We start from the raw sequence: 71,464 nt of genomic DNA, 5'->3' as shown, positions 1-71,464 counted from the left end.
TTATTTTTTTGGCTGCACTGGGTCTCTCATTGCTGTGCACGGGCTTTCTCTAGTTGGCGGCTAGCGGGGGCTACTCTTGGTTGCGGTGTGCGGGCTTCTCATCGCGGTGGCTTCTCTTGTTGCGGAGCATGGGCTGTAGGCACGTGGGCTTCGGTAGTTGAGGCTCACGGGCTCTAGAATGCAGGCTCCGTCGTTGTGGCACATGCGCTTAGTTGCTGCACGGCATGTGGGATCTTCGCAGACCAGGGCTCGAACCCGTGTCCCCCGCATTGCATTGGCAGGCGGATTCTTAACCACGGCGCCACCAGGGAAGCCCTAGGTGTTCTCATAGAGAGTCTAAAAACAGAGGGCACTGAGCGAAGGTAGTGGTTATTAAAGGCTCAGGATCTAAATTCTACCTGCCTCTACACCCCTTCCCAGCTGTCGATTTGACCCCATTTTTGAGTGCCGACCTCATTCTTCAACTTTCTCTGGCGTTTGTTATACTCACCTTGAAAACTTGTTTCTGTGATGCGTTGAGCAGACACAGGGTGGCAGACTGCAGAGGTGGAAGCTGGTGGTCGGATATTTGTGGGCTGAATCTCCTTCAGTCCCATTCCCATTTCTGGTTGCCCAGAGGCCCGACTTCCTGTGTATGACGCCGAGCCGTAGGATTGCGGGCAGGAGCCAAGTTCTCCATACAGTAAAGACTCCAGTGTGCCTTGGTGATAGTAATATACCTGGCTTCCTTCCTGGCAGGGAAGTGGCAGGCGGCTCTGCCCCTGATTTGGAATCTGAGATGGTGTTCCCTGAGCAAGGCTGGCAGAAAGCGATGGATGTAGAGGGACCATGTTCTTGGCGTCTGAAGTTTTATCATACTGGGCTGCCAGAAACATGGAGGAGGCAGCTGTGTGGCGGTCAGTGAGTGCCAGAGTAAAGTCTCCGAGTGAAGAAGAATTCTTTTCAGTGCTTGCTGTGATGTCCCACTCAAGAACACCTGGATAGGAAGCAGCTGAAGTGGAGATCTGGCTGTGGTCAGTAACTCCAGATAACATAGTCGTGCTAGAATGTTGGTAAAGGTAGGCACTACCCATGAGTGTCTGGAAAGGGGTACCGGTAGCCGATGCCGAACTGACGGCAGGGGCAGAGACTCTGGAGAAGTTGCAGACACTTCGTGTTAGGGAAGTTGCATTGCTCACCACAGGAGGAGAATGCTGCAGAGAATTTAGAGTTCCAAGTAGAGATGGATGTTGGAAATTTTCTGTAAGAACAAGAGGGTCATGAAAAACTCAGGGAGGTTGAGAAATTCTCACTACGTTTGAGGAACGGCATCATCTGAAGGTTCTTGCTATCAGGACACCTCTACTATCACTACTTCCTGAGAAACCCAAAATCAGACAGTTAATGATGGCTGTAAGGACTGAGCAGTTTTCCACTCTTCTCTATTAACTGCCTGTGCTCCCATCTTGGGCACAGACGGGCAGAAGAGCCAAGTGGTGTGGTTCAGAGATTGTTCTCTAGGCTGGAAGCAACCTTCTCCCTGCCCTGTCTTTCCCTTCAGCCTGCACTCGTATTGACTTCTATGCTATTTCCTAGACTGGAAGCATTTTAGAACTAGGAGGCCCTTAGAGAACTTCGATGTTCTCAGTCTCATTTCGTGAGTAAGGAAACTGAGGCTCAGAGAGGTCGGGTTGACTTGTTCAAGTTCTCTCATTATGTTAGTATCATTACCAGGTTTCAGAACCTAAGTATCCTGACTTCCTTGCCAGGACTCCACTCTGAGCATGATACTGCCAGAAAGCAGGAGAAATAGAACTTATAATATAGGCATTTTTTTTGTCCATTAGAAAACAGTACGGCTATTACCATGGTCGTCTTCAGTGTCTCCCTTTGCTTGTGCAGTTCCCACGCTATTACCTAGAGGTGACGTACAGCTCAGTCCAACTGGTGAATTGAAAGAGTCATTTTTGCCCTCTTCAAGCCTGGTTTCTCATCCTACCTCAAAATGATTACCCGAAAGTGGATTTCTTAAGTGCTTTTGGAAAGGGAAAAGTTATCTGATTACTTCAGATTCCTCACCTATAAAGTGGTTATAACACCACCACCAATAATAATAGCAGTAATAATTAATAGATGAATAAGCTGATCTATTGCGTATGATTTATATGGAGGAAGATACAATAAGTTCTAGAAAGACAAAGAAAAATCATGACAAGCATATTACGTTAACGAAAAAGAAATCCATAGATATTAATGAAAACTGAGGTATGTGGCAAGTATCGAAGCCTAATGAATTTACTAACAAATGGCATTCTGTACTATCCATGCAATATTATGAAAGTGAATTTTGCCCACTCTATTTTAGTGAATACTATTAACCAGAAGACACGATGGAGGTGATAGAGGTGAATGAATTCCTAGCCAATGCATACAGACAGAGAAGGTATGTCAGTAAAAAATGCATAACAAGCAACAGAATGCAATAAATGTGCATGTATAGGTAGCCACAACACATATAGACAAGTATTTCAATGAAAACCGGTACGAAGCAGACAGCAAAATAATAAGTGTAAAAGAGTTTCATTATTGTGCTCCTTCATATTTTTACCCAGCAAGTAAGAGGTATTAAGCCTAGGAGAAATATATATTTCAATGAATATAGCTTATATAATAAGCAGAAAGGAAGCTTAAAATGTATCAGGAAGGTTTTTGGATTTATCCTAGAACTTAGATTAGAATCATCTTCAGCATCCAAGAAGATGGCATCCCAAAACCTCAAAAAACCATCATGCCTAGAATCCAATTAAAAAAGATTTTCAAATGTAAGAAAATCCACAGGACTCCACAATATGGTTTTCGATAAACGTGGATGTTTGTTTGTTTTGTTTCTTTGGCCGCGCCGCGTGGCCCTGGCCGTGAAAGCACCGAGTCCTAAGCACTGGACCGCCAGGGAATTCCCTAAGTGGGGGGGGGAATTAGAGATGTGGGGCTTGACTTTTTCTTCTTCTTCTTCGGTAGCTAAGCTCTACAAGCGAACGATGGCTGTTGATCAATGTGCTCTCTGTGTTAGGAAGGAAATAACTGTAAAAATGAAAAGCAGCCTTGCCTTAGAACCTACATATCACACCAAGGAAAATAGTCCTTCTGATTCAATTTAGAAGATATCACTTAAAATGTTGAATTGGTGAAATGTCTACCTAGTTTAAAAATTAGAAAGAATAAAACACTGAAAAGCAGCCCCCTAGATAACCACTGTGGTTGCTTGTTTATAGGAGGCATCATTTCTAAAACGTATTTCTAAAATGTTTATATTCAAAACTGTCAAGTGGCCAACTGTATTCAGAGAGGCAATAAAAGAAAGAAAACGGAGTATGACTTTTCTGATAAGCTGCCTTTCCTGGTGATCCCCTGTTCTGGCCTTACTTTCCTTCTTAGTCTGTTAATGTAAGGGTTTGCTACCATCAACTTGGTTTTGCCCTGCTCTGAGCAGGTTTCCCTCTGTGCTGTTTCTGCTTTAATTGAAAATCTTTGGTTCCCATCAGCATTCCATTGCAAACTCCGTTTTTCTTGAGAGCTCCTCTATGCTTTCCCTCTTCATTCTTACATTTTCTCCCATCTCTTGGTGCCTGTTGGCCTGTGCTAATGAAAACCATCCTAAACTTCCTTACGCTCGACTCTGTGCCTCCCTGTAGAGCCCAGTACTCTCCATCCTCTCTCCCTATTCTCTCTTTTCAACTAGTCGAAATCCTAGTGGAGGGAGACCATTAGAGATGAAACATCTTGGTATATATTGCTAGTTTTCTATGTCCCCTGGCTTTTCTATGTTTCTGTTGAAACACTCTTGAGAAGTGTCTGATTTCGTTTTCTACATGGGTACCCTTTAAGGCTCAATACTGGAAAAGAAGGGGATCAGAGTGATCAACCCAACGTGGTATCCTAACGTAACAGTTAAGGAAAGCAACAGGCTTTGTGAGACAGCCAGTGATTTGTCCAAAGTCACACAGATAGTAAACGTCAAAGTCAAAACTGAAATTAGGTCTCCAGACTTGTAGTTCAATACTTTCCCTCATTATTCCATGCTATTTTGAATCTCCTACTTACTCAATTTAGGGGCAAAAGAAATCGAACGCAAAACTTTCCAAAGTTTCTTTTCTTACCTGACATGGTCAGAGAAGAGGAAGCATCCACTGCAGGTACAAGGGATGAGGAGACAACACTAGAGGATGTCCGAGTGGCTGCAGCTGAACGGCGCACGTGTCCAGTACAGAGGTCACTGGTTACTGGTCCAAACAGCTCCACGGAAACCCCAAGGCTCTACCAAGTGGTAGTAGGTTTGGTAGGAGAGTGATGTCACAAAGCAGGCAGTTGAAAGGTATGAGAGAGCCAATAGGGAGGTCCGATCCCCAACAGGAAGGCGGGCTTGGGTGAAGAGAGTGTAGGAGAGCTAAAACAACACCTGAGTTTCTGAGCTCTGGGGAGGAAATCCTAGAAGACAGATTTACCTCCCCCAGGCTCTTCCATTAGGGAAATCATTGCAACATTTCTTACAGACGTTCATTAATACACTGAACTAAGAGTTACTTATATTCTACAGAGTATTCTATTTTATGTATCATATACTTAGAGCTATATAGATCTTCTTTAATTAATAATCCTTAGGAAGGAAAGAGCCATCTAGTTTGAACTATTACAGTTGTTCTGAAATCATATGTGTCTAATGAGTGAACTGATAGCAGCTTTTAAGGAGCCAAAGTAGGGATTAAGAAGCTCTTTTTGTAACTTGGTTCAAGAGTAGGGTGAAGTTTGTTGAGTGTACCTTGTGGAGAATGTTGTGGTCCAAGGCTCTTCTCTTTTAGTTTCTTCTCCTTGACTCCTACCTTCCTTGGGCTGGGCTAGGCTGGGGGCCAGGTTGGACTTGCGACTTAACATTTCTCTTCCGCTTTCTCTTTTTTTTTTTTCTTCCATTATGGGCATTGCTTCGAGGACAAGCCTTGATCTTGCATTGGACGTTACTTCCTGTCACCTTCCAGCAGCAGGAGTCTTCTTTTCAGTGCTTGATGCTTCACGAAATAGACTCTGCCCGTTGGCAGCAAATACCAGAGAGCTAGGAGACAGAGCTGGTTGCAGACCTTTCCTCTTCCAGCCTTTGGTTGCAATTGTTTGGCCCATAATTTGCTAGCTCTAGTTCCTTGGGCCACACAGGTATCCTGCCATCTCCAGCTCTTGTTATATGTGAGAGACATTCTGAACACTGTCCCTTTTTCTTTGCACAGAAGTATATACAGTGTGGCAGTTACTGTAATCTCCTCCGCCTTGCAAACAGCCACTCTAGAATCTTGGACCTCTAGGACTCTCTGTCTTGCATGCTTGGGGGCAAGGCCAAGCAAAATGAAGAGGAGAATAATTAGAGAAAGAGGAGGACGTTGGTGGAGAATTGGGAGCAGGTAAGGTGAAAGGGCACAGGAGAAAAGAGATGCATGTAGACTTTTTGGTTTCTGTGGGAAACAGGTTGACACACTTGGGCCTCATTTGGTATTAACAGAACAGAGAGTTAAAGATCTAAGTAGCTAGATAGTGTGCAGCAACTGCCATGAAGTCTGTACACTGAAGAGAAGAGTCTCACATCTAGTTTTCATTTTGTTTTATGTCATAGTACCTTATTTATAGCATTCACTGGTGTGTTTGTAGAATACAGATGTTTTCAAATGCTCTGGTTTTGTCTACATGGTTATCTCCTTGTCCTGTTTGTAAGGAATCCAACATTGTAAGACATATTGCATGTTTTTCTCTTGACGATTGTTGACCTTGAAGCGTCATGAACTAACTTGAGCTGTTGGATTCTGTGGAGAAACGTTCAAAAGGGTCTGTGAAAAAGGCACTGTGGTGAGTCGCATTATGCACCCGAGCGTAAGGAGCAAGATATCTGCCACCAGCCCAGCTTGGCCTGGATTGCCTCTGTTTTAGTTCCCCTGGTTAGTGCTTTTCTCCCTAACCACTCTTGTGACTGTGATAATGTGAGTAAGGGCGGAGTTGCTAATGATCTATGTGTGAGGTAAGCTGGTTTGAGGGAGGAAATCTATGGACCTAGTCATTTTCCTTGGTGGTAAGCTTTCAGGGGTGCAGAGATGGATCTTCCTGGGGCCTTTTCTGGTCCCAGGAAGATATCGCATAGATGGGACCTCCCAAGACACACATTGAATCTTTAGGCCTGTTTTTCCTATTATGAGGTACGAGTTTCTTCACTGATGGGGATGATGCTTATCTGAGAAGAAATTGTGAAAGGTGGTGTAGTGTAGAGGTGTGGCTTAAGCTTTTAAGTTTTCCTCCAGGTTTTTCCCCTAAGCTTCCTACTTCGGACGGCCTACTTACATGATACTAGTAGGTGATGTCCGGCTAACAGCTTCCTAAATATACCTGCAAGCCAGATCAGTGTCTCTTTTCTCTGTATTCCCATGGAAATCAAGAGTCCCGCCGAATTTTCCATCGAAACAGTTGATTTGTGTTGTCTCTAGGAATTCTAAAGGGCGTACCGTTGCTTCCTAACCGGTGTCATTTGGGAGATCCGCCTCTGTACGTTCAAATGATTAATTTTGAGACTTTGCTCATGTGTGCAGTAAACCCTTGAATTCCCTAAGACCTTCCTTTCCTCCATCTCCTACCCCATTAAGCCCGCTTCAGTTCATCTCCTGAATTTCTTTGGAATCTGTCAGCCAGCTCTTCCTCAACTTCCTAATACTGAACTTGCCTGTCTGTTGCGATTAGGTCCTAACTAGTGTCCATATATCTTGTTTCCTTCCAATCCACTCTTCACACAAGAAACCTTCAAAGCAAGTTGGAACGTTGCTCATAAACATCGCTCACAAACATTGTTTTGAGAATAGAAAACACACTGTTGGCCTTTAAGACTCTGCGTGGTCTAGAATCCTCTCTGCTTCTCTAGCCCCATCTTGTGCCACTTTTGCCCTCACTTTCTATGCTTCAGATACACTGAATTAACCTTAGTTCTCACTCATCTGACAGAAGTCAGTTCAGATACTATTTTTCACTGTGATTCCTAGCATTAAGGAATTTGATTATCAGGTTTTGTATGAGGACTATTTCATCAGGGGTACAGAAGTTCTGGCCATCTCTGGTTTTGGATATCCCTTATTTGTTGAGACCTTTGCATTGTTTGGTTGCCTTTTGTCTGTTTTCCAGATGGGAAAACAGGAACAAGGGAAGTATAGGTTATTACTAGGTGGGGTTGAACAAGTGGAGCAGCAAACTGCAAAGCAGAAAGAAGAGGGACGTACTATAGAGGGATATGACTTCCATTCTCAAGGCGCCTGCATCCTGTGCAGGGAGACAGCCTAACATAAAATGTGCCTAACAACAAATATATTGACTTCTTACTAAAAATCTCCAGTTCATAGAACCGAGGGGTTTGTACCTTCTCCTTTAAAAGTGATAGTCCTGGGACTTCCCCGGTGGTCCCGTGGTGAAGACTCTGCGCTTCCAACGCAGCAGGCGTGGGTTCAATCCCTGGTTGGGGAGCTAAGATCCCACATGCTGCGCAGCCAAAGAAATTTTTGTCGAACGTTATACTCCTGTATTGTTGGCTTTAGTGGTTTAGATTTTGTTGTACTGTTAAGAAGATTTCAGTTTATTTACCGGGAACAAACAACACATAATGTAAAAATAGTTTCCCAGAAACGATTTCCATCATTCTCTTCCTCCCTTTCTCCCGCAGACTGGTGTTTCACCTTGACAAGTTCTCTGTCATTCCATAGGAAAGCTGTCTGGCTTGGAGGTTGCAATCCCAGGGAATTTTTCATCAGCGGGGAAGTCTCCATCACTACAGAGGAATCAAGGGAGAAGTCAGTCCCTGGTAAGTGAGATGCTCCCCCTAAACACCAACACAGCAGTCGTGTACCTTTCAAGGGGTTCAGGGGCAAGATGGGCAAGGCATTTCTACTAACTCTTCTTAAGGATCACGGACAGTGCCCTATGCTACGAGGTAAGCGGTGACTGCTGTAGTTCTTACTGGTGATCCTTTCCTGTCACTGATTCTCGGCCTTCTTTGTATTTCATAGGACTGTTGTCAGTCCAATACAAAATGAGTCTTATTTTTAAAAACCTGAAATGTTTTACAGAGCCTAGCATTCTCATATAGGGTCCTTTCCATTCTCCCCACTTTCCCGAGAGGCCAAGAACACTTCACACCATGAACTAGGAGAGGGGGTAGAGCCCTTTCTGATGAAATACATCAACAAAGACAGAGCCTTAGCCTGCTTGCTCTCTGGACAGGATCTCGGACCACAAGGTCTTCAATCCTGGTATAAATGAAGGAAGTGAGGACAGTTCAACTGGCACTCTGATAACAAGAGTTCGGAAACACCTTCCAAAGAGACTATAGCAGTAGATGAGGGAAGGGAGTGCTACAGTGTGGCAGTACAGGGGGAATGATCGGCTACAGCAGTGAAAAGTGTGGTACCGATTGGTGTGCTCTCGGGGTTCTTGTACATGTAGCATAGATGACCTCTACAGTGGCCCTCCCACCTTCCCACCTGCATTAGGTGTTGTTTTTTTTTGTAATTTATGTTTATGTATTTATTTACTGTTTGAACTTATTTATTCTACGTATTTATTTTTTTGGCTGCACTGGGTCTCTCATTGCTGTGCACGGGCTTTCTCTAGTTGGCGGCTAGCGGGGGCTACTCTCGGTTGCGGTGTGCGGGCATCTCATCGCGGTGGCTTCTCTTGTTGCGGAGCATGGGCTGTAGGCACGTGGGCTTCGGTAGTTGAGGCTCACGGGCTCAAGAATGCAGGCTCCGTCGTTGTGGCACATGCGCTTAGTTGCTGCACGGCATGTGGGATCTTCGCAGACCAGGGCTCGAACCCGTGTCCCCTGCATTGGCAGGCGCCACCAGGGAAGCCCTAGGTGTTCTCATATAGAGTCTAAAAACAGAGAGCACTGAGAGAAGGTAGTGGTTATTAAAGGCTCAGGATCTAAATTCTACCTGTCTCTACACCCCTTCCCAGCTGTCGATTTGACCCCATTTTTGAATGCTGACCTCATTGTTCAACTTTTCTCTGCCGTCTGTATACTCACCTTGAAAACTTGTTTCTGTGATGCGTTGAGCAGACACAGGGTGGCAGATTGCAGAGGTGGAAGCTGGTGGTCGGATATTTGTGGGCTGAATCTCCTTCAGTCCCATTCCCATTTCTGGTTGCCCAGAGGCCCTACTTCCTGTGTGTGACGCCGAGCCGTAGGATTGCGGGCAGGAGCCAAGTTCTCCATACAGTAAAGACCCCAGTGTGCCTTGGTTATAGTAATATACCTGGCTTCCTTCCTGGCAGGGAAGTGACAGGCGGCTATGCCCCTGCTTTGTTCGTGGGCCTCCTGATCCAGCAGTTCCCTTGGCTCTGCCCCTGTCGTCAGCTGCCCCTAGGATAACTCTGAGCCCTAGCCACTTCTCTGGTAGATTTCCCTATTCCCCCACTACAGTTACACCTGAATAAGGCAACTCAGACCTTTCAGAGATGTGTCCTGAACCTCTTGTTTTCTGAAATACCTATCTGGTGGTTGTGAGACTTAAGGCCAGCGTCCCCGAGAGACTTTTTCTATTTCTCCTAGTAAACCTAGACTCATCTTCTGTCACCTTCAACTCTACTCCAATTGTGTTCTTTCAACCCAGACCTCTGACCCTGCTTTTTACTTCTGCCATTTCATCCTCGCTCCTGCTTCCTTTCCTAAATCCATACGTCTCTTTTGGCCTTCCTAGCCCTGGGCCAAGTTCCTTCCTCTTTGCTCAGTTTTTACCCCTTTCCTTCATTCTCCCATCCAACTTTCAGTCCTTCCTTTCTCACGCCCCAGTTAGCAGCATCTGAAAATTCGAAAGGTTTGTTACTCGTCTATTAATTGTATTCCATTTACTTATTCAGTTCTATACCTGTCTTACCTGTGTATGGAAGAACAGCTGGTAGCCAAGGTGGCACCAAGAATCCTAGCAGCTCTCACTTGACGTATCCGTAGTAGTCGGCAATTTCCATTTCGTTTTCCCTCTCGGTGAAAAATTGCAGCTTGCCCGAAGAGGTGTATCTGGCAGCATTCTCCCGTTGTTGTTGAGCCCGCCTCTTCATGGCCTCTCGCTCTGGCCTCTGCTCTTGTTCGATGGGCTTTGACATGACTGGCTCAGGCACGTTGGGTTCCCTCCATGGAACTCGTTGCTTGCTGAAGTCTTGGAGTAGAAAGTGGGTTTGGAGCTTGGGTGGGGACTGGCGCTTATTCACAGCAGGGGGAACAGGCTCCCGCTGGAGAGGAGCGCCAGATGAAGTTTTGGAGGGTGCAGGCCTAGGAGCAGCAGACTGAGGGACACGAGGCTGGGTATGGTTGGTCCAAGCCGGTTGGGTTGGGTTGGTCACAGTTGGCTGAGCTGGTTTGGCGGGGCCTGGCAAAGAGGCAGGAGCTGGCTGGGATGAATTGGCTGCAGCAGGTTGAGCTGAGTCAGTAGAACCAGGCTGGGCACGGTAAGCCCCAGCAGGCCGATGTGAGGCCAGAGACTGTGGCCTCCGAGGAGCGGGTCGAGCTTGAGGCTTGTCCCAGGCAGAAAAAGGCAGAGGTATCAACTTGACCTTCCCAGGAGGAGGCCGCTCATACTGGGCTGGAGACGGACACTCTGTTTCAGCACTGCTGTCTGGTTTCTGGGCTTGGACTTGCGTTTTCTCAGGACCCTTCCCCTCACGTGGGGTATGCCGCCATGGCTGGATAGCTGGGGGTGGCTGGGGGTCTTTGGGGTTGCTTGACTTTCCCAAGAGCCGACAGGAAGAGAGCCCAGTTTTCGTCTCATTCTTCTTCCCCAGCGCATGAAGAACCTTCACAGACTCCAGCATGCGCACGCCAAGGGAGGTTCGAGGCTTTTGAAAGCTCTGTTGGAGAAGCTCAGTTTGGTGTTCCTTTCGCTTCGTGTGGGGGATTGCTGGCTTCTCTTCTGCCTTGACTTTGTTCCCTGACTGCTTGTTCTCCTCAGCCTTGTTTCTCCCTCTGGTCCTTTTGGTCTTTTCCTGCCCGTGGCTCTTAGTTTTGCTGATCTTTCTGGATGCAGCTTTCTGAGGTTTGCCTTGAGAGTGCTTGGCCGTGTTCACAGGAGCCCTGTCACTGACTGCAGCGTGGCATATAACCACTTCTCCCCCTAACAGGCACTCTGGATTCTTTGGCTGGATTTTGGCCTTGGGAGCGCCACTGATAGGCTCAGAGGCTTTCTGTTTGTTCTTCCTGGGTTGATCAGAGGGAACCTTTATGACACTTGGCTTTTCCTGCACCTGATTCACCTTAATGGCTCTGGTGTCTTTAGCTTTGATCACGTTGGGACCTTGGGATTGATCAAGATCTTTCAAAGGATTAAAGAGCTGGGGAAGGTGAATATCCTCCGCCAGTGTAGTAATGTCTGCAAGACCACTGCTAGGTTCAATCCCATTTTCAAGTGTCCCTAGGTCCTGACGACTCCGGCTGTTCTCTCCCAGATCAGCATTTTCAGAACCAGGCTGCTCCTCTTGGCTGAGGGGATCGGTGCAGGCCAGCGGCTGGTGAATATCAGGGATTCCTAAAGGGAGTAGTGGAGGATCTTGGTTCTCTGTTGGGATCTGGTAGGCATCCAGAGGCTTTGAAAGCTTGGTTTTGATATCATCCACGTGCTTACTCTCTATTTGTCCCTGGCTTGGAGCTGGAGGCAGGGCCAGGAGACGCCTGGCACTCTGGACTGGAGCTGTCACTGAAATGTCCCCAAGTTCAGATGGTGGGTTACTCTCAAGTATGTGGCTGTTTCTGCTACTGCAGGACTTGGGGAGTTCTTGACTTTGTGTCACACAAAACGTCTGGCTTGGAGGTTGCAATCCCAGGGAATTTTTCATCACCAGGGGGGAGGTCTCCATCCCTACAAAGGGATCAAGGGAGAAGTCAGTCCCTGGTAAGTGAGATGCTCCCCCTAAACACCAACACAGCAGTCGTGTACCTTTCAAGGGGTTCAGGGGCAAGATGGGCAAGGCATTTCTACTAACTCTTCTTAAGGATCATGGACAGTGCCCTATGCTACGAGGTAAGCGGTGACTGTTGTAATTCTTACTGGTGAGCCTTTCCTGTCGCTGATTCTCGGCTCGCTTTGTATTTCATAGGACTGTTATAAGTCCAATACAAAATGAGTCTTATTTTTAAAAACCTGAAATGTTTTACAAAGCCTAGCATTCTCATATAGGGTCCTTTCCATTCTCCCCACTTTCCCGAGAGGCCAAGAACACGTCACACCATGAACTAGGAGAGGGGGTAGAGCCCTTGCTGATGAAATACATCAACAAAGACAGAGTCTTAGCCTGCTTGCTCTCTGGACAGGATCTCGGACCACAAGGTCTTCAATCCTGGTATAAATGAAGGAAGTGAGGACAGTTCAACTGGCACTCTCATAACAAGAGTTCTGAAACACCTTCCGAAGAGACTATAGCAGTAGATGAGGGAAGGGAGTGCTACAGTGTGGCAGTACAGGGGGAACGATCGGCTACAGCAGTGAAAAGTGTGGTACCGATTGGTGTGCTCTCGGGGTTGTTGTACATGTAGCATAGATGACCTCTACAGTGGCCCTCCCACCTTCCCACCTGCATTAGGTGTTCTTTTTTTTGTAATTTATGTTTATGTATTTATTTACTGTTTGAACTTATTTATTCTACGTATTTATTTTTTTGGCTGCACTGGGTCTCTCATTGCTGTGCACGGGCTTTCTCTAGTTGGCGGCTAGCGGGGGCTACTCTTGGTTGCGGTGTGCGGGCTTCTCATCGCGGTGGCTTCTCTTGTTGCGGAGCATGGGCTGTAGGCACGTGGGCTTCGGTAGTTGAGGCTCACGGGCTCTAGAATGCAGGCTCCGTCGTTGTGGCACATGCGCTTAGTTGCTGCACGGCATGTGGGATCTTCGCAGACCAGGGCTCGAACCCGTGTCCCCCGCATTGCATTGGCAGGCGGATTCTTAACCACGGCGCCACCAGGGAAGCCCTAGGTGTTCTCATATAGAGTCTAAAAACAGAGGGCACTGAGCGAAGGTAGTGGTTATTAAAGGCTCAGGATCTAAATTCTACCTGCCTCTACACCCCTTCCCAGCTGTCGATTTGACCCCATTTTTGAATGCCGACCTCATTCTTCAACTTTCTCTGGCGTTTGTTATACTCACCTTGAAAACTTGTTTCTGTGATGCGTTGAGCAGACACAGGGTGGCAGACTGCAGAGGTGGAAGCTGGTGGTCGGATATTTGTGGGCTGAATCTCCTTCAGTCCCATTCCCATTTCTGGTTGCCCAGAGGCCCGACTTCCTGTGTATGACGCCGAGCCGTAGGATTGCGGGCAGGAGCCAAGTTCTCCATACAGTAAAGACCCCAGTGTGCCTTGGTTACAGTAATATACCTGGCTTCCTTCCTGGCAGGGAAGTGACAGGCGGCTCTGCCCCTGATTTGGAATCTGAGATGGTGTTCCCTGAGCAAGGCTGGCAGAAAGCGATGGATGTAGAGGGACCATGTTCTTGGCGTCTGAAGTTTTATCATCCTGGGCTGCCAGAAACATGGAGGAGGCAGCTGTGTGGCGGTCAGTGAGTGCCAGAGTAAAGTCTCCGAGTGAAGAAGAATTCTTTTCAGTGCTTGCTGTGATGTCCCACTCAAGAACACCTGGATAGGAAGCAGCTGAAGTGGAGATCTGGCTGTGGTCAGTAACTCCAGATAACATAGTCGTGCTAGAATGTTGGTAAAGGTAGGCACTACCCATGAGTGTCTGGAAAGGGGTACCGGTAGCCGATGCCGAACTGACGGCAGGGGCAGAGACTCTGGAGAAGTTGCAGACACTTCGTGTTAGGGAAGTTGCATTGCTCACCACAGGAGGAGAATGCTGCAGAGAATTTAGAGTTCCAAGTAGAGATGGATGTTGGAAATTTTCTGTAAGAACAAGAGGGTCATGAAAAACTCAGGGAGGTTGAGAAATTCTCACTACGTTTGAGGAACGGCATCATCTGAAGGTTCTTGCTATCAGGACACCTCTACTATCACTACTTCCTGAGAAACCCAAAATCAGACAGTTAATGATGGCTGTAAGGACTGAGCAGTTTTCCACTCTTCTCTATTAACTGCCTGTGCTCCCATCTTGGGCACAGACGGGCAGAAGAGCCAAGTGGTGTGGTTCAGAGATTGTTCTCTAGGCTGGAAGCAACCTTCTCCCTGCCCTGTCTTTCCCTTCAGCCTGCACTCGTATTGACTTCTATGCTATTTCCTAGACTGGAAGCATTTTAGAACTAGGAGGCCCTTAGAGAACTTCGATGTTCTCAGTCTCATTTCGTGAGTAAGGAAACTGAGGCTCAGAGAGGTCGGGTTGACTTGTTCAAGTTCTCTCATTATGTTAGTATCATTACCAGGTTTCAGAACCTAAGTATCCTGACTTCCTTGCCAGGACTCCACTCTGAGCATGATACTGCCAGAAAGCAGGAGAAATAGAACTTATAATATAGGCATTTTTTTTGTCCATTAGAAAACAGTACGGCTATTACCATGGTCGTCTTCAGTGTCTCCCTTTGCTTGTGCAGTTCCCACGCTATTACCTAGAGGTGACGTACAGCTCAGTCCAACTGGTGAATTGAAAGAGTCATTTTTGCCCTCTTCAAGCCTGGTTTCTCATCCTACCTCAAAATGATTACCCGAAAGTGGATTTCTTAAGTGCTTTTGGAAAGGGAAAAGTTATCTGATTACTTCAGATTCCTCACCTATAAAGTGGTTATAACACCACCACCAATAATAATAGCAGTAATAATTAATAGATGAATAAGCTGATCTATTGCGTATGATTTATATGGAGGAAGATACAATAAGTTCTAGAAAGACAAAGAAAAATCATGACAAGCATATTACGTTAACGAAAAAGAAATCCATAGATATTAATGAAAACTGAGGTATGTGGCAAGTATCGAAGCCTAATGAATTTACTAACAAATGGCATTCTGTACTATCCATGCAATATTATGAAAGTGAATTTTGCCCACTCTATTTTAGTGAATACTATTAACCAGAAGACACGATGGAGGTGATAGAGGTGAATGAATTCCTAGCCAATGCATACAGACAGAGAAGGTATGTCAGTAAAAAATGCATAACAAGCAACAGAATGCAATAAATGTGCATGTATAGGTAGCCACAACACATATAGACAAGTATTTCAATGAAAACCGGTACGAAGCAGACAGCAAAATAATAAGTGTAAAAGAGTTTCATTATTGTGCTCCTTCATATTTTTACCCAGCAAGTAAGAGGTATTAAGCCTAGGAGAAATATATATTTCAATGAATATAGCTTATATAATAAGCAGAAAGGAAGCTTAAAATGTATCAGGAAGGTTTTTGGATTTATCCTAGAACTTAGATTAGAATCATCTTCAGCATCCAAGAAGATGGCATCCCAAAACCTCAAAAAACCATCATGCCTAGAATCCAATTAAAAAAGATTTTCAAATGTAAGAAAATCCACAGGACTCCACAATATGGTTTTCGATAAACGTGGATGTTTGTTTGTTTTGTTTCTTTGGCCGCGCCGCGTGGCCCTGGCCGTGAAAGCACCGAGTCCTAAGCACTGGACCGCCAGGGAATTCCCTAAGTGGGGGGGGGAATTAGAGATGTGGGGCTTGACTTTTTCTTCTTCTTCTTCGGTAGCTAAGCTCTACAAGCGAACGATGGCTGTTGATCAATGTGCTCTCTGTGTTAGGAAGGAAATAACTGTAAAAATGAAAAGCAGCCTTGCCTTAGAACCTACATAGCACACCAAGGAAAATAGTCCTTCTGATTCAATTTAGAAGATATCACTTAAAATGTTGAATTGGTGAAATGTCTACCTAGTTTAAAAATTAGAAAGAATAAAACACTGAAAAGCAGCCCCCTAGATAACCACTGTGGTTGCTTGTTTATAGGAGGCATCATTTCTAAAACGTATTTCTAAAATGTTTATATTCAAAACTGTCAAGTGGCCAACTGTATTCAGAGAGGCAATAAAAGAAAGAAAACGGAGTATGACTTTTCTGATAAGCTGCCTTTCCTGGTGATCCCCTGTTCTGGCCTTACTTTCCTTCTTAGTCTGTTAATGTAAGGGTTTGCTACCATCAACTTGGTTTTGCCCTGCTCTGAGCAGGTTTCCCTCTGTGCTGTTTCTGCTTTAATTGAAAATCTTTGGTTCCCATCAGCATTCCATTGCAAACTCCGTTTTTCTTGAGAGCTCCTCTATGCTTTCCCTCTTCATTCTTACATTTTCTCCCATCTCTTGGTGCCTGTTGGCCTGTGCTAATGAAAACCATCCTAAACTTCCTTACGCTCGACTCTGTGCCTCCCTGTAGAGCCCAGTACTCTCCATCCTCTCTCCCTATTCTCTCTTTTCAACTAGTCGAAATCCTAGTGGAGGGAGACCATTAGAGATGAAACATCTTGGTATATATTGCTAGTTTTCTATGTCCCCTGGCTTTTCTATGTTTCTGTTGAAACACTCTTGAGAAGTGTCTGATTTCGTTTTCTACATGGGTACCCTTTAAGGCTCAATACTGGAAAAGAAGGGGATCAGAGTGATCAACCCAACGTGGTATCCTAACGTAACAGTTAAGGAAAGCAACAGGCTTTGTGAGACAGCCAGTGATTTGTCCAAAGTCACACAGATAGTAAACGTCAAAGTCAAAACTGAAATTAGGTCTCCAGACTTGTAGTTCAATACTTTCCCTCATTATTCCATGCTATTTTGAATCTCCTACTTACTCAATTTAGGGGCAAAAGAAATCGAACGCAAAACTTTCCAAAGTTTCTTTTCTTACCTGACATGGTCAGAGAAGAGGAAGCATCCACTGCAGGTACAAGGGATGAGGAGACAACACTAGAGGATGTCCGAGTGGCTGCAGCTGAACGGCGCACGTGTCCAGTACAGAGGTCACTGGTTACTGGTCCAAACAGCTCCACGGAAACCCCAAGGCTCTACCAAGTGGTAGTAGGTTTGGTAGGAGAGTGATGTCACAAAGCAGGCAGTTGAAAGGTATGAGAGAGCCAATAGGGAGGTCCGATCCCCAACAGGAAGGCGGGCTTGGGTGAAGAGAGTGTAGGAGAGCTAAAACAACACCTGAGTTTCTGAGCTCTGGGGAGGAAATCCTAGAAGACAGATTTACCTCCCCCAGGCTCTTCCATTAGGGAAATCATTGCAACATTTCTTACAGACGTTCATTAATACACTGAACTAAGAGTTACTTATATTCTACAGAGTATTCTATTTTATGTATCATATACTTAGAGCTATATAGATCTTCTTTAATTAATAATCCTTAGGAAGGAAAGAGCCATCTAGTTTGAACTATTACAGTTGTTCTGAAATCATATGTGTCTAATGAGTGAACTGATAGCAGCTTTTAAGGAGCCAAAGTAGGGATTAAGAAGCTCTTTTTGTAACTTGGTTCAAGAGTAGGGTGAAGTTTGTTGAGTGTACCTTGTGGAGAATGTTGTGGTCCAAGGCTCTTCTCTTTTAGTTTCTTCTCCTTGACTCCTACCTTCCTTGGGCTGGGCTAGGCTGGGGGCCAGGTTGGACTTGCGACTTAACGTTTCTCTTCCGCTTTCTCTTTTTTTTTTTTCTTCCATTATGGGCATTGCTTCGAGGACAAGCCTTGATCTTGCATTGGACGTTACTTCCTGTCACCTTCCAGCAGCAGGAGTCTTCTTTTCAGTGCTTGATGCTTCACGAAATAGACTCTGCCCGTTGGCAGCAAATACCAGAGAGCTAGGAGACAGAGCTGGTTGCAGACCTTTCCTCTTCCAGCCTTTGGTTGCAATTGTTTGGCCCATAATTTGCTAGCTCTAGTTCCTTGGGCCACACAGGTATCCTGCCATCTCCAGCTCTTGTTATATGTGAGAGACATTCTGAACACTGTCCCTTTTTCTTTGCACAGAAGTATATACAGTGTGGCAGTTACTGTAATCTCCTCCGCCTTGCAAACAGCCACTCTAGAATCTTGGACCTCTAGGACTCTCTGTCTTGCATGCTTGGGGGCAAGGCCAAGCAAAATGAAGAGGAGAATAATTAGAGAAAGAGGAGGACGTTGGTGGAGAATTGGGAGCAGGTAAGGTGAAAGGGCACAGGAGAAAAGAGATGCATGTAGACTTTTTGGTTTCTGTGGGAAACAGGTTGACACACTTGGGCCTCATTTGGTATTAACAGAACAGAGAGTTAAAGATCTAAGTAGCTAGATAGTGTGCAGCAACTGCCATGAAGTCTGTACACTGAAGAGAAGAGTCTCACATCTAGTTTTCATTTTGTTTTATGTCATAGTACCTTATTTATAGCATTCACTGGTGTGTTTGTAGAATACAGATGTTTTCAAATGCTCTGGTTTTGTCTACATGGTTATCTCCTTGTCCTGTTTGTAAGGAATCCAACATTGTAAGACATATTGCATGTTTTTCTCTTGACGATTGTTGACCTTGAAGCGTCATGAACTAACTTGAGCTGTTGGATTCTGTGGAGAAACGTTCAAAAGGGTCTGTGAAAAAGGCACTGTGGTGAGTCGCATTATGCACCCGAGCGTAAGGAGCAAGATATCTGCCACCAGCCCAGCTTGGCCTGGATTGCCTCTGTTTTAGTTCCCCTGGTTAGTGCTTTTCTCCCTAACCACTCTTGTGACTGTGATAATGTGAGTAAGGGCGGAGTTGCTAATGATCTATGTGTGAGGTAAGCTGGTTTGAGGGAGGAAATCTATGGACCTAGTCATTTTCCTTGGTGGTAAGCTTTCAGGGGTGCAGAGATGGATCTTCCTGGGGCCTTTTCTGGTCCCAGGAAGATATCGCATAGATGGGACCTCCCAAGACACACATTGAATCTTTAGGCCTGTTTTTCCTATTATGAGGTACGAACGAGTTTCTTCACTGATGGGGATGATGCTTATCTGAGAAGAAATTGTGAAAGGTGGTGTAGTGTAGAGGTGTGGCTTAAGCTTTTAAGTTTTCCTCCAGGTTTTTCCCCTAAGCTTCCTACTTCGGACGGCCTACTTACATGATACTAGTAGGTGATGTCCGGCTAACAGCTTCCTAAATATACCTGCAAGCCAGATCAGTGTCTCTTTTCTCTGTATTCCCATGGAAATCAAGAGTCCCGCCGAATTTTCCATCGAAACAGTTGATTTGTGTTGTCTCTAGGAATTCTAAAGGGCGTACCGTTGCTTCCTAACCGGTGTCATTTGGGAGATCCGCCTCTGTACGTTCAAATGATTAATTTTGAGACTTTGCTCATGTGTGCAGTAAACCCTTGAATTCCCTAAGACCTTCCTTTCCTCCATCTCCTACCCCATTAAGCCCGCTTCAGTTCATCTCCTGAATTTCTTTGGAATCTGTCAGCCAGCTCTTCCTCAACTTCCTAATACTGAACTTGCCTGTCTGTTGCGATTAGGTCCTAACTAGTGTCCATATATCTTGTTTCCTTCCAATCCACTCTTCACACAAGAAACCTTCAAAGCAAGTTGGAACGTTGCTCATAAACATCGCTCACAAACATTGTTTTGAGAATAGAAAACACACTGTTGGCCTTTAAGACTCTGCGTGGTCTAGAATCCTCTCTGCTTCTCTAGCCCCATCTTGTGCCACTTTTGCCCTCACTTTCTATGCTTCAGATACACTGAATTAACCTTAGTTCTCACTCATCTGACAGAAGTCAGTTCAGATACTATTTTTCACTGTGATTCCTAGCATTAAGGAATTTGATTATCAGGTTTTGTATGAGGACTATTTCATCAGGGGTACAGAAGTTCTGGCCATCTCTGGTTTTGGATATCCCTTATTTGTTGAGACCTTTGCATTGTTTGGTTGCCTTTTGTCTGTTTTCCAGATGGGAAAACAGGAACAAGGGAAGTATAGGTTATTACTAGGTGGGGTTGAACAAGTGGAGCAGCAAACTGCAAAGCAGAAAGAAGAGGGACGTACTATAGAGGGATATGACTTCCATTCTCAAGGCGCCTGCATCCTGTGCAGGGAGACAGCCTAACATAAAATGTGCCTAACAACAAATATATTGACTTCTTACTAAAAATCTCCAGTTCATAGAACCGAGGGGTTTGTACCTTCTCCTTTAAAAGTGATAGTCCTGGGACTTCCCCGGTGGTCCCGTGGTGAAGACTCTGCGCTTCCAACGCAGCAGGCGTGGGTTCAATCCCTGGTTGGGGAGCTAAGATCCCACATGCTGCGCAGCCAAAGAAATTTTTGTCGAACGTTATACTCCTGTATTGTTGGCTTTAGTGGTTTAGATTTTGTTGTACTGTTAAGAAGATTTCAGTTTATTTACCGGGAACAAACAACACATAATGTAAAAATAGTTTCCCAGAAACGATTTCCATCATTCTCTTCCTCCCTTTCTCCCGCAGACTGGTGTTTCACCTTGACAAGTTCTCTGTCATTCCATAGGAAAGCTGTCTGGCTTGGAGGTTGCAATCCCAGGGAATTTTTCATCAGCGGGGAAGTCTCCATCACTACAGAGGAATCAAGGGAGAAGTCAGTCCCTGGTAAGTGAGATGCTCCCCCTAAACACCAACACAGCAGTCGTGTACCTTTCAAGGGGTTCAGGGGCAAGATGGGCAAGGCATTTCTACTAACTCTTCTTAAGGATCACGGACAGTGCCCTATGCTACGAGGTAAGCGGTGACTGCTGTAGTTCTTACTGGTGATCCTTTCCTGTCACTGATTCTCGGCCTTCTTTGTATTTCATAGGACTGTTGTCAGTCCAATACAAAATGAGTCTTATTTTTAAAAACCTGAAATGTTTTACAGAGCCTAGCATTCTCATATAGGGTCCTTTCCATTCTCCCCACTTTCCCGAGAGGCCAAGAACACTTCACACCATGAACTAGGAGAGGGGGTAGAGCCCTTTCTGATGAAATACATCAACAAAGACAGAGCCTTAGCCTGCTTGCTCTCTGGACAGGATCTCGGACCACAAGGTCTTCAATCCTGGTATAAATGAAGGAAGTGAGGACAGTTCAACTGGCACTCTGATAACAAGAGTTCGGAAACACCTTCCAAAGAGACTATAGCAGTAGATGAGGGAAGGGAGTGCTACAGTGTGGCAGTACAGGGGGAATGATCGGCTACAGCAGTGAAAAGTGTGGTACCGATTGGTGTGCTCTCGGGGTTCTTGTACATGTAGCATAGATGACCTCTACAGTGGCCCTCCCACCTTCCCACCTGCATTAGGTGTTGTTTTTTTTTGTAATTTATGTTTATGTATTTATTTACTGTTTGAACTTATTTATTCTACGTATTTATTTTTTTGGCTGCACTGGGTCTCTCATTGCTGTGCACGGGCTTTCTCTAGTTGGCGGCTAGCGGGGGCTACTCTCGGTTGCGGTGTGCGGGCATCTCATCGCGGTGGCTTCTCTTGTTGCGGAGCATGGGCTGTAGGCACGTGGGCTTCGGTAGTTGAGGCTCACGGGCTCAAGAATGCAGGCTCCGTCGTTGTGGCACATGCGCTTAGTTGCTGCACGGCATGTGGGATCTTCGCAGACCAGGGCTCGAACCCGTGTCCCCTGCATTGGCAGGCGCCACCAGGGAAGCCCTAGGTGTTCTCATATAGAGTCTAAAAACAGAGAGCACTGAGAGAAGGTAGTGGTTATTAAAGGCTCAGGATCTAAATTCTACCTGTCTCTACACCCCTTCCCAGCTGTCGATTTGACCCCATTTTTGAATGCTGACCTCATTGTTCAACTTTTCTCTGCCGTCTGTATACTCACCTTGAAAACTTGTTTCTGTGATGCGTTGAGCAGACACAGGGTGGCAGATTGCAGAGGTGGAAGCTGGTGGTCGGATATTTGTGGGCTGAATCTCCTTCAGTCCCATTCCCATTTCTGGTTGCCCAGAGGCCCTACTTCCTGTGTGTGACGCCGAGCCGTAGGATTGCGGGCAGGAGCCAAGTTCTCCATACAGTAAAGACCCCAGTGTGCCTTGGTTATAGTAATATACCTGGCTTCCTTCCTGGCAGGGAAGTGACAGGCGGCTATGCCCCTGCTTTGTTCGTGGGCCTCCTGATCCAGCAGTTCCCTTGGCTCTGCCCCTGTCGTCAGCTGCCCCTAGGATAACTCTGAGCCCTAGCCACTTCTCTGGTAGATTTCCCTATTCCCCCACTACAGTTACACCTGAATAAGGCAACTCAGACCTTTCAGAGATGTGTCCTGAACCTCTTGTTTTCTGAAATACCTATCTGGTGGTTGTGAGACTTAAGGCCAGCGTCCCCGAGAGACTTTTTCTATTTCTCCTAGTAAACCTAGACTCATCTTCTGTCACCTTCAACTCTACTCCAATTGTGTTCTTTCAACCCAGACCTCTGACCCTGCTTTTTACTTCTGCCATTTCATCCTCGCTCCTGCTTCCTTTCCTAAATCCATACGTCTCTTTTGGCCTTCCTAGCCCTGGGCCAAGTTCCTTCCTCTTTGCTCAGTTTTTACCCCTTTCCTTCATTCTCCCATCCAACTTTCAGTCCTTCCTTTCTCACGCCCCAGTTAGCAGCATCTGAAAATTCGAAAGGTTTGTTACTCGTCTATTAATTGTATTCCATTTACTTATTCAGTTCTATACCTGTCTTACCTGTGTATGGAAGAACAGCTGGTAGCCAAGGTGGCACCAAGAATCCTAGCAGCTCTCACTTGACGTATCCGTAGTAGTCGGCAATTTCCATTTCGTTTTCCCTCTCGGTGAAAAATTGCAGCTTGCCCGAAGAGGTGTATCTGGCAGCATTCTCCCGTTGTTGTTGAGCCCGCCTCTTCATGGCCTCTCGCTCTGGCCTCTGCTCTTGTTCGATGGGCTTTGACATGACTGGCTCAGGCACGTTGGGTTCCCTCCATGGAACTCGTTGCTTGCTGAAGTCTTGGAGTAGAAAGTGGGTTTGGAGCTTGGGTGGGGACTGGCGCTTATTCACAGCAGGGGGAACAGGCTCCCGCTGGAGAGGAGCGCCAGATGAAGTTTTGGAGGGTGCAGGCCTAGGAGCAGCAGACTGAGGGACACGAGGCTGGGTATGGTTGGTCCAAGCCGGTTGGGTTGGGTTGGTCACAGTTGGCTGAGCTGGTTTGGCGGGGCCTGGCAAAGAGGCAGGAGCTGGCTGGGATGAATTGGCTGCAGCAGGTTGAGCTGAGTCAGTAGAACCAGGCTGGGCACGGTAAGCCCCAGCAGGCCGATGTGAGGCCAGAGACTGTGGCCTCCGAGGAGCGGGTCGAGCTTGAGGCTTGTCCCAGGCAGAAAAAGGCAGAGGTATCAACTTGACCTTCCCAGGAGGAGGCCGCTCATACTGGGCTGGAGACGGACACTCTGTTTCAGCACTGCTGTCTGGTTTCTGGGCTTGGACTTGCGTTTTCTCAGGACCCTTCCCCTCACGTGGGGTATGCCGCCATGGCTGGATAGCTGGGGGTGGCTGGGGGTCTTTGGGGTTGCTTGACTTTCCCAAGAGCCGACAGGAAGAGAGCCCAGTTTTCGTCTCATTCTTCTTCCCCAGCGCATGAAGAACCTTCACAGACTCCAGCATGCGCACGCCAAGGGAGGTTCGAGGCTTTTGAAAGCTCTGTTGGAGAAGCTCAGTTTGGTGTTCCTTTCGCTTCGTGTGGGGGATTGCTGGCTTCTCTTCTGCCTTGACTTTGTTCCCTGACTGCTTGTTCTCCTCAGCCTTGTTTCTCCCTCTGGTCCTTTTGGTCTTTTCCTGCCCGTGGCTCTTAGTTTTGCTGATCTTTCTGGATGCAGCTTTCTGAGGTTTGCCTTGAGAGTGCTTGGCCGTGTTCACAGGAGCCCTGTCACTGACTGCAGCGTGGCATATAACCACTTCTCCCCCTAACAGGCACTCTGGATTCTTTGGCTGGATTTTGGCCTTGGGAGCGCCACTGATAGGCTCAGAGGCTTTCTGTTTGTTCTTCCTGGGTTGATCAGAGGGAACCTTTATGACACTTGGCTTTTCCTGCACCTGATTCACCTTAATGGCTCTGGTGTCTTTAGCTTTGATCACGTTGGGACCTTGGGATTGATCAAGATCTTTCAAAGGATTAAAGAGCTGGGGAAGGTGAATATCCTCCGCCAGTGTAGTAATGTCTGCAAGACCACTGCTAGGTTCAATCCCATTTTCAAGTGTCCCTAGGTCCTGACGACTCCGGCTGTTCTCTCCCAGATCAGCATTTTCAGAACCAGGCTGCTCCTCTTGGCTGAGGGGATCGGTGCAGGCCAGCGGCTGGTGAATATCAGGGATTCCTAAAGGGAGTAGTGGAGGATCTTGGTTCTCTGTTGGGATCTGGTAGGCATCCAGAGGCTTTGAAAGCTTGGTTTTGATATCATCCACGTGCTTACTCTCTATTTGTCCCTGGCTTGGAGCTGGAGGCAGGGCCAGGAGACGCCTGGCACTCTGGACTGGAGCTGTCACTGAAATGTCCCCAAGTTCAGATGGTGGGTTACTCTCAAGTATGTGGCTGTTTCTGCTACTGCAGGACTTGGGGAGTTCTTGACTTTGTGTCACACAAAACGTCTGGCTTGGAGGTTGCAATCCCAGGGAATTTTTCATCACCAGGGGGGAGGTCTCCATCCCTACAAAGGGATCAAGGGAGAAGTCAGTCCCTGGTAAGTGAGATGCTCCCCCTAAACACCAACACAGCAGTCGTGTACCTTTCAAGGGGTTCAGGGGCAAGATGGGCAAGGCATTTCTACTAACTCTTCTTAAGGATCATGGACAGTGCCCTATGCTACGAGGTAAGCGGTGACTGTTGTAATTCTTACTGGTGAGCCTTTCCTGTCGCTGATTCTCGGCTCGCTTTGTATTTCATAGGACTGTTATAAGTCCAATACAAAATGAGTCTTATTTTTAAAAACCTGAAATGTTTTACAAAGCCTAGCATTCTCATATAGGGTCCTTTCCATTCTCCCCACTTTCCCGAGAGGCCAAGAACACGTCACACCATGAACTAGGAGAGGGGGTAGAGCCCTTGCTGATGAAATACATCAACAAAGACAGAGTCTTAGCCTGCTTGCTCTCTGGACAGGATCTCGGACCACAAGGTCTTCAATCCTGGTATAAATGAAGGAAGTGAGGACAGTTCAACTGGCACTCTCATAACAAGAGTTCTGAAACACCTTCCGAAGAGACTATAGCAGTAGATGAGGGAAGGGAGTGCTACAGTGTGGCAGTACAGGGGGAACGATCGGCTACAGCAGTGAAAAGTGTGGTACCGATTGGTGTGCTCTCGGGGTTGTTGTACATGTAGCATAGATGACCTCTACAGTGGCCCTCCCACCTTCCCACCTGCATTAGGTGTTCTTTTTTTTGTAATTTATGTTTATGTATTTATTTACTGTTTGAACTTATTTATTCTACGTATTTATTTTTTTGGCTGCACTGGGTCTCTCATTGCTGTGCACGGGCTTTCTCTAGTTGGCGGCTAGCGGGGGCTACTCTTGGTTGCGGTGTGCGGGCTTCTCATCGCGGTGGCTTCTCTTGTTGCGGAGCATGGGCTGTAGGCACGTGGGCTTCGGTAGTTGAGGCTCACGGGCTCTAGAATGCAGGCTCCGTCGTTGTGGCACATGCGCTTAGTTGCTGCACGGCATGTGGGATCTTCGCAGACCAGGGCTCGAACCCGTGTCCCCCGCATTGCATTGGCAGGCGGATTCTTAACCACGGCGCCACCAGGGAAGCCCTAGGTGTTCTCATATAGAGTCTAAAAACAGAGGGCACTGAGCGAAGGTAGTGGTTATTAAAGGCTCAGGATCTAAATTCTACCTGCCTCTACACCCCTTCCCAGCTGTCGATTTGACCCCATTTTTGAATGCCGACCTCATTCTTCAACTTTCTCTGGCGTTTGTTATACTCACCTTGAAAACTTGTTTCTGTGATGCGTTGAGCAGACACAGGGTGGCAGACTGCAGAGGTGGAAGCTGGTGGTCGGATATTTGTGGGCTGAATCTCCTTCAGTCCCATTCCCATTTCTGGTTGCCCAGAGGCCCGACTTCCTGTGTATGACGCCGAGCCGTAGGATTGCGGGCAGGAGCCAAGTTCTCCATACAGTAAAGACCCCAGTGTGCCTTGGTTACAGTAATATACCTGGCTTCCTTCCTGGCAGGGAAGTGACAGGCGGCTCTGCCCCTGATTTGGAATCTGAGATGGTGTTCCCTGAGCAAGGCTGGCAGAAAGCGATGGATGTAGAGGGACCATGTTCTTGGCGTCTGAAGTTTTATCATCCTGGGCTGCCAGAAACATGGAGGAGGCAGCTGTGTGGCGGTCAGTGAGTGCCAGAGTAAAGTCTCCGAGTGAAGAAGAATTCTTTTCAGTGCTTGCTGTGATGTCCCACTCAAGAACACCTGGATAGGAAGCAGCTGAAGTGGAGATCTGGCTGTGGTCAGTAACTCCAGATAACATAGTCGTGCTAGAATGTTGGTAAAGGTAGGCACTACCCATGAGTGTCTGGAAAGGGGTACCGGTAGCCGATGCCGAACTGACGGCAGGGGCAGAGACTCTGGAGAAGTTGCAGACACTTCGTGTTAGGGAAGTTGCATTGCTCACCACAGGAGGAGAATGCTGCAGAGAATTTAGAGTTCCAAGTAGAGATGGATGTTGGAAATTTTCTGTAAGAACAAGAGGGTCATGAAAAACTCAGGGAGGTTGAGAAATTCTCACTACGTTTGAGGAACGGCATCATCTGAAGGTTCTTGCTATCAGGACACCTCTACTATCACTACTTCCTGAGAAACCCAAAATCAGACAGTTAATGATGGCTGTAAGGACTGAGCAGTTTTCCACTCTTCTCTATTAACTGCCTGTGCTCCCATCTTGGGCACAGACGGGCAGAAGAGCCAAGTGGTGTGGTTCAGAGATTGTTCTCTAGGCTGGAAGCAACCTTCTCCCTGCCCTGTCTTTCCCTTCAGCCTGCACTCGTATTGACTTCTATGCTATTTCCTAGACTGGAAGCATTTTAGAACTAGGAGGCCCTTAGAGAACTTCGATGTTCTCAGTCTCATTTCGTGAGTAAGGAAACTGAGGCTCAGAGAGGTCGGGTTGACTTGTTCAAGTTCTCTCATTATGTTAGTATCATTACCAGGTTTCAGAACCTAAGTATCCTGACTTCCTTGCCAGGACTCCACTCTGAGCATGATACTGCCAGAAAGCAGGAGAAATAGAACTTATAATATAGGCATTTTTTTTGTCCATTAGAAAACAGTACGGCTATTACCATTGTCGTCTTCAGTGTCTCCCTTTGCTTGTGCAGTTCCCACGCTATTACCTAGAGGTGACGTACAGCTCAGTCCAACTGGTGAATTGAAAGAGTCATTTTTGCCCTCTTCAAGCCTGGTTTCTCATCCTACCTCAAAATGATTACCCGAAAGTGGATTTCTTAAGTGCTTTTGGAAAGGGAAAAGTTATCTGATTACTTCAGATTCCTCACCTATAAAGTGGTTATAACACCACCACCAATAATAATAGCAGTAATAATTAATAGATGAATAAGCTGATCTGTTGCGTATGATTTATATGGAGGAAGATACAATAAGTTCTAGAAAGACAAAGAAAAATCATGACAAGCATATTACGTTAACGAAAAAGAAATCCATAGATATTAATGAAAACTGGGGTATGTGGCAAGTATCGAAGCCTAATGAATTTACTAACAAATGGCATTCTGTACTATCCATGCAATATTATGAAAGTGAATTTTGCCCACTCTATTTTAGTGAATACTATTAACCAGAAGACACGATGGAGGTGATAGAGGTGAATGAATTCCTAGCCAATGCATACAGACAGAGAAGGTATGTCAGTAAAAAATGCATAACAAGCAACAGAATGCAATAAATGTGCATGTATAGGTAGCCACAACACATATAGACAAGTATTTCAATGAAAACCGGTACGAAGCAGACAGCAAAATAATAAGTGTAAAAGAGTTTCATTATTGTGCTCCTTCATATTTTTACCCAGCAAGTAAGAGGTATTAAGCCTAGGAGAAATATATATTTCAATGAATATAGCTTATATAATAAGCAGAAAGGAAGCTTAAAATGTATCAGGAAGGTTTTTGGATTTATCCTAGAACTTAGATTAGAATCATCTTCAGCATCCAAGAAGATGGCATCCCAAAACCTCAAAAAACCATCATGCCTAGAATCCAATTAAAAAAGATTTTCAAATGTAAGAAAATCCACAGGACTCCACAATATGGTTTTCGATAAACGTGGATGTTTGTTTGTTTTGTTTCTTTGGCCGCGCCGCGTGGCCCTGGCCGTGAAAGCACCGAGTCCTAAGCACTGGACCGCCAGGGAATTCCCTAAGTGGGGGGGGGAATTAGAGATGTGGGGCTTGACTTTTTCTTCTTCTTCTTCGGTAGCTAAGCTCTACAAGCGAACGATGGCTGTTGATCAATGTGCTCTCTGTGTTAGGAAGGAAATAACTGTAAAAATGAAAAGCAGCCTTGCCTTAGAACCTACATAGCACACCAAGGAAAATAGTCCTTCTGATTCAATTTAGAAGATATCACTTAAAATGTTGAATTGGTGAAATGTCTACCTAGTTTAAAAATTAGAAAGAATAAAACACTGAAAAGCAGCCCCCTAGATAACCACTGTGGTTGCTTGTTTATAGGAGGCATCATTTCTAAAACGTATTTCTAAAATGTTTATATTCAAAACTGTCAAGTGGCCAACTGTATTCAGAGAGGCAATAAAAGAAAGAAAACGGAGTATGACTTTTCTGATAAGCTGCCTTTCCTGGTGATCCCCTGTTCTGGCCTTACTTTCCTTCTTAGTCTGTTAATGTAAGGGTTTGCTACCATCAACTTGGTTTTGCCCTGCTCTGAGCAGGTTTCCCTCTGTGCTGTTTCTGCTTTAATTGAAAATCTTTGGTTCCCATCAGCATTCCATTGCAAACTCCGTTTTTCTTGAGAGCTCCTCTATGCTTTCCCTCTTCATTCTTACATTTTCTCCCATCTCTTGGTGCCTGTTGGCCTGTGCTAATGAAAACCATCCTAAACTTCCTTACGCTCGACTCTGTGCCTCCCTGTAGAGCCCAGTACTCTCCATCCTCTCTCCCTATTCTCTCTTTTCAACTAGTCGAAATCCTAGTGGAGGGAGACCATTAGAGATGAAACATCTTGGTATATATTGCTAGTTTTCTATGTCCCCTGGCTTTTCTATGTTTCTGTTGAAACACTCTTGAGAAGTGTCTGATTTCGTTTTCTACATGGGTACCCTTTAAGGCTCAATACTGGAAAAGAAGGGGATCAGAGTGATCAACCCAACGTGGTATCCTAACGTAACAGTTAAGGAAAGCAACAGGCTTTGTGAGACAGCCAGTGATTTGTCCAAAGTCACACAGATAGTAAACGTCAAAGTCAAAACTGAAATTAGGTCTCCAGACTTGTAGTTCAATACTTTCCCTCATTATTCCATGCTATTTTGAATCTCCTACTTACTCAATTTAGGGGCAAAAGAAATCGAACGCAAAACTTTCCAAAGTTTCTTTTCTTACCTGACATGGTCAGAGAAGAGGAAGCATCCACTGCAGGTACAAGGGATGAGGAGACAACACTAGAGGATGTCCGAGTGGCTGCAGCTGAACGGCGCACGTGTCCAGTACAGAGGTCACTGGTTACTGGTCCAAACAGCTCCACGGAAACCCCAAGGCTCTACCAAGTGGTAGTAGGTTTGGTAGGAGAGTGATGTCACAAAGCAGGCAGTTGAAAGGTATGAGAGAGCCAATAGGGAGGTCCGATCCCCAACAGGAAGGCGGGCTTGGGTGAAGAGAGTGTAGGAGAGCTAAAACAACACCTGAGTTTCTGAGCTCTGGGGAGGAAATCCTAGAAGACAGATTTACCTCCCCCAGGCTCTTCCATTAGGGAAATCATTGCAACATTTCTTACAGACGTTCATTAATACACTGAACTAAGAGTTACTTATATTCTACAGAGTATTCTATTTTATGTATCATATACTTAGAGCTATATAGATCTTCTTTAATTAATAATCCTTAGGAAGGAAAGAGCCATCTAGTTTGAACTATTACAGTTGTTCTGAAATCATATGTGTCTAATGAGTGAACTGATAGCAGCTTTTAAGGAGCCAAAGTAGGGATTAAGAAGCTCTTTTTGTAACTTGGTTCAAGAGTAGGGTGAAGTTTGTTGAGTGTACCTTGTGGAGAATGTTGTGGTCCAAGGCTCTTCTCTTTTAGTTTCTTCTCCTTGACTCCTACCTTCCTTGGGCTGGGCTAGGCTGGGGGCCAGGTTGGACTTGCGACTTAACGTTTCTCTTCCGCTTTCTCTTTTTTTTTTTTCTTCCATTATGGGCATTGCTTCGAGGACAAGCCTTGATCTTGCATTGGACGTTACTTCCTGTCAACTTCCAGCAGCAGGAGTCTTCTTTTCAGTGCTTGATGCTTCACGAAATAGACTCTGCCCGTTGGCAGCAAATACCAGAGAGCTAGGAGACAGAGCTGGTTGCAGACCTTTCCTCTTCCAGCCTTTGGTTGCAATTGTTTGGCCCATAATTTGCTAGCTCTAGTTCCTTGGGCCACACAGGTATCCTGCCATCTCCAGCTCTTGTTATATGTGAGAGACATTCTGAACACTGTCCCTTTTTCTTTGCACAGAAGTATATACAGTGTGGCAGTTACTGTAATCTCCTCCGCCTTGCAAACAGCCACTCTAGAATCTTGGACCTCTAGGACTCTCTGTCTTGCATGCTTGGGGGCAAGGCCAAGCAAAATGAAGAGGAGAATAATTAGAGAAAGAGGAGGACGTTGGTGGAGAATTGGGAGCAGGTAAGGTGAAAGGGCACAGGAGAAAAGAGATGCATGTAGACTTTTTGGTTTCTGTGGGAAACAGGTTGACACACTTGGGCCTCATTTGGTATTAACAGAACAGAGAGTTAAAGATCTAAGTAGCTAGATAGTGTGCAGCAACTGCCATGAAGTCTGTACACTGAAGAGAACAGTCTCACATCTAGTTTTCATTTTGTTTTATGTCATAGTACCTTATTTATAGCATTCACTGGTGTGTTTGTAGAATACAGATGTTTTCAAATGCTCTGGTTTTGTCTACATGGTTATCTCCTTGTCCTGTTTGTAAGGAATCCAACATTGTAAGACATATTGCATGTTTTTCTCTTGACGATTGTTGACCTTGAAGCGTCATGAACTAACTTGAGCTGTTGGATTCTGTGGAGAAACGTTCAAAAGGGTCTGTGAAAAAGGCACTGTGGTGAGTCGCATTATGCACCCGAGCGTAAGGAGCAAGATATCTGCCACCAGCCCAGCTTGGCCTGGATTGCCTCTGTTTTAGTTCCCCTGGTTAGTGCTTTTCTCCCTAACCACTCTTGTGACTGTGATAATGTGAGTAAGGGCGGAGTTGCTAATGATCTATGTGTGAGGTAAGCTGGTTTGAGGGAGGAAATCTATGGACCTAGTCATTTTCCTTGGTGGTAAGCTTTCAGGGGTGCAGAGATGGATCTTCCTGGGGCCTTTTCTGGTCCCAGGAAGATATCGCATAGATGGGACCTCCCAAGACACACATTGAATCTTTAGGCCTGTTTTTCCTATTATGAGGTACGAACGAGTTTCTTCACTGATGGGGATGATGCTTATCTGAGAAGAAATTGTGAAAGGTGGTGTAGTGTAGAGGTGTGGCTTAAGCTTTTAAGTTTTCCTCCAGGTTTTTCCCCTAAGCTTCCTACTTCGGACGGCCTACTTACATGATACTAGTAGGTGATGTCCGGCTAACAGCTTCCTAAATATACCTGCAAGCCAGATCAGTGTCTCTTTTCTCTGTATTCCCATGGAAATCAAGAGTCCCGCCGAATTTTCCATCGAAACAGTTGATTTGTGTTGTCTCTAGGAATTCTAAAGGGCGTACCGTTGCTTCCTAACCGGTGTCATTTGGGAGATCCGCCTCTGTACGTTCAAATGATTAATTTTGAGACTTTGCTCATGTGTGCAGTAAACCCTTGAATTCCCTAAGACCTTCCTTTCCTCCATCTCCTACCCCATTAAGCCCGCTTCAGTTCATCTCCTGAATTTCTTTGGAATCTGTCAGCCAGCTCTTCCTCAACTTCCTAATACTGAACTTGCCTGTCTGTTGCGATTAGGTCCTAACTGGTGTCCATATATCTTGTTTCCTTCCAATCCACTCTTCACACAAGAAACCTTCAAAGCAAGTTGGAACGTTGCTCATAAACATCGCTCACAAGCATTGTTTTGAGAATAGAAAACACACTGTTGGCCTTTAAGACTCTGCGTGGTCTAGAATCCTCTCTGCTTCTCTAGCCCCATCTTGTGCCACTTTTGCCCTCACTTTCTATGCTTCAGATACACTGAATTAACCTTAGTTCTCACTCATCTGACAGAAGTCAGTTCAGATACTATTTTTCACTGTGATTCCTAGCATTAAGGAATTTGATTATCAGGTTTTGTATGAGGACTATTTCATCAGGGGTACAGAAGTTCTGGCCATCTCTGGTTTTGGATATCCCTTATTTGTTGAGACCTTTGCGTTGTTTGGTTGCCTTTTGTCTGTTTTCCAGATGGGAAAACAGGAACAAGGGAAGTATAGGTTATTACTAGGTGGGGTTGAACAAGTGGAGCAGCAAACTGCAAAGCAGAAAGAAGAGGGACGTACTATAGAGGGATATGACTTCCATTCTCAAGGCGCCTGCATCCTGTGCAGGGAGACAGCCTAACATAAAATGTGCCTAACAACAAATATATTGACTTCTTACTAAAAATCTCCAGTTCATAGAACCGAGGGGTTTGTACCTTCTCCTTTAAAAGTGATAGTCCTGGGACTTCCCCGGTGGTCCCGTGGTGAAGACTCTGCGCTTCCAATGCAGCAGGCGTGGGTTCAATCCCTGGTTGGGGAGCTAAGATCCCACATGCTGCGCAGCCAAAGAAATTTTTGTCGAACGTTATACTCCTGTATTGTTGGCTTTAGTGGTTTAGATTTTGTTGTACTGTTAAGAAGATTTTAGTTTATTTACCGGGAACAAACAACACATAATGTAAAAATAGTTTCCCAGAAACGATTTCCATCATTCTCTTCCTCCCTTTCTCCCGCAGACTGGTGTTTCACCTTGACAAGTTCTCTGTCATTCCATAGGAAAGCTGTCTGGCTTGGAGGTTGCAATCCCAGGGAATTTTTCATCAGCGGGGAAGTCTCCATCACTACAGAGGAATCAAGGGAGAAGTCAGTCCCTGGTAAGTGAGATGCTCCCCCTAAACACCAACACAGCAGTCGTGTACCTTTCAAGGGGTTCAGGGGCAAGATGGGCAAGGCATTTCTACTAACTCTTCTTAAGGATCACGGACAGTGCCCTATGCTACGAGGTAAGCGGTGACTGCTGTAGTTCTTACTGGTGATCCTTTCCTGTCACTGATTCTCGGCCTTCTTTGTATTTCATAGGACTGTTGTCAGTCCAATACAAAATGAGTCTTATTTTTAAAAACCTGAAATGTTTTACAGAGCCTAGCATTCTCATATAGGGTCCTTTCCATTCTCCCCACTTTCCCGAGAGGCCAAGAACACTTCACACCATGAACTAGGAGAGGGGGTAGAGCCCTTTCTGATGAAATGCATCAACAAAGACAGAGCCTTAGCCTGCTTGCTCTCTGGACAGGATCTCGGACCACAAGGTCTTCAATCCTGGTATAAATGAAGGAAGTGAGGACAGTTCAACTGGCACTCTGATAACAAGAGTTCGGAAACACCTTCCAAAGAGACTATAGCAGTAGATGAGGGAAGGGAGTGCTACAGTGTGGCAGTACAGGGGGAATGATCGGCTACAGCAGTGAAAAGTGTGGTACCGATTGGTGTGCTCTCGGGGTTCTTGTACATGTAGCATAGATGACCTCTACAGTGGCCCTCCCACCTTCCCACCTGCATTAGGTGTTCTTTTTTTTTGTAATTTATGTTTATGTATTTATTTACTGTTTGAACTTATTTATTCTACGTATTTATTTTTTTGGCTGCACTGGGTCTCTCATTGCTGTGCACGGGCTTTCTCTAGTTGGCGGCTAGCGGGGGCTACTCTCGGTTGCGGTGTGCGGGCATCTCATCGCGGTGGCTTCTCTTGTTGCGGAGCATGGGCTGTAGGCACGTGGGCTTCGGTAGTTGAGGCTCACGGGCTCTAGAATGCAGGCTCCGTCGTTGTGGCACATGCGCTTAGTTGCTGCACGGCATGTGGGATCTTCGCAGACCAGGGCTCGAACCCGTGTCCCCTGCATTGGCAGGCGCCACCAGGGAAGCCCTAGGTGTTCTCATATAGAGTCTAAAAACAGAGAGCACTGAGAGAAGGTAGTGGTTATTAAAGGCTCAGGATCTAAATTCTACCTGTCTCTACACCCCTTCCCAGCTGTCGATTTGACCCCATTTTTGAATGCTGACCTCATTGTTCAACTTTTCTCTGCCGTCTGTATACTCACCTTGAAAACTTGTTTCTGTGATGCGTTGAGCAGACACAGGGTGGCAGACTGCAGAGGTGGAAGCTGGTGGTCGGATATTTGTGGGCTGAATCTCCTTCAGTCCCATTCCCATTTCTGGTTGCCCAGAGGCCCTACTTCCTGTGTGTGACGCCGAGCCGTAGGATTGCGGGCAGGAGCCAAGTTCTCCATACAGTAAAGACCCCAGTGTGCCTTGGTTATAGTAATATACCTGGCTTCCTTCCTGGCAGGGAAGTGACAGGCGGCTATGCCCCTGCTTTGTTCGTGGGCCTCCTGATCCAGCAGTTCCCTTGGCTCTGCCCCTGTCGTCAGCTGCCCCTAGGATAACTCTGAGCCCTAGCCACTTCTCTGGTAGATTTCCCTATTCCCCCACTACAGTCACACCTGAATAAGGCAACTCAGACCTTTCAGAGATGTGTCCTGAACCTCTTGTTTTCTGAAATACCTATCTGGTGGTTGTGAGACTTAAGGCCAGCGTCCCCGAGAGACTTTTTCTATTTCTCCTAGTAAACCTAGACTCATCTTCTGTCACCTTCAACTCTACTCCAATTGTGTTCTTTCAACCCAGACCTCTGACCCTGCTTTTTACTTCTGCCATTTCATCCTCGCTCCTGCTTCCTTTCCTAAATCCATACGTCTCTTTTGGCCTTCCTAGCCCTGGGCCAAGTTCCTTCCTCTTTGCTCAGTTTTTACCCCTTTCCTTCATTCTCCCATCCAACTTTCAGTCCTTCCTTTCTCACGCCCCAGTTAGCAGCATCTGAAAATTCGAAAGGTTTGTTACTCGTCTATTAATTGTATTCCATTTACTTATTCAGTTCTATACCTGTCTTACCTGTGTATGGAAGAACAGCTGGTAGCCAAGGTGGCACCAAGAATCCTAGCAGCTCTCACTTGACGTATCCGTAGTAGTCGGCAATTTCCATTTCGTTTTCCCTCTCGGTGAAAAATTGCAGCTTGCCCGAAGAGGTGTATCTGGCAGCATTCTCCCGTTGTTGTTGAGCCCGCCTCTTCATGGCCTCTCGCTCTGGCCTCTGCTCTTGTTCGATGGGCTTTGACATGACTGGCTCAGGCACGTTGGGTTCCCTCCATGGAACTCGTTGCTTGCTGAAGTCTTGGAGTAGAAATTGGGTTTGGAGCTTGGGTGGGGACTGGCGCTTATTCACAGCAGGGGGAACAGGCTCCCGCTGGAGAGGAGCGCCAGATGAAGTTTTGGAGGGTGCAGGCCTAGGAGCAGCAGACTGAGGGACACGAGGCTGGGTATGGTTGGTCCAAGCCGGTTGGGTTGGGTTGGTCACAGTTGGCTGAGCTGGTTTGGCGGGGCCTGGCAAAGAGGCAGGAGCTGGCTGGGATGAATTGGCTGCAGCAGGTTGAGCTGAGTCAGTAGAACCAGGCTGGGCACGGTAAGCCCCAGCAGGCCGATGTGAGGCCAGAGACTGTGGCCTCCGAGGAGCGGGTCGAGCTTGAGGCTTGTCCCAGGCAGAAAAAGGCAGAGGTATCAACTTGACCTTCCCAGGAGGAGGCCGCTCATACTGGGCTGGAGACGGACACTCTGTTTCAGCACTGCTGTCTGGTTTCTGGGCTTGGACTTGCGTTTTCTCAGGACCCTTCCCCTCACGTGGGGTATGCCGCCATGGCTGGATAGCTGGGGGTGGCTGGGGGTCTTTGGGGTTGCTTGACTTTCCCAAGAGCCGACAGGAAGAGAGCCCAGTTTTCGTCTCATTCTTCTTCCCCAGCGCATGAAGAACCTTCACAGACTCCAGCATGCGCACGCCAAGGGAGGTTCGAGGCTTTTGAAAGCTCTGTTGGAGAAGCTCAGTTTGGTGTTCCTTTCGCTTCGTGTGGGGGATTGCTGGCTTCTCTTCTGCCTTGACTTTGTTCCCTGACTGCTTGTTCTCCTCAGCCTTGTTTCTCCCTCTGGTCCTTTTGGTCTTTTCCTGCCCGTGGCTCTTAGTTTTGCTGATCTTTCTGGATGCAGCTTTCTGAGGTTTGCCTTGAGAGTGCTTGGCCGTGTTCACAGGAGCCCTGTCACTGACTGCAGCGTGGCATGTAACCACTTCTCCCCCTAACAGGCACTCTGGATTCTTTGGCTGGATTTTGGCCTTGGGAGCGCCACTGATAGGCTCAGAGGCTTTCTGTTTGTTCTTCCTGGGTTGATCAGAGGGAACCTTTATGACACTTGGCTTTTCCTGCACCTGATTCACCTTAATGGCTCTGGTGTCTTTAGCTTTGATCACGTTGGGACCTTGGGATTGATCAAGATCTTTCAAAGGATTAAAGAGCTGGGGAAGGTGAATATCCTCCGCCAGTGTAGTAATGTCTGCAAGACCACTGCTAGGTTCAATCCCATTTTCAAGTGTCCCTAGGTCCTGACGACTCCGGCTGTTCTCTCCCAGATCAGCATTTTCAGAACCAGGCTGCTCCTCTTGGCTGAGGGGATCGGTGCAGGCCAGCGGCTGGTGAATATCAGGGATTCCTAAAGGGAGTAGTGGAGGATCTTGGTTCTCTGTTGGGATCTGGTAGGCATCCAGAGGCTTTGAAAGCTTGGTTTTGATATCATCCACGTGCTTACTCTCTATTTGTCCCTGGCTTGGAGCTGGAGGCAGGGCCAGGAGACGCCTGGCACTCTGGACTGGAGCTGTCACTGAAATGTCCCCAAGTTCAGATGGTGGGTTACTCTCAAGTATGTGGCTGTTTCTGCTACTGCAGGACTTGGGGAGTTCTTGACTTTGTGTCACACAAAACGTCTGGCTTGGAGGTTGCAATCCCAGGGAATTTTTCATCACCAGGGGGGAGGTCTCCATCCCTACAAAGGGATCAAGGGAGAAGTCAGTCCCTGGTAAGTGAGATGCTCCCCCTAAACACCAACACAGCAGTCGTGTACCTTTCAAGGGGTTCAGGGGCAAGATGGGCAAGGCATTTCTACTAACTCTTCTTAAGGATCACGGACAGTGCCCTATGCTACGAGGTAAGCGGTGACTGTTGTAATTCTTACTGGTGAGCCTTTCCTGTCGCTGATTCTCGGCTCGCTTTGTATTTCATAGGACTGTTTATAAGTCGAATACAAAATGAGTCTTATTTTTAAAAACCTGAAATGTTTTACAAAGCCTAGCATTCTCATATAGGGTCCTTTCCATTCTCCCCACTTTCCCGAGAGGCCAAGAACACGTCACACCATGAACTAGGAGAGGGGGTAGAGCCCTTTCTGATGAAATACATCAACAAAGACAGAGTCTTAGCCTGCTTGCTCTCTGGACAGGATCTCGGACCACAAGGTCTTCAATCCTGGTATAAATGAAGGAAGTGAGGACAGTTCAACTGGCACTCTCATAACAAGAGTTCTGAAACACCTTCCGAAGAGACTATAGCAGTAGATGAGGGAAGGGAGTGCTACAGTGTGGCAGTACAGGGGGAACGATCGGCTACAGCAGTGAAAAGTGTGGTACCGATTGGTGTGCTCTCGGGGTTCTTGTACATGTAGCATAGATGACCTCTACAGTGGCCCTCCCACCTTCCCACCTGCATTAGGTGTTCTTTTTTTTGTAATTTATGTTTATGTATTTATTTACTGTTTGAACTTATTTATTCTACGTATTTATTTTTTTGGCTGCACTGGGTCTCTCATTGCTGTGCACGGGCTTTCTCTAGTTGGCGGCTAGCGGGGGCTACTCTTGGTTGCGGTGTGCGGGCTTCTCATCGCGGTGGCTTCTCTTTGTTGCGGAGCATGGGCTGTAGGCACGTGGGCTTCGGTAGTTGAGGCTCACGGGCTCTAGAATGCAGGCTCCGTCGTTGTGGCACATGCGCTTAGTTGCTGCACGGCATGTGGGATCTTCGCAGACCAGGGCTCGAACCCGTGTCCCCCGCATTGCATTGGCAGGCGGATTCTTAACCACGGCGCCACCAGGGAAGCCCTAGGTGTTCTCATAGAGAGTCTAAAAACAGAGGGCACTGAGCGAAGGTAGTGGTTATTAAAGGCTCAGGATCTAAATTCTACCTGCCTCTACACCCCTTCCCAGCTGTCGATTTGACCCCATTTTTGAGTGCCGACCTCATTCTTCAACTTTCTCTGGCGTTTGTTATACTCACCTTGAAAACTTGTTTCTGTGATGCGTTGAGCAGACACAGGGTGGCAGACTGCAGAGGTGGAAGCTGGTGGTCGGATATTTGTGGGCTGAATCTCCTTCAGTCCCATTCCCATTTCTGGTTGCCCAGAGGCCCGACTTCCTGTGTATGACGCCGAGCCGTAGGATTGCGGGCAGGAGCCAAGTTCTCCATACAGTAAAGACCCCAGTGTGCCTTGGTTATAGTAATATACCTGGCTCCCTTCCTGGCAGGGAAGTGGCAGGCGGCTCTGCCCCTGATTTGGAATCTGAGATGGTGTTCCCTGAGCAAGGCTGGCAGAAAGCGATGGATGTAGAGGGACCATGTTCTTGGCGTCTGAAGTTTTATCATACTGGGCTGCCAGAAACATGGAGGAGGCAGCTGTGTGGCGGTCAGTGAGTGCCAGAGTAAAGTCTCCGAGTGAAGAAGAATTCTTTTCAGTGCTTGCTGTGATGTCCCACTCAAGAACACCTGGATAGGAAGCAGCTGAAGTGGAGATCTGGCTGTGGTCAGTAACTCCAGATAACATAGTCGTGCTAGAATGTTGGTAAAGGTAGGCACTACCCATGAGTGTCTGGAAAGGGGTACCGGTAGCCGATGCCGAACTGACGGCAGGGGCAGAGACTCTGGAGAAGTTGCAGACACTTCGTGTTAGGGAAGTTGCATTGCTCACCACAGGAGGAGAATGCTGCAGAGAATTTAGAGTTCCAAGTAGAGATGGATGTTGGAAATTTTCTGTAAGAACAAGAGGGTCATGAAAAACTCAGGGAGGTTGAGAAATTCTCACTACGTTTGAGGAACGGCATCATCTGAAGGTTCTTGCTATCAGGACACCTCTACTATCACTACTTCCTGAGAAACCCAAAATCAGACAGTTAATGATGGCTGTAAGGACTGAGCAGTTTTCCACTCTTCTCTATTAACTGCCTGTGCTCCCATCTTGGGCACAGACGGGCAGAAGAGCCAAGTGGTGTGGTTCAGAGATTGTTCTCTAGGCTGGAAGCAACCTTCTCCCTGCCCTGTCTTTCCCTTCAGCCTGCACTCGTATTGACTTCTATGCTATTTCCTAGACTGGAAGCATTTTAGAACTAGGAGGCCCTTAGAGAACTTCGATGTTCTCAGTCTCATTTCGTGAGTAAGGAAACTGAGGCTCAGAGAGGTCGGGTTGACTTGTTCAAGTTCTCTCATTATGTTAGTATCATTACCAGGTTTCAGAACCTAAGTATCCTGACTTCCTTGCCAGGACTCCACTCTGAGCATGATACTGCCAGAAAGCAGGAGAAATAGAACTTATAATATAGGCATTTTTTTTGTCCATTAGAAAACAGTACGGCTATTACCATGGTCGTCTTCAGTGTCTCCCTTTGCTTGTGCAGTTCCCACGCTATTACCTAGAGGTGACGTACAGCTCAGTCCAACTGGTGAATTGAAAGAGTCATTTTTGCCCTCTTCAAGCCTGGTTTCTCATCCTACCTCAAAATGATTACCCGAAAGTGGATTTCTTAAGTGCTTTTGGAAAGGGAAAAGTTATCTGATTACTTCAGATTCCTCACCTATAAAGTGGTTATAACACCACCACCAATAATAATAGCAGTAATAATTAATAGATGAATAAGCTGATCTATTGCGTATGATTTATATGGAGGAAGATACAATAAGTTCTAGAAAGACAAAGAAAAATCATGACAAGCATATTACGTTAACGAAAAAGAAATCCATAGATATTAATGAAAACTGAGGTATGTGGCAAGTATCGAAGCCTAATGAATTTACTAACAAATGGCATTCTGTACCATCCATGCAATATTATGAAAGTGAATTTTGCCCACTCTATTTTAGTGAATACTATTAACCAGAAGACACGATGGAGGTGATAGAGGTGAATGAATTCCTAGCCAATGCATACAGACAGAGAAGGTATGTCAGTAAAAAATGCATAACAAGCAACAGAATGCAATAAATGTGCATGTATAGGTAGCCACAACACATATAGACAAGTATTTCAATGAAAACCGGTACGAAGCAGACAGCAAAATAATAAGTGTAAAAGAGTTTCATTATTGTGCTCCTTCATATTTTTACCCAGCAAGTAAGAGGTATTAAGCCTAGGAGAAATATATATTTCAATGAATATAGCTTATATAATAAGCAGAAAGGAAGCTTAAAATGTATCAGGAAGGTTTTTGGATTTATCCTAGAACTTAGATTAGAATCATCTTCAGCATCCAAGAAGATGGCATCCCAAAACCTCAAAAAACCATCATGCCTAGAATCCAATTAAAAAAGATTTTCAAATGTAAGAAAATCCACAGGACTCCACAATATGGTTTTCGATAAACGTGGATGTTTGTTTGTTTTGTTTCTTTGGCCGCGCCGCGTGGCCCTGGCCGTGAAAGCACCGAGTCCTAAGCACTGGACCGCCAGGGAATTCCCTAAGTGGGGGGGGGAATTAGAGATGTGGGGCTTGACTTTTTCTTCTTCTTCTTCGGTAGCTAAGCTCTACAAGCGAACGATGGCTGTTGATCAATGTGCTCTCTGTGTTAGGAAGGAAATAACTGTAAAAATGAAAAGCAGCCTTGCCTTAGAACCTACATATCACACCAAGGAAAATAGTCCTTCTGATTCAATTTAGAAGATATCACTTAAAATGTTGAATTGGTGAAATGTCTACCTAGTTTAAAAATTAGAAAGAATAAAACACTGAAAAGCAGCCCCCTAGATAACCACTGTGGTTGCTTGTTTATAGGAGCCATCATTTCTAAAACGTATTTCTAAAATGTTTATATTCAAAACTGTCAAGTGGCCAACTGTATTCAGAGAGGCAATAAAAGAAAGAAAACGGAGTATGACTTTTCTGATAAGCTGCCTTTCCCGGTGATCCCCTGTTCTGGCCTTACTTTCCTTCTTAAGTCTGTTAATGTAAGGGTTTGCTACCATCAACTTGGTTTTGCCCTGCTCTGAGCAGGTTTCCCTCTGTGCTGTTTCTGCTTTAATTGAAAATCTTTGGTTCCCATCAGCATTCCATTGCAAACTCCGTTTTTCTTGAGAGCTCCTCTATGCTTTCCCTCTTCATTCTTACATTTTCTCCCATCTCTTGGTGCCTGTTGGCCTGTGCTAATGAAAACCATCCTAAACTTCCTTACGCTCGACTCTGTGCCTCCCTGTAGAGCCCAGTACTCTCCATCCTCTCTCCCTATTCTCTCTTTTCAACTAGTCGAAATCCTAGTGGAGGGAGACCATTAGAGATGAAACATCTTGGTATATATTGCTAGTTTTCTATGTCCCCTGGCTTTTCTATGTTTCTGTTGAAACACTCTTGAGAAGTGTCTGATTTCGTTTTCTACATGGGTACCCTTTAAGGCTCAATACTGGAAAAGAAGGGGATCAGAGTGATCAACCCAATGTGGTATCCTAACGTAACAGTTAAGGAAAGCAACAGGCTTTGTGAGACAGCCAGTGATTTGTCCAAAGTCACACAGATAGTAAACGTCAAAGTCAAAAGTGAAATTAGGTCTCCAGACTTGTAGTTCAATACTTTCCCTCATTATTCCATGCTATTTTGAATCTCCTACTCAATTTAGGGGCAAAAGAAATCGAACGCAAAACTTTCCAAAGTTTCTTTTCTTACCTGACATGGTCAGAGAAGAGGAAGCATCCACTGCAGGTACAAGGGATGAGGAGACAACACTAGAGGATGTCCGAGTGGCTGCAGCTGAACGGCGCACGTGTCCAGTACAGAGGTCACTGGTTACTGGTCCAAACAGCTCCACGGAAACCCCAAGGCTCTACCAAGTGGTAGTAGGTTTGGGAGGAGAGTGATGTCACAAAGCAGGCAGTTGAAAGGTATGAGAGAGCCAATAGGGAGGTCCGATCCCCAACAGGAAGGCGGGCTTGGGTGAAGAGAGTGTAGGAGAGCTAAAACAACACCTGAGTTTCTGAGCTTTGGGGAGGAGGAAATCCTAGAAGACAGATTTACCTCCCCCAGGCTCTTCCATTAGGGAAATCATTGCCACATTTCTTACAGACGTTCATTAATACACTGAACTAAGAGTTACTTATATTCTACAGAGTATTCTATTTTATGTATCATATACTTAGAGCTATATAGATCTTCTTTAATTAATAATCCTTAGGAAGGAAAGAGCCATCTAGTTTGAACTATTACAGTTGTTCTGAAATCAGATGTGTCTAATGAGTGAACTGATAGCAGCTTTTAAGGAGCCAAAGTAGGGATTAAGAAGCTCTCTTTGTAACTTGGTTCAAAAGTAAGGTGAAGTTTCTTGAGTGTACCTTGTGGAGAATGTTGTGGTCCAAGGCTCTTCTCTTTTAGTTTCTTCTCCTTGACTCCTACCTTCCTTGGGCTGGGCTAGGCTGGGGGCCAGGTTGGACTTGCGACTTAACATTTCTCTTCCGCTTTCTCTTTTTTTTTTTTCTTCCATTATGGGCATTGCTTCGAGGACAAGCCTTGATCTTGCATTGGACGTTACTTCCTGTCACCTTCCAGCAGCAGGAGTCTTCTTTTCAGTGCTTGATGCTTCACGAAATAGACTCTGCCCGTTGGCAGCAAATACCAGAGAGCTAGGAGACAGAGCTGGTTGCAGACCTTTCCTCTTCCAGCCTTTGGTTGCAATTGTTTGGCCCATAATTTGCTAGCTCTAGTTCCTTGGGCCACACAGGTATCCTGCCATCTCCAGCTCTTGTTATATGTGAGAGACATTCTGAACACTGTCCCTTTTTCTTTGCACAGAAGTATATACAGTGTGGCAGTTACTGTAATCTCCTCCGCCTTGCAAACAGCCACTCTAGAATCTTGGACCTCTAGGACTCTCTGTCTTGCATGCTTGGGGGCAAGGCCAAGCAAAATGAAGAGGAGAATAATTAGAGAAAGAGGAGGACGTTGGTGGAGAATTGGGAGCAGGTAAGGTGAAAGGGCACAGGAGAAAAGAGATGCATGTAGACTTTTTGGTTTCTGTGGGAAACAGGTTGACACACTTGGGCCTCATTTGGTATTAACAGAACAGAGAGTTAAAGATCTAAGTAGCTAGATAGTGTGCAGCAACTGCCATGAAGTCTGTACACTGAAGAGAACAGTCTCACATCTAGTTTTCATTTTGTTTTATGTCATAGTACCTTATTTATAGCATTCACTGGTGTGTTTGTAGAATACAGATGTTTTCAAATGCTCTGGTTTTGTCTACATGGTTATCTCCTTGTCCTGTTTGTAAGGAATCCAACATTGTAAGACATATTGCATGTTTTTCTCTTGACGATTGTTGACCTTGAAGCGTCATGAACTAACTTGAGCTGTTGGATTCTGTGGAGAAACGTTCAAAAGGGTCTGTGAAAAAGGCACTGTGGTGAGTCGCATTATGCACCCGAGCGTAAGGAGCAAGATATCTGCCACCAGCCCAGCTTGGCCTGGATTGCCTCTGTTTTAGTTCCCCTGGTTAGTGCTTTTCTCCCTAACCACTCTTGTGACTGTGATAATGTGAGTAAGGGCGGAGTTGCTAATGATCTATGTGTGAGGTAAGCTGGTTTGAGGGAGGAAATCTATGGACCTAGTCATTTTCCTTGGTGGTAAGCTTTCAGGGGTGCAGAGATGGATCTTCCTGGGGCCTTTTCTGGTCCCAGGAAGATATCGCATAGATGGGACCTCCCAAGACACACATTGAATCTTTAGGCCTGTTTTTCCTATTATGAGGTACGAACGAGTTTCTTCACTGATGGGGATGATGCTTATCTGAGAAGAAATTGTGAAAGGTGGTGTAGTGTAGAGGTGTGGCTTAAGCTTTTAAGTTTTCCTCCAGGTTTTTCCCCTAAGCTTCCTACTTCGGACGGCCTACTTACATGATACTAGTAGGTGATGTCCGGCTAACAACTTCCTAAATATACCTGCAAGCCAGATCAGTGTCTCTTTTCTCTGTATTCCCATGGAAATCAAGAGTCCCGCCGAATTTTCCATCGAAACAGTTGATTTGTGTTGTCTCTAGGAATTCTAAAGGGCGTACCGTTGCTTCCTAACCGGTGTCATTTGGGAGATCCGCCTCTGTACGTTCAAATGATTAATTTTGAGACTTTGCTCATGTGTGCAGTAAACCCTTGAATTCCCTAAGACCTTCCTTTCCTCCATCTCCTACCCCATTAAGCCCGCTTCAGTTCATCTCCTGAATTTCTTTGGAATCTGTCAGCCAGCTCTTCCTCAACTTCCTAATACTGAACTTGCCTGTCTGTTGCGATTAGGTCCTAACTGGTGTCCATATATCTTGTTTCCTTCCAATCCACTCTTCACACAAGAAACCTTCAAAGCAAGTTGGAACGTTGCTCATAAACATCGCTCACAAGCATTGTTTTGAGAATAGAAAACACACTGTTGGCCTTTAAGACTCTGCGTGGTCTAGAATCCTCTCTGCTTCTCTAGCCCCATCTTGTGCCACTTTTGCCCTCACTTTCTATGCTTCAGATACACTGAATTAACCTTAGTTCTCACTCATCTGACAGAAGTCAGTTCAGATACTATTTTTCACTGTGATTCCTAGCATTAAGGAATTTGATTATCAGGTTTTGTATGAGGACTATTTCATCAGGGGTACAGAAGTTCTGGCCATCTCTGGTTTTGGATATCCCTTATTTGTTGAGACCTTTGCGTTGTTTGGTTGCCTTTTGTCTGTTTTCCAGATGGGAAAACAGGAACAAGGGAAGTATAGGTTATTACTAGGTGGGGTTGAACAAGTGGAGCAGCAAACTGCAAAGCAGAAAGAAGAGGGACGTACTATAGAGGGATATGACTTCCATTCTCAAGGCGCCTGCATCCTGTGCAGGGAGACAGCCTAACATAAAATGTGCCTAACAACAAATATATTGACTTCTTACTAAAAATCTCCAGTTCATAGAACCGAGGGGTTTGTACCTTCTCCTTTAAAAGTGATAGTCCTGGGACTTCCCCGGTGGTCCCGTGGTGAAGACTCTGCGCTTCCAACGCAGCAGGCGTGGGTTCAATCCCTGGTTGGGGAGCTAAGATCCCACATGCTGCGCAGCCAAAGAAATTTTTGTCGAACGTTATACTCCTGTATTGTTGGCTTTAGTGGTTTAGATTTTGTTGTACTGTTAAGAAGATTTCAGTTTATTTACCGGGAACAAACAACACATAATGTAAAAATAGTTTCCCAGAAACGATTTCCATCATTCTCTTCCTCCCTTTCTCCCGCAGACTGGTGTTTCACCTTGACAAGTTCTCTGTCATTCCATAGGAAAGCTGTCTGGCTTGGAGGTTGCAATCCCAGGGAATTTTTCATCAGCGGGGAAGTCTCCATCACTACAGAGGAATCAAGGGAGAAGTCAGTCCCTGGTAAGTGAGATGCTCCCCCTAAACACCAACACAGCAGTCGTGTACCTTTCAAGGGGTTCAGGGGCAAGATGGGCAAGGCATTTCTACTAACTCTTCTTAAGGATCACGGACAGTGCCCTATGCTACGAGGTAAGCGGTGACTGCTGTAGTTCTTACTGGTGATCCTTTCCTGTCACTGATTCTCGGCCTTCTTTGTATTTCATAGGACTGTTGTCAGTCCAATACAAAATGAGTCTTATTTTTAAAAACCTGAAATGTTTTACAGAGCCTAGCATTCTCATATAGGGTCCTTTCCATTCTCCCCACTTTCCCGAGAGGCCAAGAACACTTCACACCATGAACTAGGAGAGGGGGTAGAGCCCTTTCTGATGAAATACATCAACAAAGACAGAGCCTTAGCCTGCTTGCTCTCTGGACAGGATCTCGGACCACAAGGTCTTCAATCCTGGTATAAATGAAGGAAGTGAGGACAGTTCAACTGGCACTCTCATAACAAGAGTTCGGAAACACCTTCCGAAGAGACTATAGCAGTAGATGAGGGAAGGGAGTGCTACAGTGTGGCAGTACAGGGGGAACGATCGGCTACAGCAGTGAAAAGTGTGGTACCGATTGGTGTGCTCTCGGGGTTCTTGTACATGTAGCATAGATGACCTCTACGGTGGCCCTCCCACCTTCCCACCTGCATTAGGTGTTCTTTTTTTTTGTAATTTATGTTTATGTATTTATTTACTGTTTGAACTTATTTATTCTACGTATTTATGTTTTTGGCTGCACTGGGTCTCTCATTGCTGTGCACGGGCTTTCTCTAGTTGGCGGCTAGCGGGGGCTACTCTCGGTTGCGGTGTGCGGGCATCTCATCGCGGTGGCTTCTCTTGTTGCGGAGCATGGGCTGTAGGCACGTGGGCTTCGGTAGTTGAGGCTCACGGGCTCTAGAATGCAGGCTCCGTCGTCGTGGCACATGCGCTTAGTTGCTGCACGGCATGTGGGATCTTCGCAGACCAGGGCTCGAACCCGTGTCCCCTGCATTGGCAGGCGCCACCAGGGAAGCCCTAGGTGTTCTCATATAGAGTCTAAAAACAGAGAGCACTGAGAGAAGGTAGTGGTTATTAAAGGCTCAGGATCTAAATTCTACCTGTCTCTACACCCCTTCCCAGCTGTCGATTTGACCCCATTTTTGAATGCTGACCTCATTGTTCAACTTTTCTCTGCCGTCTGTATACTCACCTTGAAAACTTGTTTCTGTGATGCGTTGAGCAGACACAGGGTGGCAGACTGCAGAGGTGGAAGCTGGTGGTCGGATATTTGTGGGCTGAATCTCCTTCAGTCCCATTCCCATTTCTGGTTGCCCAGAGGCCCTACTTCCTGTGTGTGACGCCGAGCCGTAGGATTGCGGGCAGGAGCCAAGTTCTCCATACAGTAAAGACCCCAGTGTGCCTTGGTTACAGTAATATACCTGGCTTCCTTCCTGGCAGGGAAGTGACAGGCGGCTATGCCCCTGCTTTGTTCGTGGGCCTCCTGATCCAGCAGTTCCCTTGGCTCTGCCCCTGTCGTCAGCTGCCCCTAGGATAACTCTGAGCCCTAGCCACTTCTCTGGTAGATTTCCCTATTCCCCCACTACAGTCACACCTGAATAAGGCAACTCAGACCTTTCAGAGATGTGTCCTGAACCTCTTGTTTTCTGAAATACCTATCTGGTGGTTGTGAGACTTAAGGCCAGCGTCCCCGAGAGACTTTTTCTATTTCTCCTAGTAAACCTAGACTCATCTTCTGTCACCTTCAACTCTACTCCAATTGTGTTCTTTCAACCCAGACCTCTGACCCTGCTTTTTACTTCTGCCATTTCATCCTCGCTCCTGCTTCCTTTCCTAAATCCATACGTCTCTTTTGGCCTTCCTAGCCCTGGGCCAAGTTCCTTCCTCTTTGCTCAGTTTTTACCCCTTTCCTTCATTCTCCCATCCAACTTTCAGTCCTTCCTTTCTCACGCCCCAGTTAGCAGCATCTGAAAATTCGAAAGGTTTGTTACTCGTCTATTAATTGTATTCCATTTACTTATTCAGTTCTATACCTGTCTTACCTGTGTATGGAAGAACAGCTGGTAGCCAAGGTGGCACCAAGAATCCTAGCAGCTCTCACTTGACGTATCCGTAGTAGTCGGCAATTTCCATTTCGTTTTCCCTCTCGGTGAAAAATTGCAGCTTGCCCGAAGAGGTGTATCTGGCAGCATTCTCCCGTTGTTGTTGAGCCCGCCTCTTCATGGCCTCTCGCTCTGGCCTCTGCTCTTGTTCGATGGGCTTTGACATGACTGGCTCAGGCACGTTGGGTTCCCTCCATGGAACTCGTTGCTTGCTGAAGTCTTGGAGTAGAAAGTGGGTTTGGAGCTTGGGTGGGGACTGGCGCTTATTCACAGCAGGGGGAACAGGCTCCCGCTGGAGAGGAGCGCCAGATGAAGTTTTGGAGGGTGCAGGCCTAGGAGCAGCAGACTGAGGGACACGAGGCTGGGTATGGTTGGGCCAAGCCGGTTGGGTTGGGTTGGTCACAGTTGGCTGAGCTGGTTTGGCGGGGCCTGGCAAAGAGGCAGGAGCTGGCTGGGATGAATTGGCTGCAGCAGGTTGAGCTGAGTCAGTAGAACCAGGCTGGGCACGGTAAGCCCCAGCAGGCCGATGTGAGGCCAGAGACTGTGGCCTCCGAGGAGCGGGTCGAGCTTGAGGCTTGTCCCAGGCAGAAAAAGGCAGAGGTATCAACTTGACCTTCCCAGGAGGAGGCCGCTCATACTGGGCTGGAGACGGACACTCTGTTTCAGCACTGCTGTCTGGTTTCTGGGCTTGGACTTGCGTTTTCTCAGGACCCTTCCCCTCACGTGGGGTATGCCGCCATGGCTGGATAGCTGGGGGTGGCTGGGGGTCTTTGGGGTTGCTTGACTTTCCCAAGAGCCGACAGGAAGAGAGCCCAGTTTTCGTCTCATTCTTCTTCCCCAGCGCATGAAGAACCTTCACAGACTCCAGCATGCGCACGCCAAGGGAGGTTCGAGGCTTTTGAAAGCTCTGTTGGAGAAGCTCAGTTTGGTGTTCCTTTCGCTTCGTGTGGGGGATTGCTGGCTTCTCTTCTGCCTTGACTTTGTTCCCTGACTGCTTGTTCTCCTCAGCCTTGTTTCTCCCTCTGGTCCTTTTGGTCTTTTCCTGCCCGTGGCTCTTAGTTTTGCTGATCTTTCTGGATGCAGCTTTCTGAGGTTTGCCTTGAGAGTGCTTGGCCGTGTTCACAGGAGCCCTGTCACTGACTGCAGCGTGGCATATAACCACTTCTCCCCCTAACAGGCACTCTGGATTCTTTGGCTGGATTTTGGCCTTGGGAGCGCCACTGATAGGCTCAGAGGCTTTCTGTTTGTTCTTCCTGGGTTGATCAGAGGGAACCTTTATGACACTTGGCTTTTCCTGCACCTGATTCACCTTAATGGCTCTGGTGTCTTTAGCTTTGATCACGTTGGGACCTTGGGATTGATCAAGATCTTTCAAAGGATTAAAGAGCTGGGGAAGGTGAATATCCTCCGCCAGTGTAGTAATGTCTGCAAGACCACTGCTAGGTTCAATCCCATTTTCAAGTGTCCCTAGGTCCTGACGACTCCGGCTGTTCTCTCCCAGATCAGCATTTTCAGAACCAGGCTGCTCCTCTTGGCTGAGGGGATCGGTGCAGGCCAGCGGCTGGTGAATATCAGGGATTCCTAAAGGGAGTAGTGGAGGATCTTGGTTCTCTGTTGGGATCTGGTAGGCATCCAGAGGCTTTGAAAGCTTGGTTTTGATATCATCCACGTGCTTACTCTCTATTTGTCCCTGGCTTGGAGCTGGAGGCAGGGCCAGGAGACGCCTGGCACTCTGGACTGGAGCTGTCACTGAAATGTCCCCAAGTTCAGATGGTGGGTTACTCTCAAGTATGTGGCTGTTTCTGCTACTGCAGGACTTGGGGAGTTCTTGACTTTGTGTCACACAAAACGTCTGGCTTGGAGGTTGCAATCCCAGGGAATTTTTCATCACCAGGGGGGAGGTCTCCATCCCTACAAAGGGATCAAGGGAGAAGTCAGTCCCTGGTAAGTGAGATGCTCCCCCTAAACACCAACACAGCAGTCGTGTACCTTTCAAGGGGTTCAGGGGCAAGATGGGCAAGGCATTTCTACTAACTCTTCTTAAGGATCATGGACAGTGCCCTATGCTACGAGGTAAGCGGTGACTGTTGTAATTCTTACTGGTGAGCCTTTCCTGTCGCTGATTCTCGGCTCGCTTTGTATTTCATAGGACTGTTATAAGTCCAATACAAAATGAGTCTTATTTTTAAAAACCTGAAATGTTTTACAAAGCCTAGCATTCTCATATAGGGTCCTTTCCATTCTCCCCACTTTCCCGAGAGGCCAAGAACACGTCACACCATGAACTAGGAGACGGGGTAGAGCCCTTGCTGATGAAATACATCAACAAAGACAGAGTCTTAGCCTGCTTGCTCTCTGGACAGGATCTCGGACCACAAGGTCTTCAATCCTGGTATAAATGAAGGAAGTGAGGACAGTTCAACTGGCACTCTCATAACAAGAGTTCTGAAACACCTTCCGAAGAGACTATAGCAGTAGATGAGGGAAGGGAGTGCTACAGTGTGGCAGTACAGGGGGAACGATCGGCTACAGCAGTGAAAAGTGTGGTACCGATTGGTGTGCTCTCGGGGTTCTTGTACATGTAGCATAGATGACCTCTACAGTGGCCCTCCCACCTTCCCACCTGCATTAGGTGTTCTTTTTTTTGTAATTTATATTTATGTATTTATTTACTGTTTGAACTTATTTATTCTACGTATTTATTTTTTTGGCTGCACTGGGTCTCTCATTGCTGTGCACGGGCTTTCTCTAGTTGGCGGCTAGCGGGGGCTACTCTCGGTTGCGGTGTGCGGGCTTCTCATCGCGGTGGCTTCTCTTGTTGCGGAGCATGGGCTGTAGGCACGTGGGCTTCGGTAGTTGAGGCTCACGGGCTCTAGAATGCAGGCTCCGTCGTTGTGGCACATGCGCTTAGTTGCTGCACGGCATGTGGGATCTTCGCAGACCAGGGCTCGAACCCGTGTCCCCCGCATTGCATTGGCAGGCGGATTCTTAACCACGGCGCCACCAGGGAAGCCCTAGGTGTTCTCATAGAGAGTCTAAAAACAGAGGGCACTGAGCGAAGGTAGTGGTTATTAAAGGCTCAGGATCTAAATTCTACCTGCCTCTACACCCCTTCCCAGCTGTCGATTTGACCCCATTTTTGAGTGCCGACCTCATTCTTCAACTTTCTCTGGCGTTTGTTATACTCACCTTGAAAACTTGTTTCTGTGATGCGTTGAGCAGACACAGGGTGGCAGACTGCAGAGGTGGAAGCTGGTGGTCGGATATTTGTGGGCTGAATCTCCTTCAGTCCCATTCCCATTTCTGGTTGCCCAGAGGCCCGACTTCCTGTGTATGACGCCGAGCCGTAGGATTGCGGGCAGGAGCCAAGTTCTCCATACAGTAAAGACCCCAGTGTGCCTTGGTGATAGTAATATACCTGGCTTCCTTCCTGGCAGGGAAGTGGCAGGCGGCTCTGCCCCTGATTTGGAATCTGAGATGGTGTTCCCTGAGCAAGGCTGGCAGAAAGCGATGGATGTAGAGGGACCATGTTCTTGGCGTCTGAAGTTTTATCATACTGGGCTGCCAGAAACATGGAGGAGGCAGCTGTGTGGCGGTCAGTGAGTGCCAGAGTAAAGTCTCCGAGTGAAGAAGAATTCTTTTCAGTGCTTGCTGTGATGTCCCACTCAAGAACACCTGGATAGGAAGCAGCTGAAGTGGAGATCTGGCTGTGGTCAGTAACTCCAGATAACATAGTCGTGCTAGAATGTTGGTAAAGGTAGGCACTACCCATGAGTGTCTGGAAAGGGGTACCAGTAGCCGATGCCGAACTGACGGCAGGGGCAGAGACTCTGGAGAAGTTGCAGACACTTCGTGTTAGGGAAGTTGCATTGCTCACCACAGGAGGAGAATGCTGCAGAGAATTTAGAGTTCCAAGTAGAGATGGATGTTGGAAATTTTCTGTAAGAACAAGAGGGTCATGAAAAACTCAGGGAGGTTGAGAAATTCTCACTACGTTTGAGGAACGGCATCATCTGAAGGTTCTTGCTATCAGGACACCTCTACTATCACTACTTCCTGAGAAACCCAAAATCAGACAGTTAATGATGGCTGTAAGGACTGAGCAGTTTTCCACTCTTCTCTATTAACTGCCTGTGCTCCCATCTTGGGCACAGACGGGCAGAAGAGCCAAGTGGTGTGGTTCAGAGATTGTTCTCTAGGCTGGAAGCAACCTTCTCCCTGCCCTGTCTTTCCCTTCAGCCTGCACTCGTATTGACTTCTATGCTATTTCCTAGACTGGAAGCATTTTAGAACTAGGAGGCCCTTAGAGAACTTCGATGTTCTCAGTCTCATTTCGTGAGTAAGGAAACTGAGGCTCAGAGAGGTCGGGTTGACTTGTTCAAGTTCTCTCATTATGTTAGTATCATTACCAGGTTTCAGAACCTAAGTATCCTGACTTCCTTGCCAGGACTCCACTCTGAGCATGATACTGCCAGAAAGCAGGAGAAATAGAACTTATAATATAGGCATTTTTTTTGTCCATTAGAAAACAGTACGGCTATTACCATGGTCGTCTTCAGTGTCTCCCTTTGCTTGTGCAGTTCCCACGCTATTACCTAGAGGTGACGTACAGCTCAGTCCAACTGGTGAATTGAAAGAGTCATTTTTGCCCTCTTCAAGCCTGGTTTCTCATCCTACCTCAAAATGATTACCCGAAAGTGGATTTCTTAAGTGCTTTTGGAAAGGGAAAAGTTATCTGATTACTTCAGATTCCTCACCTATAAAGTGGTTATAACACCACCACCAATAATAATAGCAGTAATAATTAATAGATGAATAAGCTGATCTATTGCGTATGATTTATATGGAGGAAGATACAATAAGTTCTAGAAAGACAAAGAAAAATCATGACAAGCATATTACGTTAACGAAAAAGAAATCCATAGATATTAATGAAAACTGAGGTATGTGGCAAGTATCGAAGCCTAATGAATTTACTAACAAATGGCATTCTGTACTATCCATGCAATATTATGAAAGTGAATTTTGCCCACTCTATTTTAGTGAATACTATTAACCAGAAGACACGATGGAGGTGATAGAGGTGAATGAATTCCTAGCCAATGCATACAGACAGAGAAGGTATGTCAGTAAAAAATGCATAACAAGCAACAGAATGCAATAAATGTGCATGTATAGGTAGCCACAACACATATAGACAAGTATTTCAATGAAAACCGGTACGAAGCAGACAGCAAAATAATAAGTGTAAAAGAGTTTCATTATTGTGCTCCTTCATATTTTTACCCAGCAAGTAAGAGGTATTAAGCCTAGGAGAAATATATATTTCAATGAATATAGCTTATATAATAAGCAGAAAGGAAGCTTAAAATGTATCAGGAAGGTTTTTGGATTTATCCTAGAACTTAGATTAGAATCATCTTCAGCATCCAAGAAGATGGCATCCCAAAACCTCAAAAAACCATCATGCCTAGAATCCAATTAAAAAAGATTTTCAAATGTAAGAAAATCCACAGGACTCCACAATATGGTTTTCGATAAACGTGGATGTTTGTTTGTTTTGTTTCTTTGGCCGCGCCGCGTGGCCCTGGCCGTGAAAGCACCGAGTCCTAAGCACTGGACCGCCAGGGAATTCCCTAAGTGGGGGGGGGAATTAGAGATGTGGGGCTTGACTTTTTCTTCTTCTTCTTCGGTAGCTAAGCTCTACAAGCGAACGATGCTGTTGATCAATGTGCTCTCTGTGTTAGGAAGGAAATAACTGTAAAAATGAAAAGCAGCCTTGCCTTAGAACCTACATATCACACCAAGGAAAATAGTCCTTCTGATTCAATTTAGAAGATATCACTTAAAATGTTGAATTGGTGAAATGTCTACCTAGTTTAAAAATTAGAAAGAATAAAACACTGAAAAGCAGCCCCCTAGATAACCACTGTGGTTGCTTGTTTATAGGAGGCATCATTTCTAAAACGTATTTCTAAAATGTTTATATTCAAAACTGTCAAGTGGCCAACTGTATTCAGAGAGGCAATAAAAGAAAGAAAACGGAGTATGACTTTTCTGATAAGCTGCCTTTCCCGGTGATCCCCTGTTCTGGCCTTACTTTCCTTCTTAGTCTGTTAATGTAAGGGTTTGCTACCATCAACTTGGTTTTGCCCTGCTCTGAGCAGGTTTCCCTCTGTGCTGTTTCTGCTTTAATTGAAAATCTTTGGTTCCCATCAGCATTCCATTGCAAACTCCGTTTTTCTTGAGAGCTCCTCTATGCTTTCCCTCTTCATTCTTACATTTTCTCCCATCTCTTGGTGCCTGTTGGCCTGTGCTAATGAAAACCGTCCTAAACTTCCTTACGCTCGACTCTGTGCCTCCCTGTAGAGCCCAGTACTCTCCATCCTCTCTCCCTATTCTCTCTTTTCAACTAGTCGAAATCCTAGTGGAGGGAGACCATTAGAGATGAAACATCTTGGTATATATTGCTAGTTTTCTATGTCCCCTGGCTTTTCTGTGTTTCTGTTGAAACACTCTTGAGAAGTGTCTGATTTCGTTTTCTACATGGGTACCCTTTAAGGCTCAATACTGGAAAAGAAGGGGATCAGAGTGATCAACCCAATGTGGTATCCTAACGTAACAGTTAAGGAAAGCAACAGGCTTTGTGAGACAGCCAGTGATTTGTCCAAAGTCACACAGATAGTAAACGTCAAAGTCAAAAGTGAAATTAGGTCTCCAGACTTGTAGTTCAATACTTTCCCTCATTATTCCATGCTATTTTGAATCTCCTACTCAATTTAGGGGCAAAAGAAATCGAACGCAAAACTTTCCAAAGTTTCTTTTCTTACCTGACATGGTCAGAGAAGAGGAAGCATCCACTGCAGGTACAAGGGATGAGGAGACAACACTAGAGGATGTCTGAGTGGCTGCAGCTGAACGGCGCACGTGTCCAGTACAGAGGTCACTGGTTACTGGTCCAAACAGCTCCACGGAAACCCCAAGGCTCTACCAAGTGGTAGTAGGTTTGGTAGGAGAGTGATGTCACAAAGCAGGCAGTTGAAAGGTATGAGAGAGCCAATAGGGAGGTCCGATCCCCAACAGGAAGGCGGGCTTGGGTGAAGAGAGTGTAGGAGAGCTAAAACAACACCTGAGTTTCTGAGCTTTGGGGAGGAGGAAATCCTAGAAGACAGATTTACCTCCCCCAGGCTCTTCCATTAGGGAAATCATTGCCACATTTCTTACAGACGTTCATTAATACACTGAACTAAGAGTTACTTATATTCTACAGAGTATTCTATTTTATGTATCATATACTTAGAGCTATATAGATCTTCTTTAATTAATAATCCTTAGGAAGGAAAGAGCCATCTAGTTTGAACTATTACAGTTGTTCTGAAATCAGATGTGTCTAATGAGTGAACTGATAGCAGCTTTTAAGGAGCCAAAGTAGGGATTAAGAAGCTCTCTTTGTAACTTGGTTCAAGAGTAAGGTGAAGTTTCTTGAGTGTACCTTGTGGAGAATGTTGTGGTCCAAGGCTCTTCTCTTTTAGTTTCTTCTCCTTGACTCCTACCTTCCTTGGGCTGGGCTAGGCTGGGGGCCAGGTTGGACTTGCGACTTAACATTTCTCTTCCGCTTTCTCTTTTTTTTTTTTCTTCCATTATGGGCATTGCTTCGAGGACAAGCCTTGATCTTGCATTGGACGTTACTTCCTGTCAACTTCCAGCAGCAGGAGTCTTCTTTTCAGTGCTTGATGCTTCACGAAATAGACTCTGCCCGTTGGCAGCAAATACCAGAGAGCTAGGAGACAGAGCTGGTTGCAGACCTTTCCTCTTCCAGCCTTTGGTTGCAATTGTTTGGCCCATAATTTGCTAGCTCTAGTTCCTTGGGCCACACAGGTATCCTGCCATCTCCAGCTCTTGTTATATGTGAGAGACATTCTGAACACTGTCCCTTTTTCTTTGCACAGAAGTATATACAGTGTGGCAGTTACTGTAATCTCCTCCGCCTTGCAAACAGCCACTCTAGAATCTTGGACCTCTAGGACTCTCTGTCTTGCATGCTTGGGGGCAAGGCCAAGCAAAATGAAGAGGAGAATAATTAGAGAAAGAGGAGGACGTTGGTGGAGAATTGGGAGCAGGTAAGGTGAAAGGGCACAGGAGAAAAGAGATGCATGTAGACTTTTTGGTTTCTGTGGGAAACAGGTTGACACACTTGGGCCTCATTTGGTATTAACAGAACAGAGAGTTAAAGATCTAAGTAGCTAGATAGTGTGCAGCAACTGCCATGAAGTCTGTACACTGAAGAGAACAGTCTCACATCTAGTTTTCATTTTGTTTTATGTCATAGTACCTTATTTATAGCATTCACTGGTGTGTTTGTAGAATACAGATGTTTTCAAATGCTCTGGTTTTGTCTACATGGTTATCTCCTTGTCCTGTTTGTAAGGAATCCAACATTGTAAGACATATTGCATGTTTTTCTCTTGACGATTGTTGACCTTGAAGCGTCATGAACTAACTTGAGCTGTTGGATTCTGTGGAGAAACGTTCAAAAGGGTCTGTGAAAAAGGCACTGTGGTGAGTCGCATTATGCACCCGAGCGTAAGGAGCAAGATATCTGCCACCAGCCCAGCTTGGCCTGGATTGCCTCTGTTTTAGTTCCCCTGGTTAGTGCTTTTCTCCCTAACCACTCTTGTGACTGTGATAATGTGAGTAAGGGCGGAGTTGCTAATGATCTATGTGTGAGGTAAGCTGGTTTGAGGGAGGAAATCTATGGACCTAGTCATTTTCCTTGGTGGTAAGCTTTCAGGGGTGCAGAGATGGATCTTCCTGGGGCCTTTTCTGGTCCCAGGAAGATATCGCATAGATGGGACCTCCCAAGACACACATTGAATCTTTAGGCCTGTTTTTCCTATTATGAGGTACGAACGAGTTTCTTCACTGATGGGGATGATGCTTATCTGAGAAGAAATTGTGAAAGGTGGTGTAGTGTAGAGGTGTGGCTTAAGCTTTTAAGTTTTCCTCCAGGTTTTTCCCCTAAGCTTCCTACTTCGGACGGCCTACTTACATGATACTAGTAGGTGATGTCCGGCTAACAACTTCCTAAATATACCTGCAAGCCAGATCAGTGTCTCTTTTCTCTGTATTCCCATGGAAATCAAGAGTCCCGCCGAATTTTCCATCGAAACAGTTGATTTGTGTTGTCTCTAGGAATTCTAAAGGGCGTACCGTTGCTTCCTAACCGGTGTCATTTGGGAGATCCGCCTCTGTACGTTCAAATGATTAATTTTGAGACTTTGCTCATGTGTGCAGTAAACCCTTGAATTCCCTAAGACCTTCCTTTCCTCCATCTCCTACCCCATTAAGCCCGCTTCAGTTCATCTCCTGAATTTCTTTGGAATCTGTCAGCCAGCTCTTCCTCAACTTCCTAATACTGAACTTGCCTGTCTGTTGCGATTAGGTCCTAACTGGTGTCCATATATCTTGTTTCCTTCCAATCCACTCTTCACACAAGAAACCTTCAAAGCAAGTTGGAACGTTGCTCATAAACATCGCTCACAAGCATTGTTTTGAGAATAGAAAACACACTGTTGGCCTTTAAGACTCTGCGTGGTCTAGAATCCTCTCTGCTTCTCTAGCCCCATCTTGTGCCACTTTTGCCCTCACTTTCTATGCTTCAGATACACTGAATTAACCTTAGTTCTCACTCATCTGACAGAAGTCAGTTCAGATACTATTTTTCACTGTGATTCCTAGCATTAAGGAATTTGATTATCAGGTTTTGTATGAGGACTATTTCATCAGGGGTACAGAAGTTCTGGCCATCTCTGGTTTTGGATATCCCTTATTTGTTGAGACCTTTGCGTTGTTTGGTTGCCTTTTGTCTGTTTTCCAGATGGGAAAACAGGAACAAGGGAAGTATAGGTTATTACTAGGTGGGGTTGAACAAGTGGAGCAGCAAACTGCAAAGCAGAAAGAAGAGGGACGTACTATAGAGGGATATGACTTCCATTCTCAAGGCGCCTGCATCCTGTGCAGGGAGACAGCCTAACATAAAATGTGCCTAACAACAAATATATTGACTTCTTACTAAAAATCTCCAGTTCATAGAACCGAGGGGTTTGTACCTTCTCCTTTAAAAGTGATAGTCCTGGGACTTCCCCGGTGGTCCCGTGGTGAAGACTCTGCGCTTCCAACGCAGCAGGCGTGGGTTCAATCCCTGGTTGGGGAGCTAAGATCCCACATGCTGCGCAGCCAAAGAAATTTTTTTCGAACGTTATACTCCTGTATTGTTGGCTTTAGTGGTTTAGATTTTGTTGTACTGTTAAGAAGATTTCAGTTTATTTACCGGGAACAAACAACACATAATGTAAAAATAGTTTCCCAGAAACGATTTCCATCATTCTCTTCCTCCCTTTCTCCCGCAGACTGGTGTTTCACCTTGACAAGTTCTCTGTCATTCCATAGGAAAGCTGTCTGGCTTGGAGGTTGCAATCTCAGGGAATTTTTCATCAGCGGGGAAGTCTCCATCACTACAGAGGAATCAAGGGAGAAGTCAGTCCCTGGTAAGTGAGATGCTCCCCCTAAACACCAACACAGCAGTCGTGTACCTTTCAAGGGGTTCAGGGGCAAGATGGGCAAGGCATTTCTACTAACTCTTCTTAAGGATCACGGACAGTGCCCTATGCTACGAGGTAAGCGGTGACTGCTGTAGTTCTTACTGGTGATCCTTTCCTGTCACTGATTCTCGGCTTTCTTTGTATTTCATAGGACTGTTGTCAGTCCAATACAAAATGAGTCTTATTTTTAAAAACCTGAAATGTTTTACAGAGCCTAGCATTCTCATATAGGGTCCTTTCCATTCTCCCCACTTTCCCGAGAGGCCAAGAACACGTCACACCATGAACTAGGAGAGGGGGTAGAGCCCTTTGTGATGAAATACATCAACAAAGACAGAGCCTTAGCCTGCTTGCTCTCTGGACAGGATCTCGGACCACAAGGTCTTCAATCCTGGTATAAATGAAGGAAGTGAGGACAGTTCAACTGGCACTCTCATAACAAGAGTTCGGAAACACCTTCCGAAGAGACTATAGCAGTAGATGAGGGAAGGGAGTGCTACAGTGTGGCAGTACAGGGGGAACGATCGGCTACAGCAGTGAAAAGTGTGGTACCGATTGGTGTGCTCTCGGGGTTCTTGTACATGTAGCATAGATGACCTCTACGGTGGCCCTCCCACCTTCCCACCTGCATTAGGTGTTCTTTTTTTTTGTAATTTATGTTTATGTATTTATTTACTGTTTGAACTTATTTATTCTACGTATTTATGTTTTTGGCTGCACTGGGTCTCTCATTGCTGTGCACGGGCTTTCTCTAGTTGGCGGCTAGCGGGGGCTACTCTCGGTTGCGGTGTGCGGGCATCTCATCGCGGTGGCTTCTCTTGTTGCGGAGCATGGGCTGTAGGCACGTGGGCTTCGGTAGTTGAGGCTCACGGGCTCTAGAATGCAGGCTCCGTCGTCGTGGCACATGCGCTTAGTTGCTGCACGGCATGTGGGATCTTCGCAGACCAGGGCTCGAACCCGTGTCCCCTGCATTGGCAGGCGCCACCAGGGAAGCCCTAGGTGTTCTCATATAGAGTCTAAAAACAGAGAGCACTGAGAGAAGGTAGTGGTTATTAAAGGCTCAGGATCTAAATTCTACCTGTCTCTACACCCCTTCCCAGCTGTCGATTTGACCCCATTTTTGAATGCTGACCTCATTGTTCAACTTTTCTCTGCCGTCTGTATACTCACCTTGAAAACTTGTTTCTGTGATGCGTTGAGCAGACACAGGGTGGCAGACTGCAGAGGTGGAAGCTGGTGGTCGGATATTTGTGGGCTGAATCTCCTTCAGTCCCATTCCCATTTCTGGTTGCCCAGAGGCCCTACTTCCTGTGTGTGACGCCGAGCCGTAGGATTGCGGGCAGGAGCCAAGTTCTCCATACAGTAAAGACCCCAGTGTGCCTTGGTTACAGTAATATACCTGGCTTCCTTCCTGGCAGGGAAGTGACAGGCGGCTATGCCCCTGCTTTGTTCGTGGGCCTCCTGATCCAGCAGTTCCCTTGGCTCTGCCCCTGTCGTCAGCTGCCCCTAGGATAACTCTGAGCCCTAGCCACTTCTCTGGTAGATTTCCCTATTCCCCCACTACAGTCACACCTGAATAAGGCAACTCAGACCTTTCAGAGATGTGTCCTGAACCTCTTGTTTTCTGAAATACCTATCTGGTGGTTGTGAGACTTAAGGCCAGCGTCCCCGAGAGACTTTTTCTATTTCTCCTAGTAAACCTAGACTCATCTTCTGTCACCTTCAACTCTACTCCAATTGTGTTCTTTCAACCCAGACCTCTGACCCTGCTTTTTACTTCTGCCATTTCATCCTCGCTCCTGCTTCCTTTCCTAAATCCATACGTCTCTTTTGGCCTTCCTAGCCCTGGGCCAAGTTCCTTCCTCTTTGCTCAGTTTTTACCCCTTTCCTTCATTCTCCCATCCAACTTTCAGTCCTTCCTTTCTCACGCCCCAGTTAGCAGCATCTGAAAATTCGAAAGGTTTGTTACTCGTCTATTAATTGTATTCCATTTACTTATTCAGTTCTATACCTGTCTTACCTGTGTATGGAAGAACAGCTGGTAGCCAAGGTGGCACCAAGAATCCTAGCAGCTCTCACTTGACGTATCCGTAGTAGTCGGCAATTTCCATTTCGTTTTCCCTCTCGGTGAAAAATTGCAGCTTGCCCGAAGAGGTGTATCTGGCAGCATTCTCCCGTTGTTGTTGAGCCCGCCTCTTCATGGCCTCTCGCTCTGGCCTCTGCTCTTGTTCGATGGGCTTTGACATGACTGGCTCAGGCACGTTGGGTTCCCTCCATGGAACTCGTTGCTTGCTGAAGTCTTGGAGTAGAAAGTGGGTTTGGAGCTTGGGTGGGGACTGGCGCTTATTCACAGCAGGGGGAACAGGCTCCCGCTGGAGAGGAGCGCCAGATGAAGTTTTGGAGGGTGCAGGCCTAGGAGCAGCAGACTGAGGGACACGAGGCTGGGTATGGTTGGGCCAAGCCGGTTGGGTTGGGTTGGTCACAGTTGGCTGAGCTGGTTTGGCGGGGCCTGGCAAAGAGGCAGGAGCTGGCTGGGATGAATTGGCTGCAGCAGGTTGAGCTGAGTCAGTAGAACCAGGCTGGGCACGGTAAGCCCCAGCAGGCCGATGTGAGGCCAGAGACTGTGGCCTCCGAGGAGCGGGTCGAGCTTGAGGCTTGTCCCAGGCAGAAAAAGGCAGAGGTATCAACTTGACCTTCCCAGGAGGAGGCCGCTCATACTGGGCTGGAGACGGACACTCTGTTTCAGCACTGCTGTCTGGTTTCTGGGCTTGGACTTGCGTTTTCTCAGGACCCTTCCCCTCACGTGGGGTATGCCGCCATGGCTGGATAGCTGGGGGTGGCTGGGGGTCTTTGGGGTTGCTTGACTTTCCCAAGAGCCGACAGGAAGAGCGCCCAGTTTTCGTCTCATTCTTCTTCCCCAGCGCATGAAGAACCTTCACAGACTCCAGCATGCGCACGCCAAGGGAGGTTCGAGGCTTTTGAAAGCTCTGTTGGAGAAGCTCAGTTTGGTGTTCCTTTCGCTTCGTGTGGGGGATTGCTGGCTTCTCTTCTGCCTTGACTTTGTTCCCTGACTGCTTGTTCTCCTCAGCCTTGTTTCTCCCTCTGGTCCTTTTGGTCTTTTCCTGCCCGTGGCTCTTAGTTTTGCTGATCTTTCTGGATGCAGCTTTCTGAGGTTTGCCTTGAGAGTGCTTGGCCGTGTTCACAGGAGCCCTGTCACTGACTGCAGCGTGGCATATAACCACTTCTCCCCCTAACAGGCACTCTGGATTCTTTGGCTGGATTTTGGCCTTGGGAGCGCCACTGATAGGCTCAGAGGCTTTCTGTTTGTTCTTCCTGGGTTGATCAGAGGGAACCTTTATGACACTTGGCTTTTCCTGCACCTGATTCACCTTAATGGCTCTGGTGTCTTTAGCTTTGATCACGTTGGGACCTTGGGATTGATCAAGATCTTTCAAAGGATTAAAGAGCTGGGGAAGGTGAATATCCTCCGCCAGTGTAGTAATGTCTGCAAGACCACTGCTAGGTTCAATCCCATTTTCAAGTGTCCCTAGGTCCTGACGACTCCGGCTGTTCTCTCCCAGATCAGCATTTTCAGAACCAGGCTGCTCCTCTTGGCTGAGGGGATCGGTGCAGGCCAGCGGCTGGTGAATATCAGGGATTCCTAAAGGGAGTAGTGGAGGATCTTGGTTCTCTGTTGGGATCTGGTAGGCATCCAGAGGCTTTGAAAGCTTGGTTTTGATATCATCCACGTGCTTACTCTCTATTTGTCCCTGGCTTGGAGCTGGAGGCAGGGCCAGGAGACGCCTGGCACTCTGGACTGGAGCTGTCACTGAAATGTCCCCAAGTTCAGATGGTGGGTTACTCTCAAGTATGTGGCTGTTTCTGCTACTGCAGGACTTGGGGAGTTCTTGACTTTGTGTCACACAAAACGTCTGGCTTGGAGGTTGCAATCCCAGGGAATTTTTCATCACCAGGGGGGAGGTCTCCATCCCTACAAAGGGATCAAGGGAGAAGTCAGTCCCTGGTAAGTGAGATGCTCCCCCTAAACACCAACACAGCAGTCGTGTACCTTTCAAGGGGTTCAGGGGCAAGATGGGCAAGGCATTTCTACTAACTCTTCTTAAGGATCATGGACAGTGCCCTATGCTACGAGGTAAGCGGTGACTGTTGTAATTCTTACTGGTGAGCCTTTCCTGTCGCTGATTCTCGGCTCGCTTTGTATTTCATAGGACTGTTATAAGTCCAATACAAAATGAGTCTTATTTTTAAAAACCTGAAATGTTTTACAAAGCCTAGCATTCTCATATAGGGTCCTTTCCATTCTCCCCACTTTCCCGAGAGGCCAAGAACACGTCACACCATGAACTAGGAGAGGGGGTAGAGCCCTTGCTGATGAAATACATCAACAAAGACAGAGTCTTAGCCTGCTTGCTCTCTGGACAGGATCTCGGACCACAAGGTCTTCAATCCTGGTATAAATGAAGGAAGTGAGGACAGTTCAACTGGCACTCTCATAACAAGAGTTCTGAAACACCTTCCGAAGAGACTATAGCAGTAGATGAGGGAAGGGAGTGCTACAGTGTGGCAGTACAGGGGGAACGATCGGCTACAGCAGTGAAAAGTGTGGTACCGATTGGTGTGCTCTCGGGGTTGTTGTACATGTAGCATAGATGACCTCTACAGTGGCCCTCCCACCTTCCCACCTGCATTAGGTGTTCTTTTTTTTGTAATTTATGTTTATGTATTTATTTACTGTTTGAACTTATTTATTCTACGTATTTATTTTTTTGGCTGCACTGGGTCTCTCATTGCTGTGCACGGGCTTTCTCTAGTTGGCGGCTAGCGGGGGCTACTCTTGGTTGCGGTGTGCGGGCTTCTCATCGCGGTGGCTTCTCTTTGTTGCGGAGCATGGGCTGTAGGCACGTGGGCTTCGGTAGTTGAGGCTCACGGGCTCTAGAATGCAGGCTCCGTCGTTGTGGCACATGCGCTTAGTTGCTGCACGGCATGTGGGATCTTCGCAGACCAGGGCTCGAACCCGTGTCCCCCGCATTGCATTGGCAGGCGGATTCTTAACCACGGCGCCACCAGGGAAGCCCTAGGTGTTCTCATAGAGAGTCTAAAAACAGAGGGCACTGAGCGAAGGTAGTGGTTATTAAAGGCTCAGGATCTAAATTCTACCTGCCTCTACACCCCTTCCCAGCTGTCGATTTGACCCCATTTTTGAGTGCCGACCTCATTCTTCAACTTTCTCTGGCGTTTGTTATACTCACCTTGAAAACTTGTTTCTGTGATGCGTTGAGCAGACACAGGGTGGCAGACTGCAGAGGTGGAAGCTGGTGGTCGGATATTTGTGGGCTGAATCTCCTTCAGTCCCATTCCCATTTCTGGTTGCCCAGAGGCCCGACTTCCTGTGTATGACGCCGAGCCGTAGGATTGCGGGCAGGAGCCAAGTTCTCCATACAGTAAAGACCCCAGTGTGCCTTGGTGATAGTAATATACCTGGCTTCCTTCCTGGCAGGGAAGTGGCAGGCGGCTCTGCCCCTGATTTGGAATCTGAGATGGTGTTCCCTGAGCAAGGCTGGCAGAAAGCGATGGATGTAGAGGGACCATGTTCTTGGCGTCTGAAGTTTTATCATACTGGGCTGCCAGAAACATGGAGGAGGCAGCTGTGTGGCGGTCAGTGAGTGCCAGAGTAAAGTCTCCGAGTGAAGAAGAATTCTTTTCAGTGCTTGCTGTGATGTCCCACTCAAGAACACCTGGATAGGAAGCAGCTGAAGTGGAGATCTGGCTGTGGTCAGTAACTCCAGATAACATAGTCGTGCTAGAATGTTGGTAAAGGTAGGCACTACCCATGAGTGTCTGGAAAGGGGTACCAGTAGCCGATGCCGAACTGACGGCAGGGGCAGAGACTCTGGAGAAGTTGCAGACACTTCGTGTTAGGGAAGTTGCATTGCTCACCACAGGAGGAGAATGCTGCAGAGAATTTAGAGTTCCAAGTAGAGATGGATGTTGGAAATTTTCTGTAAGAACAAGAGGGTCATGAAAAACTCAGGGAGGTTGAGAAATTCTCACTACGTTTGAGGAACGGCATCATCTGAAGGTTCTTGCTATCAGGACACCTCTACTATCACTACTTCCTGAGAAACCCAAAATCAGACAGTTAATGATGGCTGTAAGGACTGAGCAGTTTTCCACTCTTCTCTATTAACTGCCTGTGCTCCCATCTTGGGCACAGACGGGCAGAAGAGCCAAGTGGTGTGGTTCAGAGATTGTTCTCTAGGCTGGAAGCAACCTTCTCCCTGCCCTGTCTTTCCCTTCAGCCTGCACTCGTATTGACTTCTATGCTATTTCCTAGACTGGAAGCATTTTAGAACTAGGAGGCCCTTAGAGAACTTCGATGTTCTCAGTCTCATTTCGTGAGTAAGGAAACTGAGGCTCAGAGAGGTCGGGTTGACTTGTTCAAGTTCTCTCATTATGTTAGTATCATTACCAGGTTTCAGAACCTAAGTATCCTGACTTCCTTGCCAGGACTCCACTCTGAGCATGATACTGCCAGAAAGCAGGAGAAATAGAACTTATAATATAGGCATTTTTTTTGTCCATTAGAAAACAGTACGGCTATTACCATTGTCGTCTTCAGTGTCTCCCTTTGCTTGTGCAGTTCCCACGCTATTACCTAGAGGTGACGTACAGCTCAGTCCAACTGGTGAATTGAAAGAGTCATTTTTGCCCTCTTCAAGCCCGGTTTCTCATCCTACCTCAAAATGATTACCCGAAAGTGGATTTCTTAAGTGCTTTTGGAAAGGGAAAAGTTATCTGATTACTTCAGATTCCTCACCTATAAAGTGGTTATAACACCACCACCAATAATAATAGCAGTAATAATTAATAGATGAATAAGCTGATCTATTGCGTATGATTTATATGGAGGAAGATACAATAAGTTCTAGAAAGACAAAGAAAAATCATGACAAGCATATTACGTTAACGAAAAAGAAATCCATAGATATTAATGAAAACTGGGGTATGTGGCAAGTATCGAAGCCTAATGAATTTACTAACAAATGGCATTCTGTACCATCCATGCAATATTATGAAAGTGAATTTTGCCCACTCTATTTTAGTGAATACTATTAACCAGAAGACACGATGGAGGTGATAGAGGTGAATGAATTCCTAGCCAATGCATACAGACAGAGAAGGTATGTCAGTAAAAAATGCATAACAAGCAACAGAATGCAATAAATGTGCATGTATAGGTAGCCACAACACATATAGACAAGTATTTCAATGAAAACCGGTACGAAGCAGACAGCAAAATAATAAGTGTAAAAGAGTTTCATTATTGTGCTCCTTCATATTTTTACCCAGCAAGTAAGAGGTATTAAGCCTAGGAGAAATATATATTTCAATGAATATAGCTTATATAATAAGCAGAAAGGAAGCTTAAAATGTATCAGGAAGGTTTTTGGATTTATCCTAGAACTTAGATTAGAATCATCTTCAGCATCCAAGAAGATGGCATCCCAAAACCTCAAAAAACCATCATGCCTAGAATCCAATTAAAAAAGATTTTCAAATGTAAGAAAATCCACAGGACTCCACAATATGGTTTTCGATAAACGTGGATGTTTGTTTGTTTTGTTTCTTTGGCCGCGCCGCGTGGCCCTGGCCGTGAAAGCACCGAGTCCTAAGCACTGGACCGCCAGGGAATTCCCTAAGTGGGGGGGGGAATTAGAGATGTGGGGCTTGACTTTTTCTTCTTCTTCTTCGGTAGCTAAGCTCTACAAGCGAACGATGGCTGTTGATCAATGTGCTCTCTGTGTTAGGAAGGAAATAACTGTAAAAATGAAAAGCAGCCTTGCCTTAGAACCTACATATCACACCAAGGAAAATAGTCCTTCTGATTCAATTTAGAAGATATCACTTAAAATGTTGAATTGGTGAAATGTCTACCTAGTTTAAAAATTAGAAAGAATAAAACACTGAAAAGCAGCCCCCTAGATAACCACTGTGGTTGCTTGTTTATAGGAGGCATCATTTCTAAAACGTATTTCTAAAATGTTTATATTCAAAACTGTCAAGTGGCCAACTGTATTCAGAGAGGCAATAAAAGAAAGAAAACGGAGTATGACTTTTCTGATAAGCTGCCTTTCCCGGTGATCCCCTGTTCTGGCCTTACTTTCCTTCTTAAGTCTGTTAATGTAAGGGTTTGCTACCATCAACTTGGTTTTGCCCTGCTCTGAGCAGGTTTCCCTCTGTGCTGTTTCTGCTTTAATTGAAAATCTTTGGTTCCCATCAGCATTCCATTGCAAACTCCGTTTTTCTTGAGAGCTCCTCTATGCTTTCCCTCTTCATTCTTACATTTTCTCCCATCTCTTGGTGCCTGTTGGCCTGTGCTAATGAAAACCATCCTAAACTTCCTTACGCTCGACTCTGTGCCTCCCTGTAGAGCCCAGTACTCTCCATCCTCTCTCCCTATTCTCTCTTTTCAACTAGTCGAAATCCTAGTGGAGGGAGACCATTAGAGATGAAACATCTTGGTATATATTGCTAGTTTTCTATGTCCCCTGGCTTTTCTATGTTTCTGTTGAAACACTCTTGAGAAGTGTCTGATTTCGTTTTCTACATGGGTACCCTTTAAGGCTCAATACTGGAAAAGAAGGGGATCAGAGTGATCAACCCAACGTGGTATCCTAACGTAACAGTTAAGGAAAGCAACAGGCTTTGTGAGACAGCCAGTGATTTGTCCAAAGTCACACAGATAGTAAACGTCAAAGTCAAAAGTGAAATTAGGTCTCCAGACTTGTAGTTCAATACTTTCCCTCATTATTCCATGCTATTTTGAATCTCCTACTCAATTTAGGGGCAAAAGAAATCGAACGCAAAACTTTCCAAAGTTTCTTTTCTTACCTGACATGGTCAGAGAAGAGGAAGCATCCACTGCAGGTACAAGGGATGAGGAGACAACACTAGAGGATGTCTGAGTGGCTGCAGCTGAACGGCGCACGTGTCCAGTACAGAGGTCACTGGTTACTGGTCCAAACAGCTCCACGGAAACCCCAAGGCTCTACCAAGTGGTAGTAGGTTTGGGAGGAGAGTGATGTCACAAAGCAGGCAGTTGAAAGGTATGAGAGAGCCAATAGGGAGGTCCGATCCCCAACAGGAAGGCGGGCTTGGGTGAAGAGAGTGTAGGAGAGCTAAAACAACACCTGAGTTTCTGAGCTTTGGGGAGGAGGAAATCCTAGAAGACAGATTTACCTCCCCCAGGCTCTTCCATTAGGGAAATCATTGCAACATTTCTTACAGACGTTCATTAATACACTGAACTAAGAGTTACTTATATTCTACAGAGTATTCTATTTTATGTATCATATACTTAGAGCTATATAGATCTTCTTTAATTAATAATCCTTAGGAAGGAAAGAGCCATCTAGTTTGAACTATTACAGTTGTTCTGAAATCAGATGTGTCTAATGAGTGAACTGATAGCAGCTTTTAAGGAGCCAAAGTAGGGATTAAGAAGCTCTCTTTGTAACTTGGTTCAAGAGTAGGGTGAAGTTTCTTGAGTGTACCTTGTGGAGAATGTTGTGGTCCAAGGCTCTTCTCTTTTAGTTTCTTCTCCTTGACTCCTACCTTCCTTGGGCTGGGCTAGGCTGGGGGCCAGGTTGGACTTGCGACTTAACATTTCTCTTCCGCTTTCTCTTTTTTTTTTTTCTTCCATTATGGGCATTGCTTCGAGGACAAGCCTTGATCTTGCATTGGACGTTACTTCCTGTCAACTTCCAGCAGCAGGAGTCTTCTTTTCAGTGCTTGATGCTTCACGAAATAGACTCTGCCCGTTGGCAGCAAATACCAGAGAGCTAGGAGACAGAGCTGGTTGCAGACCTTTCTTCTTCCAGCCTTTGGTTGCAATTGTTTGGCCCATAATTTGCTAGCTCTAGTTCCTTGGGCCACACAGGTATCCTGCCATCTCCAGCTCTTGTTATATGTGAGAGACATTCTGAACACTGTCCCTTTTTCTTTGCACAGAAGTATATACAGTGTGGCAGTTACTGTAATCTCCTCCGCCTTGCAAACAGCCACTCTAGAATCTTGGACCTCTAGGACTCTCTGTCTTGCATGCTTGGGGGCAAGGCCAAGCAAAATGAAGAGGAGAATAATTAGAGAAAGAGGAGGACGTTGGTGGAGAATTGGGAGCAGGTAAGGTGAAAGGGCACAGGAGAAAAGAGATGCATGTAGACTTTTTGGTTTCTGTGGGAAACAGGTTGACACACTTGGGCCTCATTTGGTATTAACAGAACAGAGAGTTAAAGATCTAAGTAGCTAGATAGTGTGCAGCAACTGCCATGAAGTCTGTACACTGAAGAGAACAGTCTCACATCTAGTTTTCATTTTGTTTTATGTCATAGTACCTTATTTATAGCATTCACTGGTGTGTTTGTAGAATACAGATGTTTTCAAATGCTCTGGTTTTGTCTACATGGTTATCTCCTTGTCCTGTTTGTAAGGAATCCAACATTGTAAGACATATTGCATGTTTTTCTCTTGACGATTGTTGACCTTGAAGCGTCATGAACTAACTTGAGCTGTTGGATTCTGTGGAGAAACGTTCAAAAGGGTCTGTGAAAAAGGCACTGTGGTGAGTCGCATTATGCACCCGAGCGTAAGGAGCAAGATATCTGCCACCAGCCCAGCTTGGCCTGGATTGCCTCTGTTTTAGTTCCCCTGGTTAGTGCTTTTCTCCCTAACCACTCTTGTGACTGTGATAATGTGAGTAAGGGCGGAGTTGCTAATGATCTATGTGTGAGGTAAGCTGGTTTGAGGGAGGAAATCTATGGACCTAGTCATTTTCCTTGGTGGTAAGCTTTCAGGGGTGCAGAGATGGATCTTCCTGGGGCCTTTTCTGGTCCCAGGAAGATATCGCATAGATGGGACCTCCCAAGACACACATTGAATCTTTAGGCCTGTTTTTCCTATTATGAGGTACGAACGAGTTTCTTCACTGATGGGGATGATGCTTATCTGAGAAGAAATTGTGAAAGGTGGTGTAGTGTAGAGGTGTGGCTTAAGCTTTTAAGTTTTCCTCCAGGTTTTTCCCCTAAGCTTCCTACTTCGGACGGCCTACTTACATGATACTAGTAGGTGATGTCCGGCTAACAACTTCCTAAATATACCTGCAAGCCAGATCAGTGTCTCTTTTCTCTGTATTCCCATGGAAATCAAGAGTCCCGCCGAATTTTCCATCGAAACAGTTGATTTGTGTTGTCTCTAGGAATTCTAAAGGGCGTACCGTTGCTTCCTAACCGGTGTCATTTGGGAGATCCGCCTCTGTACGTTCAAATGATTAATTTTGAGACTTTGCTCATGTGTGCAGTAAACCCTTGAATTCCCTAAGACCTTCCTTTCCTCCATCTCCTACCCCATTAAGCCCGCTTCAGTTCATCTCCTGAATTTCTTTGGAATCTGTCAGCCAGCTCTTCCTCAACTTCCTAATACTGAACTTGCCTGTCTGTTGCGATTAGGTCCTAACTGGTGTCCATATATCTTGTTTCCTTCCAATCCACTCTTCACACAAGAAACCTTCAAAGCAAGTTGGAACGTTGCTCATAAACATCGCTCACAAGCATTGTTTTGAGAATAGAAAACACACTGTTGGCCTTTAAGACTCTGCGTGGTCTAGAATCCTCTCTGCTTCTCTAGCCCCATCTTGTGCCACTTTTGCCCTCACTTTCTATGCTTCAGATACACTGAATTAACCTTAGTTCTCACTCATCTGACAGAAGTCAGTTCAGATACTATTTTTCACTGTGATTCCTAGCATTAAGGAATTTGATTATCAGGTTTTGTATGAGGACTATTTCATCAGGGGTACAGAAGTTCTGGCCATCTCTGGTTTTGGATATCCCTTATTTGTTGAGACCTTTGCGTTGTTTGGTTGCCTTTTGTCTGTTTTCCAGATGGGAAAACAGGAACAAGGGAAGTATAGGTTATTACTAGGTGGGGTTGAACAAGTGGAGCAGCAAACTGCAAAGCAGAAAGAAGAGGGACGTACTATAGAGGGATATGACTTCCATTCTCAAGGCGCCTGCATCCTGTGCAGGGAGACAGCCTAACATAAAATGTGCCTAACAACAAATATATTGACTTCTTACTAAAAATCTCCAGTTCATAGAACCGAGGGGTTTGTACCTTCTCCTTTAAAAGTGATAGTCCTGGGACTTCCCCGGTGGTCCCGTGGTGAAGACTCTGCGCTTCCAACGCAGCAGGCGTGGGTTCAATCCCTGGTTGGGGAGCTAAGATCCCACATGCTGCGCAGCCAAAGAAATTTTTTTCGAACGTTATACTCCTGTATTGTTGGCTTTAGTGGTTTAGATTTTGTTGTACTGTTAAGAAGATTTCAGTTTATTTACCGGGAACAAACAACACATAATGTAAAAATAGTTTCCCAGAAACGATTTCCATCATTCTCTTCCTCCCTTTCTCCCGCAGACTGGTGTTTCACCTTGACAAGTTCTCTGTCATTCCATAGGAAAGCTGTCTGGCTTGGAGGTTGCAATCCCAGGGAATTTTTCATCAGCGGGGAAGTCTCCATCACTACAGAGGAATCAAGGGAGAAGTCAGTCCCTGGTAAGTGAGATGCTCCCCCTAAACACCAACACAGCAGTCGTGTACCTTTCAAGGGGTTCAGGGGCAAGATGGGCAAGGCATTTCTACTAACTCTTCTTAAGGATCACGGACAGTGCCCTATGCTACGAGGTAAGCGGTGACTGCTGTAGTTCTTACTGGTGATCCTTTCCTGTCACTGATTCTCGGCTTTCTTTGTATTTCA

General features: G+C 46.1%; 1 protein-coding gene across 1 annotated transcript; it reads left to right on the top strand.

Annotated features, from left to right (window-relative positions):
- Positions 1 to 20,431: 20,431 nt before the first annotated feature.
- On the top strand, positions 20,432 to 71,262 carry LOC309622108 (uncharacterized protein; the record flags this gene model as incomplete). Its single annotated transcript, XM_082409277.1, has 5 exons — positions 20,432 to 20,529; positions 33,075 to 33,212; positions 45,760 to 45,897; positions 58,441 to 58,578; positions 71,125 to 71,262. Coding segments are annotated over 5 exons (650 nt in total), but the record flags the coding sequence as incomplete, so codon positions are not given.
- Positions 71,263 to 71,464: the final 202 nt, after the last annotated feature.

Source organism: Balaenoptera borealis, assembly GCF_965194805.1.
Source record: "Balaenoptera borealis genome assembly, contig: HAP1_SCAFFOLD_1577, whole genome shotgun sequence".
Classification (NCBI taxonomy): Eukaryota; Metazoa; Chordata; class Mammalia; order Artiodactyla; family Balaenopteridae; genus Balaenoptera; species Balaenoptera borealis.
Note: the sequence above shows the minus strand (reverse complement) of the source record. Positions and strands in the feature narration are given on the sequence as shown.